Source organism: Zingiber officinale, chromosome 6B (genome assembly GCF_018446385.1).
Source record: "Zingiber officinale cultivar Zhangliang chromosome 6B, Zo_v1.1, whole genome shotgun sequence".
Lineage (NCBI taxonomy): Eukaryota > Viridiplantae > Streptophyta > Magnoliopsida > Zingiberales > Zingiberaceae > Zingiber > Zingiber officinale.
Window position 1 is genome coordinate 50,493,297 of NC_055996.1, and position 72,089 is coordinate 50,565,385.

The 72,089-nt window shown below is 38.6% G+C and overlaps 2 protein-coding genes across 2 annotated transcripts; both read right to left on the minus strand.

Moving 5' to 3' along the window:
* Positions 1-11,834: 11,834 nt before the first annotated feature.
* LOC121992419 lies at positions 11,835-52,604 on the minus strand. Its single transcript, XM_042546773.1, has 9 exons — positions 52,190-52,604; positions 40,338-40,572; positions 40,067-40,236; positions 37,090-37,232; positions 36,796-36,973; positions 36,067-36,634; positions 25,010-25,122; positions 14,702-14,945; positions 11,835-12,520 (listed from the first exon to the last, which is right to left on the minus strand). Exons 1-9 carry the CDS (start codon positions 52,378-52,380, stop codon positions 12,299-12,301), a joined length of 2,064 nt encoding a protein of 687 aa, XP_042402707.1. The 5' UTR covers positions 52,381-52,604; the 3' UTR covers positions 11,835-12,298.
* Positions 52,605-66,454: 13,850 nt separating this feature from the next.
* Positions 66,455-67,261, minus strand: LOC121990964. The gene has a single exon (XM_042545005.1). It carries the CDS (start codon positions 67,259-67,261, stop codon positions 66,455-66,457), a length of 807 nt encoding a protein of 268 aa, XP_042400939.1.
* Positions 67,262-72,089: the final 4,828 nt, after the last annotated feature.

The following is a 72,089-nucleotide window of genomic DNA, read 5'->3' on the forward strand; positions in this document are numbered from 1 at the left end:
CTTATTATATCGGGATTAAGAGTAAGCACATCCATAATAACAGAGGTTCTGTTCTTTTATATAGTCAGTATAAAAAGAAACAACCTCAAATGGTCCTGCTCAATACACACATAGTGTACTAGTGTAATTTTATAGTCAAGATAAACTAGTACCAAATTACACTACAACCATTCCAATGGTTTGTCCCAATCCATCTTGGTTGTGAGCTTCTATTTATAATTTATAAGGAACTGATAACATGATCTTCTGTGTGACACCACATACCATGTTATCTACAATATAAATTAAATGGACAACTACAGTTTACTAAATACAAACATTTGACCAATGTGATTCTCATTTCAAAATAAATGATCATACAAAAAGCTAGGCTTTTAGTATACATCCTAACACAAACCATTGCTCTATGTCTATCATAAGAAAATTTTCCATCCTTGCCTTTCATTAGTCAAATCCTCCCAATCCAAAAGGCGGAGGGACTCGGATGTCATATCTAAATCCATCCCGAAGATCCATTTTGAAGTTGAGCTCCTTCGATGATTAGTCCTTTGACTTGTTGATTTTGAGGGCACAAAATCTCACCTTCTTTTTCCTCTATCTCGTGCTTCTTCCACTGATTAGTTCGATGAAGAGCAATCTCACTTTGATACCACTTGTTAGGATCTATACGAGTTGTAGGGGGTTGAATAGCTTCGATTGGCTCTCATCATTGGCGTCATTTAAATGCACAGTGAAAACCTTGATTCAAACTCAACTATGCATGCACTACACCTTGATTTTACTTAATATTCACCTCTTTGATGTGACTAATCCAAGGGTCCACTCCTTACTCACATCTTCTTCTAAGAACTTTCTCCTTCTCAAAAATCTTCCAGAGGCGGAGAAGCCTCTGACAAGCTTGAGCACAAGATACAACAAGAAAGGAAAAATACATAAGCAAAAGAAAGTAAACAAACTTTACATATGATATATTTGCTTTGGGTGCTTGCTCGTTGCTTTGGTTAGCCTCTTGATGGTTAGAAATGCAATAACACTTCATCTCTAACCCCTCAAGAACTAGCGCCAAGAATCCTGCAAGAAATCCTCTTTATAAGGTTGTTGTTTGGGTTGATTTTTGCCTACCAATCGATTGGTAGACTTCACCAATTGATTGCCATCGAATTCGACCATTTAAACCTATAGACAGCTATTTTTACCTTATCAATTGATTAGTATGACTCACGAATTAATTGGTTACTTCCAATCGATTAGACCAATCGATTTCACAATATTGTGTTCACTACTATAATGTATCAATAAATTGCTCTAATCGATTGAATCAATCCATTAGTGAGTATTAAAATTATATATCTCTGAACGAGCTTCGTTTCAAATAAAAAATTATCTCTTTCTGATATTCGAGTGAAAAGTTATGGCTTTCAGAAGTTTGCTATATTAGAACTTCCTTGTTGCCTAGCATCCTATCAACCTTGACCTGCTGAGACTTCACGTCTCATAGCTAAGTGTCCGATCATCCGTGACCCACTTATACTCTTTACTTGCCAGCCTTCCCATTAGACTTTCGTCACTAAGTGTCTGGTCTTCCTTGACCCACTTGGACTTTCCTCTTGTCAACCTTCCCGTTAGACTTCAGATCACCAAGTTTCTGGTCAACCTTTGACCCACTTGGACTTTCCTCTTGTCAACCTTCCCATTGGATTTCTGATCACTAAGTATTCTGTCCTCCTTGACCCACTTGGACTTTTTTCTTACCAACCTTCCCGTTGGACTTCTGATCACCAAGTGTCCGATCAACCTTTGATCGACTTAGACTTTCCTCTTTTCAACCTTCCCGTTGGACTTTGATCTTGCCAACATTCCCATTGAATTTTCGATCACAAAGTGTTCGGTCAACATTTGACCCACTTAGACTTTTTTCTTATACTAAGTGTCTGGTCCTCCGTGATCCACTTAGACTTATCATCTGTGCCAAGTATCCAGTCCTTCATGACCCACATGGACTTCTCTCTCATATATTGATCAAATATCAAAACTCAAGCTTGAGTCAATTCGAGATTAATCCACCTAGTCAACCTTGACTCGAGGTCGATTACACCAACATATATAAGACTCTATCATAAACTTTTTCTAGGTCAATGAATATCATGTAGATTTTATTTTTATTCTTAATATTTTTTAATTAATTATCTCAGAAGATGTATAGCTTCTATTGTCGACATTACAAGCATAAATCCAAATTGATTTTCAGACACCATAGTCTCATTCCTTAATCTTTTTTTATTATTTTTTTCCATAGTTTCATGATATGTCTATTAGTTTAATACCCCAATAGTTTGTACAATTTTGTACATTTCCTTTGGTCTTATATAAGAAAACTGGAGTACTTACCCTCCATTAGTCAGATATTTTTTTCATTTTCAATATCAAGTTAAATAACCTTGTAAGTTATTCAATACCTTATTTTCCTAGATATTTTCATACATCTATCGAAATATTAACTGGTCTAACTACTTTTCTATTTTGCATCCTATTTAAAGCTTATTCTACTTCTATAATTTGAATTCTACTATAAAAATTTAAATTTTTGTACTCATTTGTGTTCGAATCCCAAGGTTGTTTTGGTGTGATTAACAAGTTAAGTTAGATCCTGTGTTGTTTTAACCTTGTGTCTAAGTGTGCAGGAGCTTAGGAGCATAGGTAGTCGAGCAGAAGACGCAGCTAGCGAGAAGGACGGCACGCAGTGCGTCCGAGGGACGAGGCGCTGCGGAAGAGTACACCGCCGGACGAGAAGGAAGCGTGCGGTGGTTCCGAGAGACGAGAAGCCGGAGCGGAAGACTGCTCGAGGAGCAAGAGACGCAGCTAGCGAGAAGGTCGGCATGGGGTGCGGTCGAGGGAAGAAGACTGCGGATGAGTACGCTGGCGGACGAGAAGGAAGCACGCAGCGATTCCGAGGGACGAGAAGCCGAAGCGGAAGCCTGCTGGAGAAGACCGGAAGTTGGGTTCGGGTGAGCCCTATTCCGGATGGCAGAGATCACCCAAGGGAGCAGAAGACCCGGGCTGGAAAAAGTCAATGAGGTTGACTTTTCCAGCCGAGGAGCCCGAAACAGTCCAGGGCGCCAGGAACCCTTCCGAGCGCCCGGAGTTCTTTTTAACCGGATCGAGTTTTGACTCGATCTGAACGTTGGGGGATAAAGTTTATCCCCCCAGGGTGCCCGGAACCCTCAGGGTACCCCGACCAAGGCTATCAATATAGCCTTGGTCCAGAAGCTTTTTCAAAAACTCAAGAATTGTAATTCCAACGCTTGTGTACTTTAAGTTTAGAGTTGAGCTTCTGTTTCTGTGCTTAAACGCTGTAAGAGGCTTCTCCGCCTGAAGGAAATATTCTAGTGTGCTTCATCTTCTTTGGATTAACAACCTCCCTGGTTGTAACCAAGTAAATCTCTTTTGTCTCTTACTTTTAGTTTATTTGTTTAATTTATTTATGCAAGTGTTCTGTTGAGAGTTCAAGAAGGGTTTGCATTTTATTTTCAGGCTATTCAACCCTCTTTTAGCCGACCCGCAACGGTCCAACAATTTGACCTACTTAAATTACCTAAGTTAAGTTGGTCACATAAGCCTTCATTAAAAAATTAATAAAAATATCTTTTTCGTCGCTCTTTTATTTCTTCATAATTTACTAGTACCTTATAACATTCATCTTTAATATATATTATTTGAATAAAATCTCTTATCTTTCTCTTTCTCACTTTAGATATTCTGTAAATGTCTCTTTTTCCTTCTTTTATATCTAATTTTCAATATAATCATTCAAAATTTTCATTCACTTTTTTCTTAGCCTCTTTCTTGGTTATTATATTTTTTTTTTAAGTTTTACTCGTTCTTACATATATATAATACCTTATAGGTTGTTCATTTTTCCTTCACTTTCTCCTATACTTTTTTATTCCACTACTAAGATTTTTTACTAGGTGGTGCACGTCCCTTTAACTCACCAAGTACACTCTTAGCTATTATTTTTAACTTTGATATCATTTTATCTCATGTTATTCTAGTCATCGTATATTTCTCCTAATACTTATATTTCTATCGTATCCTTAAATATGTTTTACTTCTCATTCTTTAATTTACACCACTTAATTCTAGGAGCGGTGAATATTTTTCTTCTATTGATATTATGTTTAAGGCGTATATCCAATACTACTAACTTATGTTGGATAGTTAAATATTTTTCAGATATGACCTTGTAATCTTTATAAATCTTTCTATTCTTCTTCTTAATAATAAGAAAGTCAATTTATGATTTATTATTCTCAATTTTGAATGTGACAAGCGTTCATCTCTTTTCTTAAAAACATATTGGCTAATATAAGGTCATATGTTATTACAAAATCCAATATAGTTTTCTCTCCATTTTTATTTCAAGCTCATAACCCTCATTCACTCTATCATATGCCTTATTTTTTATTTCTATGTGCTCATTTAGATCTCTTCTTATTAAAATCATTTCATTTGATGAAATATTTTTATAATACCTCATCTAGATTGTCCCAAAACCTAAATTTGGTTTCTTCGCCTAATCTTATTTGAGGTATATATATGCTAATTACATTAATAATTTATTTCACCGATACTATCTTGAGAGTTATAATCTTATCCCCTTTTTAACTACTCCTACAACTTAATCCTTTAACCAACTCTCTACAATAATACTAACTTCATTTCTTTATACTTAAACATTAATTTTCCTATAATATTTATTCTTATCTGGTCCGGCGGTAAGAACAGGGGGCCCCCGTTCTGGGGAGTCAACGCCACGTGGAAGTCAAAAGGCCAAGTGGCCGACCGGATAAGGGTGGCCCGACCGAAAATCCAAGAAAAGGGTGGATCGATAGGTCGGCCGGAGAAGGGTGGACCGACCGTCCAGCCGGTCGACCGGTGTCTGACTGATGACAAAAGGCGCCCCGGCAGGAGTCGGGGTTCCGACGCTCATTGAACAGGATCGCAGGGCCGAGCGGATGTCACGCTCGGCCAAAGACGTAAGGTAGCATACTGCTAACAGTCTCCACAGAACACGTTATCAAGAATCTCCCAAGTAGACCACTATATATGACCGGCAGGACGTAAGGCGAATGCTGGCCGGTCGGACTCCCGGCAGGGAGTAAGGAGAAAAGGACAAGGGACATCTTCTGACAGCGGGCATACTCTATAATTCGGCCATATTCCAAATCTTACGACCAGGGGTTCCGCTGTCCCATCGAAGACGTGCTTGGACTGTAGCAGTATGGGGTCAGGTAAGCTCACTGACAGGCCTTTACTTGGGTATGGGCTGAGGACACGTGTACACCTCGGTATGTGTGCACCCGCTTCTCCACAGCCCTATATAAAGGCTCTCATCCTTCGACGGAGGTACGCGTTCTACAATATTTTGAGTCACTTCTCCACTACTCGCTTACCAGACTTGAGCGTCGGAGGGTCGTCGCCGGGAACCCCTTCCTGGCCCGACTTCTGTGCAGGTTCGCCGGAGGTTCGGAGGTTCGGAGGTTCGTGCGACCAGTCGGAGATCTACGTCATCGACTCGGAGAGCGCCACGTGCCCAGCGTCCGTTGATTCAGCTTTCGGATAGGATCAATTTGGCGTTGTTTGTGGGAACGCTCCTGCATCTGATCGGAAGCAATGGACGAAGCTGGACGACAGCACACAGTGACGCTTTCCACGGAAGAACTCGATGCTCTAATCGAGTCGAGGGCCGCTAAGCTTGTGGAACAAAAACAGAAGGCACCAGCCGAGCGACCTGAGCAGCAAGCAACATCAGCATCTGGTGGCCGAGCGGAAGCACCCCCAGCCACCGTTCCATTCCATCGAGCTCTCTTCCGCACTCCTCCTGAAGCCGCAGCAGCTAATCGCGATAGAGGCTCTTCGTCAGATGAATTACCAATACGGGACAATAGAAAAGGCAAAGCCCCCCGAGCGGACGCCTCGCCCAAGCGGGTCAATCGTCAGTTCTCAGAGGTCATCTTCAAGGACCCTCTGCCAAAGCACTATGTGCCTCCGGCGATCGGTGAATACAATGGAACCACCGACCCGGATGATCATTTGGGTAAGTTCGATAACACGGCTACTCTTCACCAATATACAGATGGAGTGAAGTGTCGGGTTTTTCTTACCACCCTCTCGGGATCGGCTCAACGGTGGTTTCGGAGGTTGCCGGACGGATCCATCACAAGCTTCAAAGACTTCCGTACGACCTTCCTCCACCACTTTGCCAGCAGTCAACGTTATCAGAAGACGAGTGTCAGCTTGTTTGCCATCAAGCAAGAACCAAGAGAGCCGCTCAGAACTTATATCCAGCGGTTCAATCAGGTGCCCATGGACATTCCAACAGCCACCTCGGAGACCATGATGAATGCCTTCACACAAGGCCTCGCGGATGGGGATTTCTTCCGATCACTCATTCGGAAATCGCCCCGGGACTACGACCACATGCTACACCGGGCCAACGAATACATCAACGTGGAGGAAGCCCAAGCGGCCTGGAAAAAAGAAACTCCAACCAAGCGGGCTCCTCCTGCCGAGCGGAAGCCGCACGCTGCTCAGCCACCCAGAGGACCGAAGGTCGAAGCAATCCGCTCCCCCCATGCTAGGTCCCACGTGCAAGAGGTAGCTGCCGCTCGGCCCAAGCCAAAGAAGAAATGGACCCCAATGTTCTGCTCCTTCCACCGGACGGATACGCACAACACAAGGGATTGTCGAAGTCTTCCCTTGGTTGCTCATCCCGTTCCCCGGAGTGGTGGTCGACAATCGCCCATAGCCGATAGGCGACAGAGAACTCATGAAGTCGACCGGACGCAAGCTGACAGGCGAAAACAACAGACTCCTCATCGGCATCGCTCTCCGAGGCGGGAGAATCGCCAAATGTCTAGAGAACAGTCCCAACCGTCCGCGCGGGAGGAAGAAAATAGAAGTAATACTTCCCGAGGCGAGATCAACATTATTGCTGGCGGGCCGACCGGAGGCGACTCTAATCAAGCAAGGAAGGCGAGCGTCCGACAGCTCCAGATCCATGCGGTCGGCTGCAGCCAGGAAAGGGCGAGCGGACCCGAGATAAGCTTCGGGCTCGTCTCTCGATATTTAACGTCGGAGCTCGACGGTCTTCCGCTCGGCGGGTTTATAGACGTCGGCTCGTCTCTCGATATTTAACGTCGGAGCTCGACGGTCTTCCGCTCGGCGGGTTTATGACGCCGGCTCGTCTCTCAATATTTAACGTCGGAGCTCGACGGTCTTCCGCTCGGAGGGTTTATAGACGCCGGCTTATCTCTCGATATTTAACGTCGGAACTCGACGGTCTTCCGCTCGGAGGGTTTATAGACGCCGGCTCGTCTCTCGATATTTAACGTCGGAGCTCGACGGTCTTCTGCTCGGAGGGTTTATAGACGCCGGCTCGTCTCTCGATATTTAATGTCAGAGCTCGACGGTCTTCCGCTCGGAGGGTTTATAGACGTCGGCTCGTCTCTCGATATTTAACGTTGGAGTTCGACGGTCTTCCGCTCGGCGGGTTTATAGACGCCAGCTCGTCTCTCGATATTTAACGTCGGAGCTCGACGGTCTTCCGCTCGGCGGGTTTATAGACGCCGGCTCGTCTCTCGATATTTAACGTCGGAGCTCGACGGTCTTCCACTCGCCGGGTTTATAGACGCCGACTCGTCTCTCAATATTTAACGTCGGAGCTCGACGGTCTTCCGCTCGACGGGTTTATAGACGCCGGCTCATCTCATTCCGAAGGAGTCCGATCGGACGAAATAGCTTCGACCTCTGGAGCTTTTCCGCGAGCACTTGCAGTGGCTCGGGCGGACGGTTGAACAGCAGATGTGGCTGAGCGGACTGGAGTCTCCACTCGGCGCCTTTTCGGATGAGGCTGCTCTTCTTCTGGAGCTGAGCCGTCACCCCGAGCGGAGGGCTCCTGGCTGAGGGTTGCCCCAGCCGCTGGCTCTGGGAGAGAAGCCTGAGCGGCCGACTCCCCAGCATGTGTCCCGCTCTCTTCTTCGTGCGAGACGACCGGCTGGATGCCGAGCGCCTCCATTTCCTTTGTTGTCGCGGCTTCGAGCGCCGCCTCTTTTCTCTTCAAAATGCCGGTCATTACCACTCCATGACGATGTCCGCTGCATAGGAAAGAAGAGAAATCAGTTAGCAATCAAAGTATATGCCCAAGTTAAATTCTTACCGAAGCTGCTCGGAAGGGGAGTCCGCATGGGACTCAGACCGAAGATGTACATCACTCCTTCGTGAAGAAGCTTATTGATGTCGAGTCGTAGACCAGATAGCATATTTGCAGCATGGAGGTAGTCCGGTCGGGTCTTGAATTTCTTCAGCTCAGGAGTGGGGGGTAGGTCGACCTGCCACTTGGTCCAGAAATTGGCCTGCTCGGGCATACGGATATAGAAAAAATACTCCTTCCAATGTTTATTGGAAGAAGGAAGTTTGGTAAAGAAGACTAGGCCGGGCCAAGCCTGGAACATGAAGGTGCCCGGCTCGGACTGCTTGGGGTAATAGAAATAAAAAAAGACGTCCGGTCGGAGGGGGATGTTGTGGATTTTGAACAAAACAACAACCCCGCAGAGAAGGCGAAAAGTGTTGGGTACTAGACTTCCGAGCGGAACACCGAAAAAGTTACAAACATCTATAATAAAAGGATGTACAGGGAAGCGCAGACCAGCGGTAAACTGGTCGCGGAAGACACAGAAGGCTCCGCGCGGCGGCCTGTGTGGTCGAGCGGAGGGACCGGCTAAAAGAAGTTCAAAATCACCAGAGATGTCAAAATTGTCTGTCAGAACATCAAAATCACGCTGGTCGAAGCGGGACTTCATGGTGGTGTACCAGGGGCCGAGGGACTGGTCTTCCGGATGAGAAGAACTAGCCATGATCCAAGTGGGAGAAATCAAAAAGGCAGAAAGGTAGAAGAAAGACGGCAGCAAGCGAAAAGAGGCCCCAAGGATTGAAACAGGGGAAACAAATGCGGAGCAAACACCGGAAACAAGGAAGAAAAGATATAGAACCTTACTGCGAGGAAAAGGATCAAGGAAGAGGCGCCGGAGAGCGTCGGAGAACAGGAATGGAATCGCCGGAGCACCGAAACACCGGGAACGAAGGTAGAAGTCACGAAAGCAAATGAGGGGAATAGGGGAGAACGAAGATTTTATATGGCGGAGGCCGAGCGGCTTCCACCGTTGGATCCAGGTCACGGGAATCAAAGCGCACATCTCGCCGTCCATTTCGAACCGCCTCGATCCCATCAAAGCACCACGCCGCAGCCGTACGATGACGACAGTACGCCACGTGGCATTCAGCCATTCGACGCATTTAATGAGCGCATGCTCAGCCTTAATATCGAAGATTGGCACAGATTACGAGGAGATTCGAGGAAGGTTGCTGTTGACTAACCTTACGACCATCCCTGCGGAAAGCCGAGCAGAGGAGGTGTGCCTGAAGGAGCCGCCCGGCTAGGCTAGCAGTCCAGTCAGTCGGACTAATCGCCTCCTTCGACTAGACTTGAAGGGGAGGCAAGTGATCCGGCGATAAGAACATGGGACCCCCGTTCTGGGGAGTCAACGCCACGTGGAAGTCAAAAGGCCAAGTGGTCGACCGGATAAGGGTGGCCCGACCGAAAGTCCAAGAAAAGGGTGGATCAATAGGACGGCCGGAGAAGGGTGGACCGACCGTCCAGCCGGTCGACCGGTGTCTGACTGATGACAAAAGGCGCCCCGGCAGGAGTCGGGGTTCGACGCTCATTGAACAGGATCGCAGGGCCGAGCGGATGTCACGCTCGGCCAAAGACGTAAGGTAGCATACTGCTAACAGTCTCCACAGAACACGTTATCAAGAATCTCCCAAGTAGACCACTATATATGACCGGCAGGATGTAAGGCGAATGCTGGCCGGTCGGACTCCCGGCAGGGAGTAAGGAGAAAAGGACAAGGGACATCTTCTGACAGCGGGCATACTCTATAATTCGGCTATATTCCAAATCTTACGACCAGGGGTTCCGCTGTCCCATCGAAGACGTGCTTGGACTGTAGCAGTATGGGGTCAAGTAAGCTCACTGACAGGCCTTTACTTGGGTATGGGCTGAGGACACGTGTACACCTCGGTATGTGTGCACCCGCTTCTCCACAGCCCTATATAAAGGCTCTCATCCTTCGACAGAGGTACGCGTTCTACAATATTTTGAGTCACTTCTCCACTACTCGCTTACCTGACTTGAGCGTCGGAGGGTCGTCACCGGGAACCCCTTCCCGGCCCGACTTCTGTGCAGGTTCGCCGGAGGTTCGGAGGTTCGTGCGACCAGTCGGAGATCTACGTCATCGACCCGGAGAGCGTCACGTGCCCAGCGTCCGTTGATTCAGCTTTCGGACAGGATCATTATCCAATGTATAGCGTAAGAATTCTTTCAATTTAATAGTACATCCAAGTTCTCTTGAAGATGTAGCGGTCCTTGCTAATACATTACAATTGGACTCCGCAACAAGAACTCTTGTATTTTTAACACTACACTAGAGTTCTCATGAAGATATAGTGATCCTTATCGAGACACTACAATCAAACCCTATAACGCGTTCCTTCCAAAAAACAACTTAACATTAACATAATAAATTTGATAAATTCATTCATTGAACATTTATCTAAATTCAATGTAGACTGACAATCTAATACAATCTTCACCCTTTTCTTCACCCTTTTCTCATCCAAATTTAGGACCGTCCATGGTGGACCTGCAACGTACTCTATAATCATCCAAATTCATTAAAGAAAGAGACTAAGAAGATTCTTGATGCTTTGAAGGGGAATATTGTCGCATTGTCGTTGGTAGCACAAAAGCACACAACGGTAAGGATGAGCCAATGCCTATTTACCAGGCTTCTGGTACCATTTAAGAATGTTTAAAGATTCTACAAGCGAGAATTTAATCGTTGCTCATTTTACCTAGTTTTGTATATTAATTCTCTCCACTTATTCATTGTTTCTATTTAGTTAACAGTATCCATAACCCATTCCCATTAAATAACACACATTTAACAACATCCATAACTCATTCCCATTAGATAACACACCACCTTGTCAAAAAAATATCAACTGACACATATTTATTATACCAACATATCTCTTTCATTCATATTTCTTTAAACATTAATAATCATATTTATAGATCTCATAGTCATTCAATTATCTTAAAATTATATCATATTAAATAAATATATTTTAAATATATTTTAAAATATTTAAATTATTATTATTATTATTATTATTATTATTATTTTAATAATAATCTTTTTAAAAAATAATTTTACTATTTTAAAAAAATATATTATTAAAATTTTTAATATATTTATCAAATAAAATAGATATTTATTATACTTTTTTAATAAATAAAATTAAAAAAATACATAGGGCGGGCTAGCCCTGGCCCACCCCACGTTATCTTGAAAACATTTAAGACCTGAACGCGTTCAAGAGACAACCTTTCACATTGATTTTAACACCAAGGTGTTATAATATACCATTAATTGTGGCATTATGGTTGCTCTAATAGACTAAATCTTAAATAGTAAGTTATCCTGTTGATGCTCCTTGACTTGTATAAATATGCCACCTTAAACACAGGCCAACGTGATTAATCATTACCCAACATTATATCAAAATATAGCATGTATTAGAACAGACAACCAAACAGTTTTTCAATTCTTTACGGAAGATTTAAGCTTGCATTGTTCAAGGCCAGCTAGCTAAAGAGAAATAAACTGCAGACTTAAACTGCAGAATAAAGCATGAGTTACAACTGGGAGAAAACAATTTCTCAACTCTTCTTTACAGCAGAATTAAGCTTGCATTGTTCAAGGCGATTGAGCTCGCCCAAGAGATAAAAACTTCCGCAAATTGAAAAACAATTCTCTTTCTGCAAGGAGAACAAGGTTCCATGGCAATTGTAGTTCCAGTGCTAGAAGCTATTGTAAAAAAATACAGAATTTTGTCAATATCAACAAAAATCAAACTCTTATGTATGAGAACCTCAAACCTAGAGAAGTATTCAAAGTCCTGTTTTATATGAAGGATATGATAGAACAGTGTTTAATTCATAGAGCATTCTCTACCATCTTCATCATGAAGGATATGATAGAACAAAGAGGAGTTTAATTCAAAGAACATTGTCTACCATCTTCATGGGCCACAGTAGAGACCTAGACAGCTGGATTCTTCACGGGTGATATGCAGATAACGACATTATGCACAATGGTCATGGACAATATGTTCACTTCTTTTTCTTATCATTTCCATCAAGAAGAAAAGGAGCTGCAGGTATGCTGAACCACCATTCTCTAAATCTTCTCATAAATTTCTCAGAGCTCACCCTTCGTGGAGGAGAATTCCGAGTAAATATTTCCAGGAATGCCATTATGAGTAAAAACTTAATAGGCAAAAAAGCTACTGCAAATGCCAGTAAAACCAGAACCAATATAGCTCTATCTGTTGCCTGCCCAGAAGAATCAAACAAGAAAACAGACACCAATTTAGTAATTAAAGTGCATGCACAAATAGAGGGAAATGACTACAAGATCAGTGAAAAAACTCCTAAAGGTAAGCAGATTGACAGTCAAGGGAGATTCACTTGCAGAATTTATATATATGTACATGATTACACTATTCACGTTTTATACAGTTCATCCACCAGGCACTACAATAATAACTGCTCTTTCGTGTTTATTTTTGTAATAATTCCTAAATCATGTTAAATTATTTTGATAACATTATGCCTTATAATGCAATCCATATCTTTCACCTTTTCCTGTAGGCAGGGATTAAAGAATCAAAAACTACTAAACCAAAAATAATCTTTCAAATTCCCAAGTACCAATCATTTACAAAAACATGAAGAATATGAAGCAAGAAACAATTTACACAGTTATTCCTACTTAAGTTACTTGATTAACCTTCCAAAGAAAATTTAATTGCTTAGTCCCACTTAAGATACTTGATTAAACTTCCAATTTGCTTGGGATTCATTAATGATACATTTTTGACCTTATGCAACAATGATTAAAACACGATTAACTTCGCTTTTTTACAATGGTGCACAGTGCATCCAGCCTCTTCTTAGGGTTGGAAAGGTTTGAATCCATGGACTACTGACATGGATGTACATACTAATTTTAAAGTTCCCTATCTTATTGAATAGTTATGAATAGTCACCCTGATGCGTTTTGTACTGTGTCGAGAGAAAAATTAGAATTTCCTCCTCAAGGAACCCTAGGTAGCTCCTTCGTTTACATAAATATTACAATAAACCTCTTACCTATTCTATATTTGCATAGAAATCCATATTGCTTCCTTCAAATTGATTCAAATATAAAAAACAATTTGTTGCAAATATATTCAACTAATACAACCTATGATACTCATTTGGAGGAGAAACTAGAGAAGTGCGCAGAATGAGAATGACAAAAAAATTCTTAGAGTGATCTAAAGCCTATGGAATAACACGTGGTGAGAAGAGAGAATATATCCGTCTTGAAATGTCCATGTAATGACATGCAAAGAGAAGTACAAATTTATCTTAACACTAAAAGAGAGATGAGGTCCACAGAATGACACATGCAGAGAAGTAGGGCACATTGGCTTAAGATCTGCGAATGACACAGAAAGAAGGCAAGGCAGCTTGACATGCACGTAATGATACACACGTAGGGGCTCAGCCATTAATAATAACGTGTTGAATGAACTCACACGGGGATTGCTGAGAGATGATGGTAATGCACATGCAAAATGAACTTGCACGGAAAGAGGGAAACTCATCCGTGTATTAATACACGTGCAAAGATCATAAATCCAGATCAACCACCTCACATGCACTCAGTTGACCCTATTTTATGCTATGTGAAGATGCATTTAGAGAGCTGCAGACGCATGTGGAGGCGGATGAATGGATGTGCATGGGTGGCTGGGGCAGGGGAGGCATCATGGACCATGAAGATCCAAATGCTCCTTTAGTTACTGATTTAAAGAGAGGACTAGAAACGGTGATCCAATGCACAGGCGGAGGGGCACAAGGCATTTCGAAAATCTGACAAAAAAAATTGGCGCATTGGAGCATACATGGGCGTGTGAGGCTTGAGTTGCATGAAGCATATGTTGGACAAATACACGTGGGTGGAGAAGAAGCACATACAAGGGGGGAGGTGGACCAATATAAAGATGCATGCACAATCATGCACAAGCAAAGGTCAAGCAATGCATGAAGGCAAAGAGAAACTGACACAGACATGGGTGGATGGTCATGCACAAGTGAAGGATAAGTGGGTTGGAGTGTACTAGTGGAGGTCAAGTGGTGCTAGAAGGTGTCACAATATGAAGGAGCACATAGGCAGGGGGGTCATAAGTGGCATTGGACGTGGACAACACAAAGAAGATTGTGGAGAGCAAAGGGAGGAAGCTCAGATACCATGTTGAGGGAAAATTTAGAACTTCCACTTCAAGGAAGCCTAGGTAGCCCCCTCTACCTTTATATAGATATTATTGATCAATAGGAGTATTACAATAATAGATATTACACAGTTGCATAATCCTCCATAGCATAATAATTTGTTGATGACAGCATCCAAGTGTGTTGAATATGAAAACAAATAACAAATGTAACTAAGGTGTGAAAAATCAAAACCTGGGAAGGAACAGCCAGTAGCAGTGCTCGTAATTTCAAAAGAATAATATTTCCATCCTGGACCAGCTCTTCAAGTTGAGAGATGGCATTCTGAACTGCCAATATCTGTTCCATTGTGGTCATTGAAGGTGGAACCTTAACCTTGAGCTGATCAATTGGCTTTCCTTGATTACTTATTCGAGTAAGCAGCATGAAGATGGCAAGAAATAAAAGTAACATAACAACAGCATATCCAAGCCATTCCCTGCAATCAAACAGTCAACTTTGTAGCAATAACTCTTGTTAGCTTCTTAATCTAATTGCAATGTAGCTTCAACTTTGTAATATTTCAAAAAAGCTTTTGGCCTAGAAACATTGAGTAGAAGAAAAACCAAATGTATGAAGAGACTTGCGACACTTAAATAAGTTAGAGTTGTAAGTAATTATGTGAAATAGATCTATTAATATTCTCATTGCTTTTGTACATCACAATAGCATACTGTGAGAACAAGATTTCATAAGATCAAAGCATCAAAGGTCCTTTCAAAATGGAAACAGTACAATAATTGACAGAAACCATGTTCTACGTTTCAACTCTTTCTCAAAAAAAAAAAGTAAAGCAAGAGTTTCAAACCAGTCAAAGTGTGTCTATCCTAAGAAATCAATAAATATAGCAACTTGCATTCCTGTAAACCTTGCTTCTTTCTAACACTAACTTAAGAACCAAGAAACAAACACAAGCCGTACAGATCTGCTTGGTTCAAGAATGTGCATATGGATAGGGATTTAGTCTCTAATGACATCACAATTAAACAAATCCTGGCTTAAGGAATCTGACCTGAGGTGCTTGCTTTTTAATATTACCTGTATCTTCTTTTTCCTTAACATGTTACCCTTCTACGTGTGGGTTACAGGTGTTGTCATCGACTCTTTACATTCTACTTACGATATTTAGCCATATTCTAATGACAGCGACCACTCCATTTTTCATAAAATAGATGATTGCTCAAAAGAGAGAATTGGTTATGCTAGAGAATGTTTTGAGGCAAGTGCAGAGAAAACTATGCCTGAACAACCTTGTAACTCACTAAATTATAATCTTGATATCACTGTCAAATTATAACTGGAAATTCAGTAAAAATAGTGGTTGCAATTTTTTGGCAGATTCGCACAAATTGCAACTTTCTCAACATTCAATGGTGCCAAAATAGACTGTAATGCCAATAGCTCAGAGAAACTTCTAACCTAGCAATGAGAGTGATTATGTATTTATATTACTACCTATCTTCCATAATAATATGAGTTGTCTTGAAGAATTTCAAAAGTTCATTATGTGGTTCAAAGTGATATTTTAAGGACAATGGAGGACGTTGATTTGAATCCTGTCCTTGAAGATGTTGGTCCTCAGATGTTAAGATCACTTCTGCTGCTAGGTCTGTGGAAAATAATGGAAATTTCAACTTATTGTGTGAAGTCAAGATTGAAACTGCAGTGGACATGAATGAAGAGTCCAATCAATTTGAATTTGATGATGGTAATTCTATCACTAGAGAGGATGATCCTACTATAACTTCACTCTTCCATTAGAGTGAGGAGGTGGTGAAAAAGAACGGATAATAGGAGGAATATGAAAGATGAAGAGGGACAGGAAGTGGGAAACCACCTGATCAAGGCAAGAATTTAATAGATGTTGCGTCCAAAGGATGTCCACATATCTCCACAATGGCATGATATTGTCCACTTTAGGCCTAGGCCCTCATGGCTTTGCTCTTGGGCTCTACCCAAAAGGTCTCATGCCAATGGAGATATCATGCATCCTTTTAACCCCATGATCTTTACCAAATCTTTCCAATGTGGGACTTTGATTGAAACCCAACAATCCTCACCTCAAACGAAGGACCACAATTACTCTCATAGTCCGGGCCTCCCCGCGAGCATCCGGTCATCCTGACCTCCTCTGGGCCTCCCCGCAAGCATCCGCGCCCGGTCACCTTGACCTACTTCGGGCCTACCTGCGAGCATCCGGCCACCCTAACCTACTCGCCTCACCGTAAGTATCCGGTCACCCTGACCTGCTCCAGGCCCCCCCCCCCCCGCAAGTACTTGGTCATCCTGACCTGCTTCGGGCCTCCCCGTGAGCATCCGGTCACCCTGACCTACTTGCCCCCTACAAGTATTCGTTCACCTTGACCTGCTCCAGGCCTCCCCGCCAGCATCCGCGCTCAGTCACCTTTACCTACTCCGGGCCTACCTGCGAGCATCCGGCCACCCTAACCTACTCGCCTCACCGCAAGTACCCGTTCACCCTGACCTGCTCCAGGCCCCCCCCCCCCGGCAAGTACTCGGCCATCCTGACCTGCTTCGGGCCTCCCCATGAGCATCCGATCATCCTGACCTACTTACCCCCTGCAAGTATTCGGTCACATTGACCTGCTCCGGGCCTCCCCGCCAGCATCCGCGCTCGGTCACCTTGACCTACTCTGGGCCTACCTACGAGCATCCGGCCACCCTGACCTACTCGCCTCACCGCAAGTACCCGGTCACCCTGACCTGCTCCAGGCCTCCCCGCGAGTATCCGATCACCCTGACCTGCTTCGGGCCTCCCTGCGAGCATCTGGTCACCCTGACCTACTTGCTTCCGCACAAGTATCCGATCACCCTGACCTGCTCCAGGCCTCCCACGAACATCCGGTCATCCTGACCTACTCCGGGCCCACCCTCAACTCAACGACCCCACATGGTATTTGGTTCGTACCATGGCTCTGATACCATTTGTTGTGTCCGAAGGATGCCCACCTATCTCCACAATGGCATGATATTGTCCACTTTGGGCCTAGGCCCTCATGACTTTGCTCTTGGGCTCTACCCAAAAGGTCTCATGCCAACGGAGATATCATGCATCCTTTTAACCCCATGATCTTTATCAAATCTTTCCAATGTGGGACTTTGATTGAAACCCAACAATAGAAGATACAAGAAGCAAGAGATATTTTGTCATTGCATATTGGCAAAAGTGAATATATTATGGCTATTGCAACAACAAAATATCATAGAGGTTTATTTGCAAGCTGATTCTTATACTGCATGTTACTTAGTAGATTATGACGATTTCTTGGAAGAGTAAAGGAACTGCTAGCACAGACTTATAACTATGAACTTGCAGCAGCAAGTTAGTGTTCTGGTGACATTTTCATCCATGGTGATTTTAAAAGGGAAACAAAATGAAATGAGCCCCTTATTTTCGTTATTGTCAAAAGAGTGATCCATTTTTAAAAAAATAATACTAAAAGAGCACCCCATTGTATTTTTCATCCCAAAAATGTCATGTTCCAGCGTTGTAGCAGTTTTGCCCAAAACTACTATACATAGAGCAAAATTGCCCAACTTGGTCCAAATTACTACATAAGAAATATTGTTCAGAATATCCTTATACAATTTAGTCAAAATTACTTGAACTTGGTCAAGATCTTCTATACTGTCGTCACAGTTTTTAAACTTGCTACACAAAGTACTATAACATGTAGTAGTTTTGGTCAAAATTGATACAAAGTGCAGTAGTTTTGGCCAAAGCTACTACAAAATATAGCATTTTTTATCTAAGCTGCCACAAATAATTTTGGTCAAATTGTTCCACGTTTAATTTTGGCCAAAGTTGCTACACATTATAGCAATTTTGACAAAACTACTACAATAATGTGCTAGAACAGCACTTTTGGTGAAAAATAGGAAGAGTGCCCCTTTTATATATATATATTTTTTCCTTCAAAATGGAGTGCTCCTTTTGATGAAAATAAAAATAAGGGATGTCTTTTTGATTTTGCACAATAAAAATAAATAGAAAATGAGCAAGGCTGTATTTCTCTATTTTCCATTTGCAAAAACCTTTGAAGTCTAGGTCTTGAATGGGTATATAGATGGAAATATAACATGCACATACCAAAGTATATAGCAAATGAATAATTCTACAAGCATATTAAATGATGGAATATTCATTTTGTTGCTTGAATACCTTTCTTAAAAACGGTATAATTTTCTTCACTTTTCTTCATCCTTGCTTTTTCCAATTAAAATGGATTGTATAATGTGTTAGGCAAAGGTGTTCTATGCCTAATAGATTTACATGAATAAGCTCGGTGATTGGTGATTCATTATGTCAATATCTTATCAAGATATACCGTGTCAAAAGATATTATTTAGGGATGAAATAGGCTTTGAGCTAGGCTCACATTTTAAGTATCTCTAAGTCACGATGCCTGTGAGAGGAAATGTTGAAGAAAGAATGGTCCATGCCCATTAGTCCCACAAAGAAAAGTACAATGGTCCATTCTATGTACTAAAAAGATGTCTCACTCTTCAAAGATGGGCATGATGGAATCAGTGTTTTCAATAGTGACGAATAGTGCACTACAATCAACGATTGTCTCGAATAACCCACGTTATTCAGGACAATAGTGTCGATAGCGCACATAGCGTGTGCTATCATGACCTAGCAGCCCATAGCGGGCGCTATAGTTGATTATGTTGGATCAGATGAGTGCGATAAAGGGGGGGTGAATATCGCGCTTTTAAAACTTTTTTTTTACTTTAAAAACAAAGTCGTGCAACGGAAAAGTAGAGAACAGATTCGGTTACTTGGTTCGGAGCCTAGGTCAACTCCTACTCCAAGACCCGCGATCCTTGACCGCACCGATGGGCAATCCACTAAGTCTCTTCTTTCTGAAAACCTCGGAAAGAAGCAGTGCGTACAAAAGATGAGTAAGATAGTAACAGCCTTCTATCTTACTTGAGTTAATTACAATGCAAGCTTATAATAAAAATATACCGACAATTTGATTTAGGATGCAGCTTGGTCGGCACTTCCGGATGGAGTAGCTTGCAAGTTGTAGAGCAGTAGCACGATCAGCAGAAGCTTCCACAGAGATGAATTTCAAACCAAAACAGTGTTACTCAACCCTGGACCTCGAGCTCTCTCTTATAAGAACCGTCGACGTTCAGTTGACCGATCCCTGGGTTCGGTCGACCGAACCCGCTCCCTTCCTTCTGTGTTGGGATTCGCTGAGATTTGATCTTCGAGCATTAACTGATCTTTAATGGTTCGGTCGACCGATAACCTTGTTCGGTCGACCGAATGGTGAACTTCCCTTCTCGCCGAGATTCACACTTAATGCTCCATTAATGCTTTTACTGTTCGGTCGACCGAACCTCATTTTCGATCGACCGATCATGCTGTGATACCATGTTTGTGAGCCTGATCTGTTTTGCCAAATTTGCCTGTTCGGTCGACTGAACCTTTGTTCGATCGACTGATAAAATGCCTTTTTCGATCGACTGAACCTCCTGTTCAGTCGACCTAACCCTTGGTCAAATGAAGGTTTTTGAGTGTTGGTCGCGTGGCCACTGACAGAGCCTGATTCTGAGTTCTGAGTCAAAAGTTATGACCATTTAAAGTTCAAGGGGTCATATGATTCTGCAACACAAAGTTAGTTCGATATAATAATAATATTCCTGCAAAATAAAGTTAGCACAGTTATAATACATGAGTAGAAAAATGCATGAGTATAATAGTTAAGACTGTCTTGATCTTAACTTGGAAACCTTCCCAGTTTCTTCAGTTGGATCAGCGACCTTAAGTTGTTCCCTTCAGGAACCCGACCTCACTGTCGCTCCTCTAGTTATTTACCTCAACCTACTTGTCAAACGTTGGGTCCTCCAAACCTGTTTAGACTTTACTGTCTGGTCGTGACTAGGGCTTTCTCGATTGAGTAAATAGCCTGCACATTTAGACAAATCATCAGATCATAACAAGACTTAATTTGAACCTTTGACAACATCAAAACTCAGGTTTGATTTTGGTGCATTTTGCACCAATAGATTACAAAATAATTAGGGTAGAGGCGAGGAGGCAGAGGCGAACAGAATCGTGACCTTCGAAAAGGTAGGGCAAAGGCGACAAGCAATCGGCTAGCGGCGACCGGCAACAAGGGACGACCTTCCTTTTCGGTTTTCTTCGTTTGGTGTTTCTTTTTCGTTTTTCATTTCTTGAAGGAGAAAAAGCAATCGCGATTTCCAGTAGCTAAAGCCAGGCATCTGGATCGATCACTGCAAATAGAAAGGATCGGATCGATCAATCCAGATGCCCTAGATTGATTCCGAATTTTTTTCTGATTTTTTTCTAATTAATTAATTATTTATTCTGATTTTTTTCTTTTGTTTTTCTAGGATTTTAATTATATATTTGGAATTTGCAATGTCTACGAATTTGTCAAAAAAAAAAGATAAAAAAGATATTGATTGGAAGTATTGTTATCAAACGGAGGGGGAAAAATCTATTCGGTGCAAATTTTGTCATCATATATCGAATGGAGGGATTACTTGCTTAAAGGAACATTTAGCTCAAACTCATGAAGAGGTTGCACCTTGTGTTAGTGTTCCGAATGATATTAAGCAAGAAATTAGAGAATCATTTGACGAAATTAGAACATCTAAAAGCAAACAAACTGAATTGTTACGAGAGATTGGTGAGGCTCCCAAGTATGAGTACGCAATCATCAAAAGTTGGAAGTGTAAGTGGAAATTCAATTGGATGTTCTGGTAGTGGTGAATCAAAAAGTAAAGGTACTCTTCATAGGTTTGTTCGTTCGAAACCTAGACAAACAATCCTAAATTCGGCATACAAAAAAGATTTGCTTGTTGATGTGAAGCATAGAGTTAGTCATTTTATTTAATCTGTCGCACTTCCGTTTAATGTTGTGAATGATCCTTATTGGTTGCCTATGGTTGAGGGTATTGCGGAATATGGAAGAGGGTTCAAGCCTCCTTCAATGCATGAGTTAAGAACTTGGATACTTAAGGCTAAGGTTGATGGCATCAACCTAATATATGAGGAGCATAAAAAGGCATGGAAAAAATATAGATGCACTATGTCTGATGGTTGGACGGAAGGAAAGAATAGAAGTTTGATCAATTTTTTGGTGAATAATCACGCCAACACTTTCTTTTTGAAATTTATTGATGCATTAGCTTCTATTAAAAATGGGGAATTGATCTTTAAATATCTTGATGATGTTGTTGATGAGGTGGGAGAGAAAAATGTGATTCAAATTGTCAAGGAGAATGCTTCAAATTGCATTAAGGCGGGAAAAAAAATTATAGAGACTAGACATGGAATTTGGTGGACACCTTGTGCAGCGCATTGCACTGATCTAATGTTGGAGGATATTGTAAAGTTGAAGATTTTTTTTTGACAGTTGAGCATGCTAAGATGGTTGTGAAGTTCCTTTATGATCATGGGACTATACTTTCTTTGATGAGAAAGTACACAAATGATAAAGAAATTCTCTGTTCTACTGTTACTCGCTTTGCTACTTCATTTCTCACTCTTCAAAGTATGTATAAGGTTAAAAGACCACTTGAACAAATGCTTGCTTCGAAGATTGGGTTAGTTCACTACTATCTCAAACAACACAAGGGAAGATCGTAAAGAGAATTGTTGTTAATGATCCCTTTTAGCCACATGTTGCATTTTGTGTTAAGAGTGTTGTTCCTCTTGTAAGTGTGTTAAGGAAAGTTGATTCGAAGGAGAGATCAGCCATGGGATATATTTATGAACTTATGGATAAGGCAAAAGAGACAATAAAATTAAATTGTGGGGGAGTTGACAGAAAATACAAACTCATTTGGAAAAAAAAATGATTCACGATGGACTCCACAACTTCATCCTCTATGCGCGGTCAGGTACTATTTGAACCCGCAATTGCATTATGAAGAAAGATTTTCTAATTGTGATGAAGTTAGAGATGGATTGTATGCTCGTCTAAAAGCGGACATCCAATTGGACTCGTATAACAAACCTAAAGGAGAATTGCAAAACGAGCAAGAATGTTACGGGTAAAATTTACTTATTGTAACCGTTTAAAATTATACTAGCATTCTTATTTTAAAATTATATATACATTCTTGTAATTTTTTTTATGTTTTAGCCTCGTGGTAGGAACATTTTGGAAGACATCCGAGCTTACTACGTTTGCAATTCGAGTGCTTGGTCTCACTTGTAGTGCTTCGGGATGTGAAAGAAATTGGAGCACTTTTGAATCGGTGAATATTCTAAATTTCTAACTCTACTTGAATTTTAATTGTTTTATAATTTTCATATCATTGTTTAATTTTTTTATATATGTTTTCTTCTTTTAATATTAGATTCATACAAAAAAGAGAAATAGGCTTGAACATGCGAAGTTGAATGCGTTAGTATTTGTGAAATATAACTTCAAGCTTAGAGAGAGAAGCATTAGAACGAGAGACAAGATTGATCCCATCGTAGTTGATGAAATTGATTCGGATGATGAATGGATAACTGAAAAAGAAGGTCCCGTCCTCCCTGTAACTACTAAATGGCTTGAAGATGATGAATTATTTGAAAGTGATACTATTGTGAGTGTATCGTCGGCTCTCTTTGAAAGTCTTTTCGACTCAAATAAGCAAGTCGAAGATGTTGAGGATATAGTTGAAGTTCCTCCTACAAATTAAAAAAAAAAGAGTTGTTGAAAATTCAAGTAAGCATATGCAAATTATTTACTTATATCTACTTCACCTATAATTAATTCTTAAATGTCGTATCTCTTATATAATAGGTGGAAGCAAAAACAAAAAAACAAGGTTGAGTCTTGTTAATGTGGAAGATAATCATCTTGATGCTGAAAATTATGATGGAATAATTCCAACAACTTTTGATAGTGGAAATTTTCTAACCATAGATACTATTGATGATGATAGTGATACAGACTTGGATGATACTGATTATTTGTAGGTTACGTTGTTTTAATTATAAGACTTTTTCAATTGTTGTTCTTGGATATTTTGACATATAATGAATTATTATGATTAATTTTAGGTTATGTTATTTTTATTTTACTTATATAAGTATATTTTATTTTTTAAAATTTAAAAATTGACGTGCACGAAAAGCTTGCACAATGCACTTCGCTATTTACGCTACGCGATGACAAGACAAAAACGCTATGAACCAACGCTATGCGATTTAAAACACTAGTTGGGATAGAATGGACTCTAGTCTGATTCATAATAGCGGAATTTTTTGAATCCTAATCACAAATTACTCTTATGTAGTTACTTGAAATTACATCAATACATGAATTTTTAACATGCTGAAATAAATTAATATTCCATAAATTCTAAACCCGCAGGTAAATTGTACAATAAGAGCATTGTAGATATTCAACAAAAATTATTTAGTAACTTAGCTTGATTAATTTTTTACCCATGTCATAAGTGTAGTCCTTTTATCATTTTTGTGCTCCCTTGACAAATATTTCTCATAGTTTCACTAATTTTTTTTTATGATAGCCTTTTCTCATTAAGGCAGAGGAAGATGAAATAACAAAATGGATCCCCACAATGAGGATACCAATTACAATGGAAAAGAAATATGGGAGTCAAAATATTTGTTTTAATTGGATAATTTCATGCATATGAAGATAATTTGCTGACACTTTTCTGAATGAAAAGAATTAAGGGGGCGTTTGGTTAAATGATGGGAATGACTATGGGTATGGGTTTGATAGTAGGGTGGAATGGGAATAGGAATGGAAATGAAACCCATCAAGTTATATGGGTTTGGTTGATTCCCATAAATCTAGTAATCATTCCCAAAATGTCATTCCCAAACCCACAATCCAAACACTATCTTTTACTATCATTCCATTCCCTCATTTCCAAACCCATCAACCAAACACCCCCTAAATTTCTCAATGTTCATCCATTGAATAAATAATAGCCCGAGTTTTCTCATGTGGAATAAATTTAGCTGACAGAATGGAATATTCATCACTAAGCTAAAAGAACGCTATCCTGCCAAGAAGAGTATGCTGCATACTATGACAACAAAAGGCCGTGAGTCTGAGTATTTAGTCTGCTACATGATTTCTGTCCTGCCATTAAACTCTATGTCAAGCTATATTGTTAGCTGCAGATAATAATGATCCATATCTAGCGTTATGAGCTCTCAGTCCTAAATATTTATTCACATATAAATCCCATAAAGTGAGAATCTTCATGGAATATAATTTTTAGAAAGTTCATATTATGTCCCTCAAAAGAATAGTTATTCCTAATTCCATATTATCAAACGTAAGCAGGAAACAACCATTGGTCCTTCGTGAAGCATATTTTTGCAGAAATATGAGATCTATATGTATAAAATGCCACTAAAATATATTGATGGTAACAAGCTGATCATAACAAAAATTAAATTCAGATTGGAGTAAACTATCTAACATCTTTCAGTAACAAGTAAAATTACTAAAACAACACCTGAAAATGATGAAACAAGATAAAGAACAGAAAACTATGGACTTGATAGGTTCATCCCACGAAGCCATAGAAATAAGGAAATCTCCCAGTTGGAGCATAGGTCGAAGGAGCTTCTGCAAAATTAAAGAAATCAAATAAGGAAGAAATTAGCAGTGACCGCTCCTTCAATGATGCATAAAAAAACTCCTTATGAAATGCATGTTATGGACCGAGCCCATACAACAAAAGAGAATTTGGAGCCCATCAAATATAAGAGATACACGCACGGCAGATTTAGAAAGGATGGTGCAAATCAAGAGAAGCAGATTTAGAAAAGATGGTGCAAATCAAGAAAATTGATTTAGCTATAATTATTTATAGTAATTGATTTTATTTGAGTCACGTATCTTTTATTTTAAGTAGAATTGAGTCTAGTATCTTTTTATTTTTAGTAAGAATAAAACATTTCTTATTCAGGGGTTGTCTTATTCCTTCATTGAGAAAGAACGTCCTAGTTGTATTTAAATGGTTGAAATAATGCAAGAAAAATTATCATTGAGTCTTACAAAAGAAAGAAATTAAATCCATAGATTGAGAGGTTCTTTAATTTCCTCGAGCCTCAAATCCCTCCTACCACCATAGGTCGTCAAGGTCGTAAAACCAATAAGACGAAGGTTGATCCTGCCGACCAATCGGTAAACCGTCCCATTACGCGATCCATAGCCAAGGGTCTCAACAAATTGGTATCAAAGTCCGTCGTAATGGGTGGCTCACAAGCACTTCAACAACGTTTTGATGTGTTTCTCAAAATCTACCAGGAGGATAAAACTTCCAATGAAAAACGGCAACAGCTCATCCATGCTCAACTAGAGGAATTGTCGAAAAGCTTTTCTAATCTACACTCGCACAACAACCATCAAGGTGAAGAAAGCAACAATCATGCCGATCCACAAATGCACCGCTCGAAAAGGTATCATGGCCATGAGGAGGGATCCTCATATATACCACGATATTCGAAACTGGATTTCCCACGTTATGATGGTGAGTCTGATCCTTTGGGATGGCTCAATCGATGCGACCATTTTTTTCTCCATCAACGCACTTTGGAGGAAGAAAAGGTGGGCCTAGCCTCGTTCCATCTTGAGGGAGATGGTCAACTATGGTTCATCAAACTCGAACGTGATCGACCTCATATTCAATGGGAGGAAGTCAAATATCAGTGTAATTTGAGGTTTGGGCCACCTATTCGCTACAACAAATTGGGCGAGCTTGCAAAACTTCAACAATCAGGATCCGTGGAAGAGTACCAGCGAAAGTTCGAAAAATTGGCGGCACGAGTGAGTTCCTTAACCTCAGAACAAGAAGTGCAAATATTCATTAGTGGCCTCCAAGATCATATTGTTGTGGAAGTCGATTTTCACCACCCAGAAGATCTCACTTCGGCTATGAGTTTTGCTCGTCTTTATGAATGCTGCTCCAAACGATCTGAATCAACGGTCACACCACGGCGCACCCCTGTCCTACCACCGAAGCAACCATTTATCAAACGATTAAATCGAACGGAAATGGAAGAACGGCGTGTCAAGGGCCTTTGTTTTAATTGCGACGAACTTTACATTCCCGGTCACCGTTGCAAACGTCTTTTTGGGCTTGAGGGATTAGAAGATTATGATGAACAAAACCACGTCGAGGATGTTGAAATTTCCCTCAATGCGATCACGGGCACCCATGCTCCTCAAACCATGCGGATTCAAGGACGAATTAACGACACCCCCTTGCTAGTCCTCATCAATTCGGGAAGTACTCATTGCTTTTTAAATTCAGCACTTACATCAATCTTGGGCTTCTGTTGATAAAAGTCTAGCGCTCTGGGTGGCAGTAGCTAATGGGCGACGACTACAATGCCTTGGGGTCTGCCGCAATGTATTAATCCATTTGGGTGATCACAAATTTAATGTAGAATTCTTCATTCTACCATTGGGGGACATTGGAGCAGTGTTGGGAGTCAACTGGCTTCGCACCCTTTGTCCCATCCTTTGGGATTTCTCCCAGATGTGCATGAGCTTTCAACATACCAGCAACACCATTTATTTACAAGGATCGAGTGTTACTCTAACAGTACAAGTGGTCTCTCTCACAACAACTACCCTTCCAAAAGTTCATGAAAAACAACTACGACATATTTTGGAAAAGTATGCTGCAATTTTGGAGAAACCCAACGGCCTTCCACCTTTTTATAAGTGCTACCACAAAATTTTACTTAAACAAGGTACCAACCGTATCATGGTGCGTCCTTATAGATACCCCCATGCTCAAAAAGATGAAATCGAGCATCAATGTAATGACATGATTGCCAAGGGCCTGATTAGACAAAGTACATCTCCTTTCTCTTCGCCAGTTTTACTGGTAAAAAAAGTAGATGACACATGGCGTTTTTGTGTGGATTATAGGGCTCTCAATGAAAAGACAATTAAAGATAAATTTCCTATCCCTGTGATCGATGAATTGTTTGATGAATTACATGGATCCTTTTATTTTACTAAGTTGGATCTCAGATCCGAATATCACCATATCCGAATAGAACCGGACAGCATTTTCATGACGGCTTTTCGCACTCACCATGGTCATTTTGAGTTCGTAGTAATGCCATTCGGACTCACCAACGCCCCCTCAACTTTTCAAGCTCTTATGAATAATATCTTTGGCCATTTTCTAAGAAAATTTGTACTAACTTTCTTTGATGATATACTGGTTTACAGTGCTTCTTGGGAGGAACATCTCCACCATTTGCAGCTCGTTTTTGGGATATTACAGCAGCAACACCTCTTCCTAAAAAATTCTAAGTGTTTATTTGCTCGGACGGAAATTGCCTATCTTGGTCACATCATTTCTCGTTCAGGGGTGGCCGTCGATAATGGCAAAATTGAAGCAGTTCTCCATTGACCACAACCCACTATTCTTCGTGCCCTTTGTGGTTTTCTGGGGCTCACGGGGTACTATTGTAAATTTGTCCAAGGATATGGAGTGTTGTCGTCCCCTCTAACTAGCCTCTTGCGAAGGAACTCTTTTGAATGGAATGAGGCGACGGAATTGGCATTCCAAAATCTAAAGATCGCCCTTATTTCCACACCGGTACTTGCCTTGCCCGATTTCTCAAAGCCATTTGTGGTGAATTGTGATGCTTCAAATATGGGGATTAGTGCAATTCTGCAACAAGAAGGACGCCTCATTACTTTTTTTAGCCGTCCCTTGGCCCAATGACACAAGAAGCTCCCTGCTTATGAGAAAGAACTCATCGGATTGGCCAAAGCTATACGTCATTGGCATGCTTATCTTTGGGGACACAAGTTTCTGGTTCGAACGGACCATTACAGTCTAAAATTTTATTGGAACAACGGATTACCAACTCGCCTCAACAACACTAGATTAGTAAGCTGCTGCGTTTTGATTTTCTCATCGAATATCGAGCAGGCCGAAACAATGTGGCAGCAGATGCACTTTCACGTTGTGACAACAATAATGGACAGTTGACCGCTATCTCCATGCCTAAATTAAATTTAACAGAGGACATCCAATCTGAATATTCTACTTCCCCGGAAATTCAGCACCTTATTCAGGTGTCACAGCAAGGCGAAGGTCGCATAGAGTACAAGGAAGGACTTTTATTCTTCAAAGGCAGAATCTATCTCCTTGCTACATCTCCTCTCACTTCTAAAATAATAACCATGATACATAATGAGTTTCACAAAGGATATCAAGACATTATATCAAATTACACGAGATTTCTATTGGCCCGGGATGAAACAGCAGGTTCACATATTTGTGCGTGAATGTCCAATTTGCGAACACAATAAAGTGGAGCATTTGAAGCTCGCGGGATTACTACAACCCTTGCCCGTTCCTCACCAAGTGTGGTCGGACATTTCCATGGATTTTATTGACGGGTTGCCTCTATCTCAGGATAAAACTGTATTGTTTGTTGTTGTGGATCACTTCTCTAAGTATGCCCATTTCATACCTTTATCACACCCATACACAGTTGTGAAGGTGGCTCGAGTTTTCTTTGATAACATTTTTAAGCTTCACGGTCTTCCAGAAACCATCGTCAGCGATCGTGATGCAACCTTCACTAGTTCTTTCTGGAAGGAGCTATTTCGCCTTAGTGGGACGCAACTTTGTTTCTCGTCCACTTACCATTCCCAATCAGATGGCCAGACCGAAGCCGTGAACAGGGTTATTGAGATGCATTTGCATTGCTTTATGGGAGAATTTCCAAAGAAATGGGTATATTGGATCTCTTAGGGAGAATTTTGTTACAATACCGGTTATCACACGTCCCTCAAGGCCACCCCTTTCGAGGTCGTGTATGGGCGATCGCCTCCACGCCTATTATCATATTTGGCTGGTACTTCTCATATTGAATCAGTAGATCAAGAGCTACAAACTCGGGAACAACTTTTGAAGAATCTACGAGGAAACCTTCTTGCTGCCCAAAATCGCATGAAACTTCAATATGATTCATCCCATCGGGAGGTACGGTTTGAGATAGGAGATAGGTGTTGTTAAAGCTTCAGCCTTATCGTCAAGTAAGTTTAGCGTCCAAGAAGCATTCAAAACCAAGGTTTAAAATTTCGACCCGTGCCGAGGTTTCGGTCTCAGACCGGAACAATATGGTTTCAGTATCGTATCGTGCTGTGCCAATACAGTTTCGGTATTTTTTATTTATCTATAGTAATTATAAGATAAATATGTTTATTGTGTATATAAAAATAAGTTGTATATTGATTTATTATAAGTTCTCAATTATTGAATAATTTAATATTGTTAGAAAAAATAATTAAAAATAATTTTATTTAAATAGAATTGATATATTAATAATTCAAATTAAAATGGAAGTATCTATAATAATAATAATATAAATTAATAAAAGATATTACTTTATATTAATAATAACTATATAAATTAACTATTTATTCATTTAATTAATTATTAATTAAATAATATATATTTTAAATAGTAAAAAATATCAAGTAAAAAAATTTTAAAAAAATTAAAAAATATCAGAATATAAATATAATTTATTAGAATTTTTTTAAAAAATTTAGAATTTTTTTAAAAATTTAAATGGAATTTAAAATAATAAAAAATATATTAGAATATAAATAAGAATTATTATATATTTTTTAAAATTTTTAAATGAAATTTAAAATATTATTTTTTCAGAATATTAATTAATAAAATTTATTTAATTTATTTTAATTTAAAATATATATTTTATTAGGATAATTTAATTAAGGTTTATAAAAGCCTATTCGAAATATCGCACATCCTGTACATATCCTCCTTGGGAATTCTTTAAATTAATTAAATAAAATAAATAATTATTAAAAAAAAAAAACTCGGGCAGTACGCGAGATCGTGACGCGATCATCGCGGGCGATCCCGCGAGGGCCGTCCGGCGACCCTGTCGGACGCTTCCGGCGCCGCAAAAGCCATCGCACACGACACCTTCGGCGCTGCAGAAGGCATCGCGCACGACGCCTTCAGTGTCGAAGGCGTCGCGGGACGCCGCCGAAGGCGTCCTGCGTCTCCTCCGGCGCCGCCGAGACGGGGACGCCTCCCGTGCCGGTTTCGACCACCCGGCGGAACGATAAAAACCGTCCGTGTCGGGCGGCACGAAACGGCATTTCAAACCTTGTTCAAAACTATCTCCTCACTTTTATGGGCCTTTTAAAATCATTAACCGTGTGGATCATGTCGCTTACAAACTCCAATTGCCAGACCACGCCAAACTCCACCCAGTTTTTCATGTGTCCTCTTTAAAGAAATATCATAGCAACATCTCTAGCGTCCCCACTCTTCCCCTCATACATCAGGAAGATTACATTCCTTCTCCTCTAGCAGTTCTCGACTATCGCTCACATCGTGGGCGCTCCCAAATTATGGTTCATTGGGAGGGCTTATCCCCTGCCGAGGCTTTATGAGAAGATGCAGTGGCTATCATGGAACGTTACCCATCATTCGTGTTTGCAGACAAACCCGTTTCTAAGGGAGGGAGTAATGTTATGGACCGAGCCCATACAACAAAAGAGAATCTGGAGCCCATCAAATATAAGAGATACACGCACGGCAGATTTAGAAAGGATGGTGCAAATCAAGAGAAGCAGATTTAGAAAGGATGGTGCAAATCAAGAAAATTGATTCAGCTATAATTATTTATAGTAATTGATTTTATTTGAGTCAAGTATCTTTAATTTTAAGTAGAATTGAGTCTAGTATCTTTTTATTTTTAGTAAGAATAAAACATTTCTTATTCAGGGGTTGTCTTGTTCCTTCGTTGAGAAGGAACGTCCTAGTTATATTTAAATGGTTGAAATCATGCAAGAAAAACTATCATTGAGTTTTACAAAAGAAAGAAATTAAATCCATAGATCGAGAGGTTCTCTAATTCCCTCAAGCCTCAAATCCCTCCTACCACCATAGGTCATCAAGGTCGTAAAACCAAGAAGACGAAGGTTGATCCTACCGACTAGCCGATAAACCATCCCATTACGCGATCCATAGCCAAGGGTCTCAACAATGCACCATCTAATTTGTAAATACAGAGTCTTCACTTCATGTTAAGCCTCTAGTAGAGGCCAGCAATAGTATATGTTTTTCCAAAATGGTTGGATTATCTAATATTATAACGGCACCACCCTTAAGTTTCTAGTTTCTAATTTGTGGCATCATGTTGCTTAGATTTTTCAGTTGTTTACATGAATTAGATTTGACAGGCATTATGACGACATTTTCAACAAATTTGGGAATCCTTAGGAATAAAGTTGAGTAGCAAGGAATGTGGAAATCAATCTTACTAAAAGATTTTCTAATACAAACACCCAAATTCAATAAACCTTGGTGGCTTCTGGACATTTGGGAATGAACATGATATACAGATAAATAATTTGTTTTGAATAAAAGAACCAACATGAAACTGGAAGAACAAGGCAATAACATCTAGTTTAAGAATATCCCAGGAGGCTTGTAAAAATTTGATGTTCAATCTTTCTAGGAACCTAATAGCATAGTGAATTTCCTCGTCAGAGAAAGAAACATAAAGAACAGAAAAATCAGTAATCACACCATCTAATGTCCCAGCCAACCAAGGTAGTAGTGCCCTGTGGAGTAGCCATTGAGTGAAGGCCTAGATAATGTCTTCCTGTTTGGTAACAGGAGCTGTTCACTGATAACTGGTTAAGGAAATAGGTTAAATTTTCACCTTCTAGCGTTGCCCATTACCTTTTGTCCTTTGACTCTAATGAACCACTTTATTATGTGAAATGTGGTTGAATTTACCCTTCAAAGGCTTGCACTCTATTAAATCCGTAATTGAGATAAGAGTTGCAGTTTCATTGTTTAATTTTATGTGATACACTTATTGAAGGTGACTCTGTTGCTAAATTATGCCTTTAGATGTGATTTCAACCATCCCTTTAGATGCTTACATTGTCTCAATTTAAATACCCAGTTTGAAGTAAAACCTGACAGTGACAGGCAGATACCAATTTCCCAAAATTTCATCAACAAAACCTTCTTAAATCATCACTTTATTTTAAATTTTAAAGAACAATGTGGTGCAAAAGGACTACTCTCATTAGCTTGTAAAACTAGCAGATTGTCGCCTTATAGAAGTGCTAGTCTAGTAGTCCAAATTTGGAAAGGCTGTGACAAATTTAGGATTAGGATAGAAGCCTTCCAATTTAACCAATAATGAAGAAAATTGTCCATTTAACCATGTATAAGTTCTTCCAGACAATGGAAGTTCATTTAAATTAATAGGAGCATTGCAAGTAGAAATAGCAAACAGCTCTAGTAAAACCTAAGTTCAAAATCTCAAGTCGTGCCGAAATTTCAATTTTTGATTAAAATGATATTATTTCAGTATTGTACCGATTTTTTTATATATGGTGTCTGTGACAAATTGGAGTTGGAAGGAGAAAGGAGATGAAGAAGAAAAAAATAAAATAAGTTTAACTATATATTTAAATTCAGACGGTGTTCCACTTGCAATAACATAGTTTTGGCATTATCTTATATGGACACAAGCTAAAAATAACAACATTACTCAATTTATCTTATTTTCTGTTGTAGCATACCGGGGATATCAAGTATTGGCTTGACAGAATCATCAAATACTAGCGAGTTCAGTAATTTGTTACAATAACCCATTTGGACCATGCCACCCAGCATGGTACAAGATTTCAAATCATGAGTAATACTAATAAAGGTGTCTCTTGCTTGATATAGTGTGGCATTGGATCACCCTTAGCCACCAGAAGTTGATCCAGGATAAAGTGGATCAATGTCAACTCTGTGAAGTCTTCATAACAAGCATTTGAGGGTGGACAGGACCAGATATAGTAGGGAACCTATAATAAGACCACCAAAAAACCCAATTTACTGAATTAAACTAAGCTGGTTATATTGTGTGCATGTGCAAGACCAGATATAGTAGGGAACCTATAATAAGACCACCAAAAAACCCATTTGTTTCACGAGAATTCACTAACATTCCTATCATTTTAAAAGATCATTACCAAATACCTCAAAATAAATTATCTAAATTTCCTTGCTAGGATAAAAGCATTTCCCTCTTGAACGGCTCAGCCATAGAGAAGATTATGCTCTTAGACCTATCTAAGGCTACAGATATTTCCATAGAAAATGCAAAAAAGAATTTCAATGGATCTAGGAAGACGGAAGATCATACAAGTTAAACTAATTTCCAAGCCCATGCAACATCCCCTAACAACCAGAGAGTACAACAGCAACCAAGCCTTATCCCACTAGGTAGGGTCGGCTCCCTAACAACCAGTGTGCATCATGGAATTTAGAAGGAAACCAGCTAGCTTAGCAAGTTGACAAAACTAGGTAGGGTCGGCTCCCTAACAACCAGTGTGCATCATGGAATTTAGAAGGAAACCAGCTAGCTTAGCAAGTTGACAAAACTCTTCATTTGAAGCATGTGAGCCATGGAGCCAATAGATCAGCTGCACAGAAGTTTCTAGCAACACAGTTATTATTCAAAACTGCAAAGAATTAAATGTCAACGAGCAGTAAGAGGCAATAACCATTCTTGAGGACATTGACAGGTGCAACTATAATGATCTTGTTGTAAGTAGAAAGCTTGGAAGGATAATCTCATCCAGAAGCTGACCATCATCAATGAAAATTCCATCAAAAGTCTAGCATGAGTGTGACAGAGAGGGACTGGCCAAGGTCATCGCCATAATAGATGGAGAGTGTTGAATAGGTGTCAACTTCAAATTAGCAAAAAAGAACAATATCAAAAGAATGTGTCACATTTTTGCAGGAAGTCTTGATCGACAAAGATGTTCTACAAGCTTGGTTCTGGCAGATATGCTTGATTCAAAAGCGAAGACTGAAAATGGTGTGGGTCTAACCGGACTCGAAAATGGGTGGTTCTCCAATGGTTTGTGGCACCATTGGAGAAAGGCTGTTGTAAAATCTCTACCTATATTTTTTGAATGTTAGCATTTAACAAGCCATTGTTGTTGAAGGGGATGATTAATCATGGAGGAAGAATACAATGCGAAGAGAAGACAGAAAGCATGATGCAGAGGAAGAGGGGGAACTAGAAGGAGAAAAGAGAGAGAGGAGAAGCTGAAATCATGTATTTACTTGGCTAGAGTTGAGGATAGGGTCCACATGAGGTTGTCGTCCATCCTGGGCTTCAGGAGGGATCTATACCATTTAGATATCTTGGGGTTCCCCTTGTAGCTGAGTGGCTTTGAATTTCGGACTATAGCCCTCTCCTTGACTCCTTGGTCCGGCGTGTTAACACTCTATCTTATGCAGGCAAGGCACAGCTTATTTCCTCAGTGCTTCAAGGGATGGAATGTTTTTGGGTCTGTCTTACCAGTGCCTATGTGGTCATAGACTGTATCTATAGCATTTGTAGATCTTTCATGTGGATATCTAAGCATCCTTCGGTATCTTGGGCTGATATGTGTAAACCGAAGGAGGAAGGAGGCTTGGGATTCCGAGAGTTAAAAGGTTGGAACTTAACTCTGCTAACTTAAGTACTTTGGCGGATTGAGATGAAAGCAAACACTCTTTGGATCAAATGGGTCCACCACAGGCATCTGAGGCGTGCAAATGCGTGGTCCTTGGAAGTATCCCCTTCAAATTCACCTTTGATTAAGAGGTTACCGTTAATATTAACGGGACCGAATTCTTTTAGATGCGTACTTGGCGTCTGATGCTAGACAGACTGGCAGAATGGTTCGCACAGGACGATGGAGTGGCACGGGAATATTATTTCTTTAGCCATCATAGTCCTAAGAAGGTATGGGCTCAACGGTGTGGAAAACTTACTTGAAGCCTAGTCATGTTGCCACTTGTTGGATGCTTGCCTTGGGGCGTCTTTGCAGTAAAGACAGGTAGGAGTACTCGGAGGATAAGCAATGTGCATTTTGTCGACAGGTTGGAGACATAGGAGCATCTGTTTTTTGGGTACCCTCCTATTGCTGAGTTATGGAAGAGTGTTTGGGATATGCTACCACAGGAATAGGGTATTAATGAATGCTCGTTACTTGGCGTTGTCTTCGTTAATACACTATGTATGGAGAGCTAGAAAAAAATGTATCTTTGAGAGTGAACAATTAAGTGTTGAGAGGATATTCAGGAGTGTGTGTACAGGTCTTTAGGGGTGCACTTTGATCTGATATTGTGTCAGTCATAAGTAGCCACTATAGACCATTTTCTGTACTCTTGAACTATGATATGAAATGTTTTCTTATCAAAAAAATACTAGGAACCTCCCTGAAAAGTAAATGCTAACTCTAAGAGAGAATCCACCCTAATACCAAGTTGAGGGATACAATCTGATAACATGGAAGACCCATATATAGTATATATTATAATACCTAATAACCAAATGGCAAAACTATTATCCACATATAGAAACTATTAATTATAATACAAATCAAACAGACTAAAGTACAAGGTATAAAAGAGTACTCTAAAAGTGGTTGACACTATTGAGTTGTAACAGCAAAGAAAAAATACAGTACCTTCATCACTGCAAAATTTGTATCAAGACCATCAACTTTGACTCCGTCTATTGTAGCCTGTGCTTTCTCTAACTGTTTATAGTTAATTCTAGCTTCATTTACTGCCCTTTCTAAGGAAGTCAGTTCCCCGACAACTATTTCACCAACAAGAAGCTTGTCTTCAGTTGAAACTTGTGACACAAGCCCTAGATTTGACAAAATTCCCAAAGTAGAAATAGAGTACATTCCACTTCTTGAAGTGGATTGATTAGTTCGATCCAACCTCCTAGAGGCTATTACATTAGCTAGTGTTTCCAATATGTTGTCGCCTCCAGGAAGCTGATTGCAGAAATTGAACATCAGAAGTGTCTCATATTTGATAGCTGCTGACAGAAGTAAATCTCGAATGGCTTGTATACGTAGAATACCAAGAACAGATTTTGAAAGAGTTTCTTCTTTCTCAACACCTTCTATTTCATGTTTCTGAATGAATCGATGGGCATAAAGAACTTCTCGCATAATAGCTAGCCAATAATCACGACGCGAATGACCTGTAAGCTCAGGAAACTCCATGATCATTGGTTCTGATCTAAAAGGAAGATAGAAAATTATATTACTAACTGAATATTTACTGCTATGGGTTGTTCTCTAATAATTAATTAAGATTACCCAAATCAATTAGGAAAAAAAAAATCAAAAACATTGACATTCAAAGAGAGTTTTATATTACAACTTAATGTAGAGACTCACAAAGATATTGACTTGTACATAACAGCCTTATCAAAAAGGCGGGAACCCCATGGCCCAGTCAACTCAGGCTTGATACTTTGCTTTAGATCATCTGCAAGTTCATATACCTTTGGTTTATCAAAGGTTACAACTCGCAGTGCTTCAAAATAGAGAGCATGGTCCGTCAGTGTCAATCTCCCTGCAATAAACAGAGCTTGAAATCATAAGAGGTGCTTAAAATAAGTTGTCCTCAACATCATAGATCATCTATATACTCTCATTAACTAAAACAAAGTGGGTCGTCAGAAGATGTACCAGGCCATGTAGAAGTTCCTATGTGTTCAAGCACTGGTTGGGTGGTCAATGTTCCGTCCACCTCAAGGATCCTTTCTTCTCTATGGAGGCGAAGACCCGAAAGAAGCAATGATTCGGTCTGAGTTTTCATCTTCTTTATTGCCCTGTAGAAGGAAAAAGGGAAAAATTATACATTCTATTTCCACTTTACAGTGCAATCCGCAAGAAGTAATCTTAAATTATGAGAAATGGCCATATGACATGTATACCATTTCCTACTTTCAACCAGACATCAAGGAATCGGCATCCAGTTCAATTGTTTTTAGTGGATGGAATAATAACTCTTTTACAGCTGACAAAATTGTAAGATTTGGCAATCCAGATCAAGGAATGAAATGTCGTTCCGTGCCGCCCGGCACGGAAGGTTTTTAGCGTTCCGTCAAGCGGCCGAAACCGGCACAAGAGGTGTCCACGTCTCAGCAGCACCGGAGGAGTCGTCGGATGCATCCGGCGATGCCTGAGGAGACGTGGGATGCCTTCGAGACGACTCCGTCGGAAGCATGCCGCAACTCCTTCTACAGCACTGAAGACGTCGCCGAAAGCATCCATGGACCCTACCGACGCCGCCGAACGCGTCCAGCAACCCTTCCGCGCACACCCCCCGAGCGACCGATTGCGGACGATCGCGGACGCCTAATAATTAATTATTTTATTTAATTAATTTAAATAATTTTAAGGATGTGTGATATTTTGAATAAACTTTTATAAACTCTAATTAAATTATCCTAATAAAATATATAAAAAATAAATTTAATAAATTTTATTAATTAATATTCTGAAATTTTTTTTAATATTTTAAATTTCATTTAAAAATAAAAAAATATAATAATTCTTATTTATATTCTAATATATTTTTTTTATTATTTTAAATTTCATTTTAGATTTCAAAAAAAATCTTTAAAAATTCTAAAAAATTCTAATAAATTATATTTATATTCTGATATTTTTTTATTATTTTATATTTTTTGACTTGATATTTTTTTACTATTTAAAATATATATTGTTTAATTAATAATTAATTAAATGAATAAATAGTTAATTTATATAATTATTATTATATATAAAGTAATATCTTGTATTAATTTATAGACTTATTATTATAGATAGATCCATTTTAATTCGACTTATTGATATATCAATTTTATTTAAATAAAATTATTTTTAATTATTTTTCTAATAATATTAAATTGTTTAATAATTGAGAACTTATACAAAATCAATATACAACTTATATTTATATACACCATAAACATATTTATTTTATAATTATTATATATAAATAAAAAAATACTGAAACTATATCAACATAGCACAATACGATACCGAAACTGTATCGTTCCGGTATGAAACTGAAACCTCGGCACGGGTCGAAATTTTAACCTTGATCCAGATTGCTACCACTTCTAACACAAACTATTCATAAGAAAACAGATATAGTGACAACAAACAATTCAACTACCTTGGGTCATTCAAAAGTAATATTAGGAACAGCATGCACTTTACACAATGATGATTTATGAAATTAAGAATACATGCCAAAGGAAAGTTATGATAAAAGTGTGCCATGTCAGCAATTTAGAATCTTGTGTTGCCACACCCATCCATGTGCACGCTGAGACACAAAAACTGTCAGCATAGTGGCACCAGGTCTCAAATGGCATATCACATCACCAGCAACAATGCAAAAGTGATCTCCATACGAAGCATGGAGGAAAGTATGAAAAGGCATTTGTGGTGGCTAGGAAAGGTGGTTAAACAATTTTCCAGCTGAACCCAAGTTTGAGTTGGCAGCAGTAGTAGGTACTATCCCTCCACTTCTTTTGCCTCTTCCTTTTTTCCTTCTTCCTATTCTCAAACTTCCTCTCCTGTTTTTGCCTCTTCGTCCTCTCCCCTTCTTCCTCTTCCTCCCATTTCATCACCACACCACCTTAACATGGTTTTCCAATACTAAACTACTTCAATCAGGAACCAAAATAGCCACAAAAGTGGTATTTTACACCTTGATGCATCTCAACTACAATTTTTGATGCAAGAGTTATTTATAGAAGAATTAGAAGAAAAGAATCAAAGGATAAAAGATGATTAATTGTTTTGATAATAAGTTTGGATAATTGATAAAAGAGGCAGTATTTTATTGCCAGATTCGCTTATCTGTGTCCTTAGTGTATGGGTCATTTGTATCCTACTGTTGAGGTTTCTTTCATCATTTTTTTTTTGTCCCGGGTCTACGGTGCAAGGGAAGGGCGCCAAGTTATCAACTAGGCACTCATGGTTCGATCTATAGCTACAGCACATTTGCAAGGATTTTTCCTCCAAATGGAGCACGTTATTATGGGATCCTGGGCTTCTGGGCCGCCACCACGAGTGCTTCCCAATTTACCCTAGCCAGTAGGAAACTTCCATAGGGTGGGACTGGGTTGATCACCTCAGATTCGGTGTTACCTAATTCATCATTTCATCATCTTTTGTTATCCTATACAATTCACATATTGAACTGAAGAGTAAGCAAACTAAATTTACTTATAAGATGTGCAGATGCAGAAGGCATTCATGTCTCTAAGTGATTCATGGACATAAACACTTCTAAATGTATTTTGAGTGGAGGTGTGGTGCCATCCTTACGTATAACTCTTCCAAACAGAGGCACAAGATGTCTTTTGTAATAATTGCATATTGCAAATGGAGGGAAGAATAGAGTTGACCTAAGGTTATATAATTCATAGCTATTAACAAACATAGTCTGATAAGTAACTGCACAAGTAACAACCATTCATTAAGCAACAAAAAATCGTGAGTCCCAATTATTTAGGCTCGGAGGTAACCGCCATTCAGTAACTAGCAGGATATTTCTAATTTAGACTACAACCAAATGCCAACCCAAAAATCATCAACAATACACAAACATTAAACCAGATTCCTTTCTTTTACGCAGAGGTACCTGTCTAATGCACCTAGGTATTTCTCATAGACTGCAAAAGTAAGTCGACCTCCAGTTGAAGTAGTGAGCACTTCAAAAAGATTGAAACAGGTAATTACATCTGCAATAGTGGGAATGGCAGGTGCTATTCTAGAAAAGGCCTCCACGCCTGCAGTTCTCTCTTTATCCACCTGCAGTAAAGCTAAGATCAGTGAACTCAAAACGAATAGGGAAACTCTTGACCAAAGTCATTGAGAACACCACCATGAAAAAGATGAATGTCAATCTTTACCTTGAGTGTAGGCTGACTTTCTGCTGCAGGTGCCTCCCAGGCTAACATCATATCAAATGTCAACCGTCGAAAGGTCTTGTCTGATAGATGGCCAGAAACTTGAGTAGAGAGAGCAAGGGTTCTAAAACAACAGTATTCCAAGAAGTTCCTTGCATAATTTGAAGAACTCTTTTTAGTATCTGAAGCAACTGAATTAAAATTGCTTTGGAGCTCATCCATAGTAACGTTGAGAATTCTGCAACAAATAAAAGCCAAAAGATACATCATTAATGCTGAAAGTAAACAGGTAAAGCATCCGTATGCCTTATTTTCTATATACCCAGATATCAAAAGGTGATAAGGGATTATTTTGAATTGCATGACATTAATGACATGAAACCAAAGTATTCAATATATTATTTGTAGAGAAAAACCAAGCCAGCAACTGCAAACTAGAACATCTGATTCTAATGGAAAGGTTGAGTTTGGAGATCAATGCTCAGGCTCAGACATTGAGTTGAATGAATTACATACAAGATAAGCATTTTTTATTTTATATGACATCTAACCCTCAGAGACACAAGATTTCACCACTAGGATGTTTGGTAAGACCTAATTTGATATTGGACAAAAGATGATCAAAGACACTTTAGGCTTGGACCCGAGCACCTCTGAAAGAGCTATTTCTCCAGTAGGATGCTATGACCCAACCATGCATTGTAGACAGAGAGGTTATACGCCAAGTCACATCAACAGTTGATACTTTTTGAGCATTTAGCAACATCAAACATTAAAAAATATACAACGACACCCTTGCATGCATTAAATATTGGAGAATAACTAATCCTAAAATAGCAGGCCAAGTAAGATTACACCCCTGCTAATAGGCACCAGACTGATATTCGTGTCCATTTCCTAGTTTCTACAAGCTAATACAAGTGTGTCTGAGATGCCAATGCCCCTATGCAACATAGTTTCCATGGATGCTAAGACAACCAACCACCTAATAGGCGTTCGGGGGCTGGAGCGGGAGCGGGAGCGGGAGCGGGTGTGGCACCCTCCTTCTTTCGGGCAACTTGAGCTTCTTCAATATTGATGAATTCAGTTGTCCGTTCAATCAGCAGGTCAAAGTTGATTGGAGATTTTCTAACCAAATATCTAAAAAAATCATTATCATTAAGTCCTGAGAAAAGAAACTTACTAAAATTTTCATAGTAGCCGTAGTAACATCAATAGTCACCTGATTGAACCTCTTGATGTAGGCTCGAATGATCTCCTTGGGCCCTGTTTAAGTGAGAAGAGGCTTCAAAAGGTTTTGTGATATCACCGATTGCTGGAGAAATACCTTGCGGAAGTGGTGGAGAAATACCTTACGGAAGTCCTTTAAGCGACGAATAAAGTCATTTGGCAACCGTTTGAACCATCGTTGGGCTACTCCGCCAAATATGGTGAGGAATATCGGGCATTTTACACCGTCCGTAAATTACTGAAGAAGGGCGGCGTACTCAAATTTAAGGAGATGATCCTTCGAGTTAGTTGTTCCCGAATATTCTCCTATGTTCAAGTTCTAATAACGTTTGGGTAATGGATCATCCAACACCCTTTGAGAGAACGGAGTAGCAATTCGCTCAGGGGAGCTAGCTACAGCTTTTCCTTTGCACCTGTCCCGCACAGGTACCTCTCCAGTAGACTCCTGGGTATTATTCCTTGGCCCAATTGTTCTAATGGCGTACGAAAAAGTGCTCGGGGACGTCGGATTGGTGAGAGAAGGGCAGGAAGCAAGCGAGCAAGGTCCTCCTCCTGAACCTCTCTCTCCCTTTGATGAGCAGTTATTGATGCTTCTGGATTTGGTGGTGGTAGCATACCACCAGTGTTGGCTTATTGTTGTTGAAGTAATTTCTGCGCTCTGGTATTGATGAGCAACTCCAAATCTTCCTGCATTAAGATGACGGTATTGAGTTTTCCAGCCTCCTCCATCGCAAAACTTCAGATTCAGGCGAAGATTCCCATAAACGATGCCAAACTTGATCCTGCACACAATCAGACGAGCCAACAAAACGTTAGTGACTTAAGACCGGAGTGGGAATCCTTAGCTAGGCCCTCCAACGCTCAAGTAGTCTCCTCTCTTGAAAGTGGAAGAACAGTAAAGAAAATGCAAGAAAGTAGGACTTCAGATGCAAATGTTGGCATACCTTGTTAGTATTAGCCCTAGTACCAATTATGAGATGATTGTAAAGGGTTCATTTTGTATCATATATCATTATTAATAAAATGTAAAGTTGGTTATTATATTTATTTCAGTTCAGTGTCGATTGAATAAGTATAATAATGTCCTTGGATAGTAGGTTCTTATCGACAACATATCAATTGGTTGAATTGATAGTGAGATATTGTAGATATACATAAAACACTGCTCTTAACTATTCCTAGTTAAGTATTAATATACAAGGACAATATTAATGCATTAAAACTAGTATGTAGGTCAACGGATAACTTAATCTCACAAGTCATGGATATGAGATATAAGGTTGACACATGGGTATATATTAGAGAATATATATGAATAGTCCTTAGACTTGAAGTCACTACGATTCCCTACATAAGGAATTGTGTACTTTGGTATCGGCAAACGTCACCTGTAACAAGGTGGACAATAAAGTCGATCATTGGGTATGCAATGAATTATGCGGAGAGATATGAGTGATATAAATGGATCTATCCCTTCCATATGACGGAAGCGATATCTGTGAGCTCCTTGATTAGTAGGACACAAGAATGCATGATCATGCTCAAATGAGTCAATATGAGATATTGAGCTTATTTGATTGAGTGTCTACTTAGAGATCAAGAAACACAAAGATTGATAAGAGGATGACACATTCTATGCCTCATTGATCAATCTAGATATCGAGGATACAAGGATTGAGTCATACAAGATAATAGACATGGAAAGATTAGGTCGGATCTCGACATTCTTGTCACTTGGGTAGCAATGATACATTGCTAGATGTCACTCATTGCTTATGTTTCTAAAATGGTTTTAGATATATTGTCAACGTTACGAGAGTCTATTGGGTCACACACAAAGAACACGTTGATTTGGAGATGGATTATGGGGTTAAGTTTAATCCGAATTATACACATTGAGTTAGACTCGAATAAATTCGGATTAGACATTGAGTAATGGGTTAGACTCATTGGTTTATTGGGTTAATGGCTTATTGGTTAATGGTTAATCCAATATTCTAAATCTAACCCATTAAGATTAATGAATATTAATAGAGATTAATATATCATTAATCAAAAGGAAGATCAAGAGACAAAAATATTTTCTATTTATTGGATGAATACAAAAGTCATTTGCAAAAGTAACCTTTAGGTGAAGTAACCTTTTTGATAAAGTAACCTTTTTGGTGAAGTAATCTATTTGGTAAAGTAACCCTTTTGTGAAGTCACCTTATATAGATGAAGTGACCTTTTGGGTGATAGGGCTCTTCTTCCTTCTTCCACTCTTAGCCAAAACTTTCACGAGAGGTTGCTAGCACAACCTTTGGTTGTTTTTTTCTCCATTTCGTGAATTCGTGAGATGGACGGAGAACGTGTTCGTGTGGATACCATAGAGGCGTGGACGTGTTGATCGCGTTGAGATCTACATCCTAAAGAAACGTTGCTGTCGGGATTGCGAAGGGCACACAGCAAAAGTATATATCTTTTAACAAAACTTAGTATATGGTTTCCTTTGCATGGATCTTCTGGATAGGAACTTATTTTTCCGTTGCGCTTTTCGGCGTGTTTAGCGCTATAGTTCCTTCCAGTGGTATCAGAGCCATTTGTAAAGGCATATACTAAGTTGTAGTAGATTTTGATATGCGATATAGAAATGCATGAGATTTTACTATGATTTACGTGATTATGAGTAAGATTTAGGCCAACGGTCTTGGCTAAACTTTTGTGGGTAGCGGGATCTCAGGCATGGCAGCAACTCATACAATGACTATGCAACTTTGGGGGCGTTGCCCCCTCACCCCGCAAGGGGCGCTGCCTCCTTGACCCCGCCCGCTAACTGGCTAGCGGGACCGTCGTGGCGTTGCGACTCATAAGTCTTTATTTAAATCATAGTAGATTTTATGTCATAAAATATTATGAATGTTATGTAACATAGTGCATGATTATGGCCCTTTACCCCGATGTGATTGGATGTGTGTTGTAATTCATAATACGGCTTACGTGTCGTGCCTCTCCCTTTTCTTTCTTGTTGTAAATTTAGACTACCCTCAAATGTAACTCGAGGTTTCTTTAGGTTTTGTAATTACAAATTAGAGAAGAACAAGTCTACTGGACGACGGTGAAAAGAGAGGAGGACAACAACACATGACGATCGAGGAAGCACTTGGAGAAGATGCTTTGACCTAGGTTGACCTTACGATCTTCTCATTGGCTTGAGAGGATCATAGAAAATAGGGTCATAATCATGTCACGTTTATTTTATGCATATATGTGATGTATGTCATGATATGCTAATTTTGTATGCGATGCATGTGTAGTTTAATCATGATTAGGTCTTTTTAAATATACCTACCAAAGTTCGATACTCACTACTACCTTGATCATTTGTAGTCAGGTTTGCCAAAGCAAAGTGACTTGTTTTATCTTGGTAGAGTGCGAAAAGACAATAATGATATCCAACTATTGAACTTTGGGTGTGATTTAACTAAGTTGAGAACTTAGAGACATATCCCATACGATGTAATTCAATTATACTAGTCTTAGGTGATTAGCCAAAGCTAACTCAAGATGTGTTATAATGTGGATTTCATAAGATGGGCAAATAAACAAATAGTCTTGTTCACCTAATGATACAAGAGTTACATAGGATGTAATTGGTAAACGTTGTCTATCTAAGTTATACAAATTTTGGGCGATTAGCCAAAACTAACTCAAGAAAAAATATAATATGGATTTTGTCCAATTGGTACACGTTGTCTACCTAAGTTATACAAAGTCTTGGGCGATTAGCCAAAGCTAACTCAAGATGAGGTATAATATGGATTTTGTCCCACATGAATGTTATCGCAATTGGATTTGAAGCTAGTAGTGTGGGTAAAACCACATCCATGACTTGCTCCTACCAAAGCTTTACAATTTAGTGGGAGAATCATTTAATTAAAGGCCTAATTAAATGATCAAAATATGATACTTATTTCTGTATTTTATTGCTATAGATCACCATGTCGTCAAATACTCTCTCTCTCTCCTATCTGTCCTTGATAAGGGCAAGCTCAATGGAGCTAACTTCCTGGACTAGTATAGAAACCTTAGTTCTCAAACAAGAAAGGAAACTGTACGTCCTAGAGTAGCTCATTCCTGAAGCCCCCCCCCCCCCCCCCCACGACTGCTACTAGAGCTGATAAGGATGTTTATAAGAAGCATCATGATAATGCATTAGATGTATCATGCCTTATGCTCGCCACCATGAACTCTGAGCTTCAGAAGCAACATGAGAACATGGATGCTTATGATATGGTTGAACATCTTAGACAACTATATCAAGGACAAGCAAGGCATGAGAGATTTGAGATCTCTAAAGCACTGTTTCAATGCAGAATGCAAGAAGGAAGTCCCGTAGGGCCATATGTACTCAAAATGATTGGGTATGTTGAAAACCTACAGCGATTGAGATTTCCATTAGGCCAAGAATTGGTCATGGATCTTATCTTGCAGTCATTGCCCGATAGCTATAGTCAATTCGTCATGAACTACAATATGAATGAAATTAACAAACCGCTGCCTAAGATGTTAAGCATGTTGAGAACTGCTAAACTCAACCTTAAGAAGGCAAAGCCTAGTACCATGTTAATGGTGCCAAAGGGCAAAGGCAAAACTCATGCACTGAAACCTAAAGGCGGGGTAGCTAAGGAAGGAACCTGCTTCCACTGTGGTGAAAAAGGACACTGGAAGCGGAACTGCAAGTTGTACCTAGAGGAAGTAAAATGGAAAGGAAGTGAGACTTCTGCCTCAAGTATAAATGTTATAGAAGTCAATCTATCTATTTCTTCTTCATGGGTATTAGATACCGGGTGGCATCTCACATTTGTACTAATGTGTAGGAGCTGAGAAATAGTAGATCTTTGACAAAGGGCGAAGTGGACCTACGAGTAGGTAATGGTGCAAGAGTTGCTGCTATAGCTGTAGGAACATATTCCTTATCTTTGTCCACTAGACTTGTTTTAGAACTTGAAGAGTGTTGTTATATGTCTGCCTTAACTAAGAACATCATCTCTGTTTCTTGTTTGGACAAGAAAGGATTCTCATTTATAAGAAAGGACAAATGTTGTTCCGTTTATTTCAATGAAATGTTCTATTGTAGTGCACATCTCGTGAATGGACTCTATGTTCTAGACTTTGACAACTCAATCTATAATATAAATACCAAACGGTTCCAGTCTAATGATTTGAACCAAATATATCTCTGGCATTGTCGCTTAGGTCACATAAATGAGAGTCACATATCCCAACTCTATAAGGATGGACTTTTGGACTCATTTGATTTTGAATCATATGAAGTATGTGAATCTTGTCTTCAAAGCAAGATGACAAAAACTCCATTTAGTGGACATAGCGAAAGAGTTAATGACTTGTTAGGACTCATACATACTGATGTATGCGGCCCTTTCAGAATAACAGCTAGAGGAGACTATCATTACTTCATTACTTTCACTGATGATATTAGTAGATATGGCTACGTGTATCTGATGAGACACAAGTCAGAATCCTTTAAAAAGTTCAAAGAATTCAAGAATGAAATACAAAACCAACTTGGTAAGCGTATTAAGATGCTTCGATCCGATCAAGGTGGGGAATACCGTAGCCAAGAATTTCATGACCATCTCGTTGAGTGTGGAACCATATCTCAACTTACTCCACCTGGCACACCACAATGGAATGGTGTATCAAAAAGGAGAAATCGTACTTTATTAGATATGGTACAATCGATGATGAGTCAAACAGAACTTCCTACTTCCTTCTGGGGATATGCTCTAGAGACAGCCGCTTTCACACTTAACCGCGTTCCATCTAAGGTTGTCATAAAGACACCATATACAATATGGACTAGGAAGAGTCCCAAGATGTCTTTCATGAAGATTTGGGAATGTGACGCTTACGTTCGACAACAAGTCTCAGATAAACTAGGACCCAAATTAGACAAGTGCTACTTTGTAGGATATTCCAAGAAAACAAATGGATATTACTTCTATAATCCCACATAAGGCAAAGTGTTTATTGCCAGAACTAGTGTTTTTCTAGAAAAGGAATTCAATTTTAGAAAAACTAGTGGGAGTCAAGTCAATCTTGAAGAAATTCAAGATACACAAACTAGCACCGAAGCCTTAATGGAAACTGAACAGGTACCACAAGATATTGTGGATCATGATTTTGTTACACCATAAGAAATTGTGGAGCAACAACTTGTTCAAGTAGCACAAGCTCTACGCAGATCTGATAGGGCTCGTCGTCAAACTGAGAGATATTCTTTTCTCTTGTCTGACAACGGTGATGTAATGCTAGTTGGTCTCAACGAACCTATGTCTTATCAGGAAGCTGTACAGGGTCCAGATTCTGAAAAGTGGCTAGAGGCCATGAGATCTGAAATGGAATTCATGCACACTAACTAAGTATGGACTTTGGTTGATCCACCTGAAGGGATCAAACCCATTGGGTGTAAGTGGGTCTTCAAAGTGAAGACTGACAAGGATGGGCATATGCATACCTATAAAGGTAGATTGGTAGCTAAAGGTTTCAAGCAAATTCATGATATAAACTATGATGAAACTTTTTCACCAGTTGCGATGCTCAAGTCTATTCGGATTTTACTTACTATTGCAGCTTACTATGATTATGAGATCTGGCAGATGGATGTCAAAACCGCATTTCTTAACGAAAATCTGTTCAAGGATGTGTACATGGCACAACCTGAAGGTTTTGTAGATCCAAAGAATGCTACAAAGGTTTGTAAGCTGGAAAGATCTATTTATGGATTAAAGCAAGCTTCTAGAAGCTGAAATCTTCGATTTGATGATGCGATCAAAACGTTTGGTTTCATTAAGAATGAAGATGAACCTTGTGTCTACAAGAAGGTTAGTGGGAGCACAGTCATCTTTCTCATATTGTATGTAGATGGCATACTTCTCATTGGAAATGATATTCCTACTCTTCAGTCAGTGAAGACTTGGCTTGGGAATTGTTTTTCAATGAAAGACTTAAGTGAAACAGTCTATATTTTAGGCATCAAGATCTATAGAGATAGATCTAAAAGATTGTTTGACCTAAGTCAGAGTACATACATTGATAAGGTGCTTAAATGTTTTGCCATGGAGAATTCCAAAAAGGGATTCTTGCCGATGTCACATGGTGTGAGTCTTTCGAAGACTCAATGTCCCTCTTCTAAGGAAGAAAGGGATCACGTGGATCATATTCCTTATGCATCTGTTATAGGGTCTATCATGTGTGTCATACTTTGTACTCGCCCAGATGTCTCGTATGCTTTAAGCATGACGAGCAAATACCAGTTAGATCCCAGTGAAGGTCACTGGACAGCAATCAAAAATATTCTTAAGTACTTGAGAAGGAATCACGATTATTTCTTGATCTTTGGAGGCGATGAAGAGCTTGTTGTAAAGGGTTACACCGATGCTAGCTTCCAAACTGACAAGGATGATTACAGATCGCAGTCAGGGTATGTGTTTTGCTTAAATGGTGGTGCTGTGAGCTGGAAGAATTCAAAGCAAGACACAGTAGCTGATTCTACAACAGAGGCCGAGTACATTGCTCCTTCAGCTGCAGCAAAGGAGGCTGTTTGGATCAGGAAGTCCATCACAAAGCTTGGTATTGTTCCTAATATAGCGAACTCAATAGACCTTTATTGTGATAATAATGGGGTTATTGCACAGGCTAAGGAATCTCACTCTCATCAGAGATCCAAATACATACTACGACGATTCCATCTCATTCGAGAGATTGTCGATAGAGGAGATGTAAGGATATGCAGAGTCCCGACCGATGCTAACATTGCAGATCTTTTAACTAAGGCTTTGACATAGAGGAAGCATGATGGTCACACTAGGTCCATAGGTATTCGATATCTTAGTGATTGGTACTAGTGCTAGTGGGAGATTGTTAGTATTAGTCCTAGTACCAATTATGAGATGATTGTAAAGGGATCGTTTTGTATCATATATCATTATTAATAAAAGGCAAAGTTAGTTACTATATTTATTTCAATTTAGTGCCGATTGAATAAGTATAATAATGTCATTGGGTAGTAGGTTCTTATCTACAACATATTAATTGGTTGAATTGATAGTAAGATATTGTAGATATACATGGAACACTACTCTTAACTATTGCTAATCAAGCATTAATATACAAGGACAATATTAATGCATTAAGACTAGCATGTAGGTCAACGGATAACTTAATCTCATAAGTCATGGATATGAGATATCAGGTTGACATATGGATATATATTAGAGAATATATACTGAATGACCCGCCATGAAAATGTTTCATGGATCGTTATATGAGTGTCATAAACATTCTCATGTGACTATTATGAATAGTCCTTAGACTTGAAGTCACTACGGTTCCCTATATAAGGAGTTGTGTACTTTAGTATCGACAAATGTCACTTGTAACAAGGTGGACAATAAAGTCGATCATTGGGTATACAATGAATTATGTGGAGAGATATGAGTGATGTAAATGGGATATATCCCTTCCATATGACGGAAGCGATATCTGTGGGTCCCTTGATTAGTAGGACACAAGAATGCATGGTCATGCTTAAATGAGTCAATATGAGATATTGAGCTTATTTGATTGAGTGTCTACTTATAGATCAAGAAACACAAAGATTGATAAGAGGATGACACATTCTATGCCTCATTGATCAATCTAGATATCAAGGATAGAAGGATTGAGTTATACAAGATAATAGACATGGAAAGATTAGGTCGGATCTCGACATTCTTGTCACTTGGATAGCAATAATACATTGCTAGATGTCACTCATTGCTTATGTTTCTAAAATAGTTTTAGATACATTGTCAACGTTACGAGAGTCTATTGGGTCACACACAAAGAACATGTTGATTTGGAGATGAATTATAGAGTTAAATTTAATCCGAATTATACACATTGAGTTAGACTCGAATGAATTCGGATTAGACTTATTGAGTAATGGGTCTAGACTCATTGGTTTATTGGGTTAATGGCTTATTGGGTTAATGGTTAATCTAATATTCTAAATCTAACCCATTAAGATTAATGAATATTAATAAAGATTAACATATCATTAATCAAATGGAAGATCAAGAGACAAAAATATTTTGTATTCATTGGATGAATACAAAAGTCATTTGAAAAAGTATCCTTTAGGTGAAGTAACCTTTTTGATAAAGTTACATTTTTGGTGAAGTAATCTATTTGGTAAAGTAACCCTTTTGTGAAGTCACCTTGTATAGATGGAGTGACCTTTTGGGTGATGGGGCTCTTCTTGGTTTTTGCTCTTCTTCCTTCTTCCACTCTTAGCCAAAACTTCCACGAGAGGTTGCTAGCACAACCTTTGATTGTTTTTTTCTCCATTTCGTGAGTTCGTGAGATGGACGGAGAACGTGTTCGTGTAGATACCATAGAGGTGCGGACTTGTTGATCGCGCTGAGATCTACATCCTAAAGAAACGTTGTTATCGGGATTGCGAAGGGCACGCAGCAAAGGTATATATCTTTTAACAAAACTTAGTATATGGTTTCCTTTGCATGATCTTCTAGATAGGAACTTATTTTTCCGCTGCGCTTTTCGACGTGTTTAGCGCTATAGTTCCTTACATACCTTGAGAGGATTCCCCTTTTTATACCCCTCACATAACCTTCGCGATTGTGAGGTGGTGCCCGGTTTGTTAGAATTTTTAAGGTGATGCAAGAAAGTATAACCTGGATGTTTCATGATAGTTTTGAGGAATCTTTTTTCTACCTCCTTTGTCGTTTATGCTCCACATCATTACTGAAGTTATTGACGGAGAACACTGTTATAACTGACTCATTAATGGAAAACCAATTAGTTTTCAAAGAAGATTTCAAAGGAATATTCCCCAACAATTACGATAGGCTGTCAAAATGTTGTCTGTTGTTTCCCTACTGAATGCATCTCAGCCGCTCCACCGGAAACAAGTAGACCCTCACCTGAGTAGGTACAAAACCAAGCTGCATCTCAAGCTTAGACAAAAATACAATATATAGAAGAAACAGATTTTAGGGATTAAAACCAAATCCAAATTTCCCAATCTGGCATTGCTATGAGATAGTGGCAAATCTTGAGTTAGATCCCAGCGCAAAAGTCTTGAATTTAACCTAGACAAGTGGCTGCTTCATATGGAATCTAGCCAACAAGCAAGTAGGATCTAATTATGGTGGTTTGGCTAAATGAATATACATGTTAGCAAAAGGACAGTAGTCGTCGTCATTGTGTAAGCTCGAGCTTACGAACAGTATCACATTCAAGTAAGCCGAAACATGGAACAATGGTGGTCGACCATGTCTAATCATTACTCGATGAAAACCCTTTAAATAGGCAGCTAACCAACTTCTCGAGCAGGCTCAATGAGGCGCCCACAAAGCCCTCTAACTCTCACCTCGTCGCGCGGTTACATTCCCTAACTTAGGCTTTGTCGCAATAAAGCCAATTCTAAAGTGAGGACAAACTCGAACCCTAGATCGCAGTCTTTTATCTCAAGTTACATTAGTAGTTACCGGTAGTGTAATCAACTTCGAATCAGGAATATCAATATGAATAGCAAGTGATGAAGACGGCCAACGTACTGGGAGCAACGGCCGACGATGACGTTGGCCACAGGAGAAAGGTCAGATATCCACTTCCTCCGGCCGGATGGCGAGTGGCGCATCTCCTCGTACTCATCCTCGAAGGAAGTTCGGCGGCTGAGCACCCACTTGAGCGACTTCTCCCGCACGATCCCTTGGATCAAATCGCGCGTCTTGTTCATCATCGCCATCTCCTCTCTCCCCAGAAACAATCGAGGTCCTTCCTCTTTCTCGAATCCAACCAGGTCCGTCCTAGGGCAGTGAACTCTTCGTCATGTCCCCGTTTCCCGGTACCATTCTTGATGCGCAAGGTCGCAATTACTGCGCCTCCAAGGCAACGGATCATCTGCGCCGATACAACTGACAAGGGTCAAAAGGGGGAGAAGCTACGGGATACAATAGGCTCGATGCGGTGCCGACTGCGATCCCCACCTACCCGCTTCAGCCACTAGCTACAAGATCACGCGGTGGCGGGGCCTGGTCTCAGTCTCGCCAATCGTCGCCCTCCGAACCGTGAGCCCGTTTCGGTTAAGTAAAAGGGTGGATTTGGAGTGAAGTTTTTTGGTGCTAGTTTTAGTTTGGTAATTTGGCTCGTTTGTTTAGTTAGTGTGTAATACGATTCTTAGTGGAGATGTTAGTTTTAGTTTAATACTTTGGGCCGTTCCTTATTTATTCAGCAGGCGCACCTAGAATTTAGAAACATTTTAATTTTCTAATAGATTTATCAATTGAGAGGTATTTTGTGTCATCCCTTTTCTTTTGGGATACCCTTTGTTTTTTATTGGATAATGAAAAATATGATGATGGTCCACAAGTCTAGTATCTTGTAATTATATGTCTGATTTAAAAAAAATCCTATAAATATATTATAGTTGGAAATCAAGCCACGAATGTTTAAATGATAATTTAAAGTCATTCCACTATACCATAGCATCGAGAGCTATTGACGATGCTTTCAAGATTGCTAAAAAGATTTTTTAGATGTGGTTAACTCTGCAAGAAATAACATGTATCGAAGGGCTTGTTGGGAGTTATTTGGCGAGGCAAATTGGCGTAGAATTACATTTTCATCATACCTCTGTGATGATGATATCATTATCGTATATAGGCGGAGAAGAGCGATGAAAAATTATGTCACCTCTTTCCAAAAGCGTGCCTCTTTCATCTCCACCAACGAGTGCAATCCTTTACGACAAACACGTGAAAAGAGACTCTCATGTGTTCGGGCTTGGGAGCACAATCCATTTGGACTTAGAGGACTTGACCACTCGACACTCAAGGTGCTCGGGGGGCGACGATCAACGCTTTGGTGATTGGGGTGCTCGATCGTGCTCAAATGATCAACATTTGGGTGCTCGACCAAACAACATTTGAGATGCTCGAGCGATTGGCGCTCGAGTGCTTGAGTCATTGAGTGATCAGCTAGCACTTGAGTGCTTAAACGATCAACTCTTGGGTGATCAGGATGCTCGAGTGATCAGTACTCGAGTGCTCAAACGATCAGCGCTCGGGTGATCAGGGTGCTCAATCGCATTCGAGTGCTCAAGAATTTGGCACTTGACACTCAAGGTACTCAGACGATCAAGGCTCGAGTGCTCGGGTGATCAACGTTTGGGTGATTGGGGTGCTCGAGAATTTGGCACTTAGGTGCTTGGGCACTTAAGGTGCTCGACTGCTCGAGTATTCAGTGTTCCGCAATTCACTAGGCTTGAGCAATGTTTGACACTTGGGCAATCAAACGTTTGACGATCGAGCGCTCAGCCACTCGCCCACTCAAGGTGCTCGGGTGATCAACACTCAGGTGCTCAGGTTGCTCGACCATGCTCAGGAGCTTAAGTGCTTAGGTGCTCAGGTGATCAACACTTGGGTGATTATCATCACTCGGGTGCTCGGGAGTTTAGCACTCGACCACTCGAACACTCAGGGTGCTTAGTCACTCGAACGTTTAGCAATTAACTGTGGCTCCCTGTTTTAGATGACTCAATATGATGACTGTGTCACGTAGTATCTTAATCTAGATATCAATGTTGTCATGCATCTTTACAATTTGTAGTTCTTTATAGAATCCAAAAGAAGATTTTGCTCATTAACCTCGTGTTAATCTATATTAAAGACTCCGCCTTATGATTTGCAAATATAAATTGATTAAAGACCTATTGTGACAGAATGCTTCGACCTTTTCTACTATAATGTTGGAGGTAGGGTTGTAAATGAATCAAGCGTTCGTGAATAAACTTGGTGTTCGGCTTGGTAAGAGCTTGTTTATGTTCGTTCGATATACATAAGATTAATTAAACAAACAAGTTTGAATAGCTCGTTAAGCTAAACAAACAAGGTTGAACACATATGTGTTCAGCTCGTTAACGTTCGTGAACAATGTTAACGAACCATATTTATTAATAAAACTCTTTTCAATATGCTAAATAAATAATAAAATAAAATTAAAAAATTTAAATTATCAAACTCAATAACCAATCAAATAACTAAAAGTTTCGAACAATCAAACAAACTTAAATTGAGAGTTTGATAAAATCTAAACGGACCAAACTCAAGCCAAGCTCAAACCAAGGTTGAATTGAGAGCTTGATAACATCTAAATGAACCAAGTTCAAGTCAAGCTTCAAACAAGCTCAAGCTCATAAAAAATAAACCAAGTCAAGCTTGAACACTCATTTCATGTAACACCCGTAAATTTCCTCTATTTTAAAAGGGCAAAAAGAAATAAAAGAAGAGAAAAGAAATAAAAATATATTCATAAATGGCCCGGGCAAAGATTTTAACCCGAGACCTCTTAGTTGAGATTAGTTTAAGTTACCATTAGGGTGGTGGTAAAGCATCACATTAGCAATAGGAAACAATTCCTTATAAGCAGATTTTGTGCGAGGAGATGTTTCAACTTCCACTTAGTATAAAAAGGAAATGAAGAGACTAAAAACCTAACTCTTGATTCCCTTTCTTCCTCCCTAGCTGAATTCCCTCTCCCCTCTTGTACTTTTTCGGCCAAGAACCCTAGGATTCCAAATTTCCAAAGCTTTTCAAGAAAAGAACCTAAGAGGAGGCTTCTCCATGAGGATTAGTACGTAGGGGAGGAGAAATCCGGAGACCAAGGCATATAAGGGAGGCTTATTCTCCCAAAACCCTAGTGGTATAATCGTAAGGAATAGCGAAAGGATGTAAGTATCTTTCACATGCAGTATAAGTTGCTTTAAAGATGTGTTTTGTAATGTCTTTTATGCATGATTTAGAAGATGCATGTTGAAATATGATTTAGACGTGTTAAGGAAGAAGCATGCCATATTATGTATGATGCCCTCTAAATTTTTGGGATTAAGAGCATGTTTAGATCATCTCGATTTGCTTCTCATTAAGTTTTGGGACTAAGAAGTATAATCAAGTGCCTAAAGTACTTCCCTATAAGTACGGGGGAATTAAACGCACATAAGGTGTTTGGTTAAATACCAAGCAAGTGCAAGTACAAGAAATTAATAGTTAAAAGAAAGTATTTTAATTTAAAAAGACATGTACCGGACACAAGGTCCATGGGTGGGCTCCTAAATCACCCCTAGACCCCTAGATCGCCTAGTAGTACCTTGATAGGTTCGGGATTAACTACCTCGGATCTTATTAAAGATGCGCATAAAGTGGTACAATGTCAGGCCCAAAGTAAAATAATTATTATTTTCACTAATTATGTACTAAAATGTTTTCAAACTTCATGGCTTGTTTTAGTGTAAGCTTCCCAAGTTGAGAATTTGAGTCATATTGTGTAGCCTTGATGAACTCTATAATATGCCAAGAATCCTATATTCCTTATATTCCTAGAATGGTTATTAAGTTGATGGTTCGCATGATAAACTGGTTTTAAAAATGCATGTCATGTATATATTTCCGAAGTATGGTTTTAGTGTGAGTTACTGTCAAGTGCATGCTTGCGTTTTCCTCCAGCAGTTTTAAAAAGCATGTCTTCTTTTAATGTATCGTTTTGTGAGTAGATAGTACTTACTAAGCATCCACTTATAGATTTGCATTTCCTTGTACTGTAGATAAAGGTAAAGGAAAGCTCGAGTAAGAGGGGGCATCAGGAACAGTGCTCGGTGGGTGTATGTGTCGGAACCGTAGAAGAAGATCCTGGAACTTGCTAGTGCAAGGAACATGTTAAACCTTGGTGTAGTGTATTTTCCTATCTTTTGGCTATGCATGAAACAAACACCGTTAAGAGTTGCTTATGATGATTTACAGTTTGGTAGTAATTAGTGTGTCACAGACTCTTCCTCAAGAAAAGGGATAGAATGATAGTCCAAGGAGGAGAACAAAGGGGAGAACAACCTCATTTGTAGGGCTGAGCGTGACCCCTACACGACCCGTAACACGACCGTGTGGAGTCACACGGGCCTGGTCCTCTCCCTTTCAGCCAAAGTGACACGACCGTGTGAATTCACACGGTCGTACACCTCCTGCTCTCGGCCAAGGTGACACGGTCGTGTGGTTTCACACGGTCGTGCCAAAGTGGGGTGTGTGATCCCCACACGGCCGTGACACGACCGTGTGGAGTCACACGACCCGACCTTTCTTCTCTTGGCCAAGTTGACACCGCCGTGTAAATTTACACAGTCGTGCCATGTTTCCTCTCTGGAGGACTTACACGGTCGTGCCCAACCTAATCTCTGGAAGGGGTTACACGGTCATGTGCTACATACGGCCATGCAAGGCTTAGCCTCTGGAAATGTCACACGGTCGTGTGACACACATGGTCAGGTGATGGGTCTTGCTTCAAAGGTGACACGACCGTGTGTCCTTTACATGGTCGTGCCCTACACTAGCAGGGAAGGCCTTACACGGCCGTGTGGCACACACGGTCGTTTCTAGACTCGGGCCCGGTAAGGTCACACGGCCGGTTATCACCACACGGCCACGACTAGCTCCTTCTCGGGTGAGGCTACACAGTCGATCAGGGTCATACGACCCAGACCCTCTAGCAGCTCTAGACTTCATCTCAGCTCTGCATCGCTCCAAACCACGACTCAACAGTCGAAACAAGTTCAGAGTAGATCTTTGAACCGAACAGTGTGCATATAACGAAATCTTTAGAAGGTATGAAAAATATAACGTCCGTGACTTAGGTTTTAGGGTAATAAGTAGGACGGACGTTACATTTCAAAAGCTTGGTTCATTTTAAGCTCGGCTCGGCTCGGCTCGACTTGGTTACCTTATCAAACAAGCTTGAACACCTCAAAGCTCGACTTGTTTACAATCCTAGTTGGAGGTCGTGAAAATGGTTGCATGACAACCTTTTCCATTATCATAATACTTAGTAATAATGTCATTAAAAACAAATATTGGAAATCATAAGATAAATTTTTTAAATATTTTTATATATTATTTTCCATTATAACAATAGTTTCAAATATTTTAAAATAATTTTTAAAAATTTTACATACCATACTGATTTTTTTAAAACAAAAGAAAAAGTAAATGTGAGGTTAATGTGTAGATAACTAAAAATCGATTGGAAGCAAACTAAAGATTTCAATAAGTTGCCTGCCTTTTGAAGATACTAGCCAAGTCTCATCTTGGTGGTTGACTAGACATTTATTAATTGATTAAAAGGGTTGGAGGTCAAACATTCTGACATTGGTTTTAACGCGATGAAGGTAATTGAAGGGGAAAAAAATTAAAATTATCACTTAGTTTCTTTCTGAAAAGAGATAAATTAAAAAAGATATTTATCTTAACATAATAATTTTTTATATGGAAGAGGATATATATCTAATGACATGTTTTATATTCCTTAAAAAATAATCTCATGATCTATTAAAATAATTTTTCATATAGATACCAAACGCCGACAACGCGATGTACCTAATGTTGCATGTAAACGTAGCATTAATTTCTCTACTATAAGTAAATCAAATCTGGACATTTTTTTAAAGATATGACACGATTTTTTAAAAATGTTCTCCAGTAATGTGGAATTAATGTTTTTTTTAAATTATTTTTTCTTTTGAAAACTAGATAAGTATTTAGGAATTATTATTAAAAATATCTTTAAATACTTAAATTATTAATTTTTTAATAAAAAATTAATTTAAATAACTTAAGAAATATCGACAAATTTAATGTATAATATGTATACTTTAAACGAAAGAATAATTAAAAGAATAAAATACATTATAGTAATAAAATATAATTATTTATCATTAATTATTTTTATGAATTATCTTTCGTAGTCAATTTTATAGAATCTTTTTTTCATCTCCCATATTCTCGAGTCAATTAAACAATAGCAGCGCAATTACATAATTTTTGAAGTAATTAATATACATAGTCAAATTAATTAAGTAATAAGAATATATCAAAAATAAAAAAATATACATGACATATTATTAGGGGATAACACCTTTGAACCTCTAACAAGAAAGAAAAGGAAAAGAAAAAGAGATCGCGCTGAGCAACGAGATAAAGACGCACAAGAAAGAGCAAAATATGAGGAAGAAGTAGAGGGAGAAGAGTTATCGTGATTCGTCGGTATGCTTACTCCACAAAAAAAGTTGAAGCTTTATTAGAATTTTCTTTGCACAAAAAAATCCACATCATTATTATCATAGGTTTATAATAATTCCTATAAATAGTACTCAAACCCCAACATGTCAAACTAGATTTGAAAAACTATAACAGAATTATATAATGATTTTTCATTATATAATTCTGTTACGAAAAATCGTAATAAAATTCTATTAAAAAAATCATAACATACTTTTCTTCCATAACATCCCTCGCATTGGCCTTCACTCAGATATGACCTACTCGTCAACAATCTCCACGTTGACGAATATTCACCCTTTCGAAGAATACTAGTATTTAAGTAAAACTCCATTTGGATCTTTGAGTCTGGGCTTCCTTCCTCTAGCATCTAGAGATATGGATCAAGTTCAAACAATACTTGAACTTCTCTGGGTCACTGATTTTGTAAACATGTCTGTAGCATTTCCTAGAATGTGAACATTCTCAATTTGAATTTCTTTAGAAGTAATCAACTCTATTTTATGAAACCTCACATTAATGTGCTTAGTTCTCACATGATACACTTGATTCTTCACCAAATAGATAACATTTTGATTATCTCATAACAACTTGACTCCACCTTACTAGACACATAGTTCTCTGACTAATCTTGTAAACCATAAAGCTTCATTCGTAGCTTCAGCTGCTGCCGCCATGTACTTTAACTTCGTAGTTGATAATACAACAATAGATTGTATCATAGACTTCCAACAGATAGGTCCCCCCACCACAGTGAACATGTATCCTGTAGTAGACCTCCTGCCATTTAAATCTCCTACATAGTATGTATCCATGTACTCATCAACTAAATGATCTTTCAGTTGTCTACTGAACATGATGTCATAATTAGTTATATTTCTCAAGTATCTGAAAATCTAATTCACTGCATCTCAATGCGGTCGACTTGGATTTGGGAGAAACTTGTTCACCATACTAACTACTAATGCTAAACTATTCTCGTACAAATCATGTCATACATCAGACAACCAACTACATTGGCATAAGGAACCTTTGATATCTCTTGAAACTCCTCTTCCATTTTTGGGCACTGTATACTGATAACTTGAAGTGATGTGCTAAAAGTGTGCTCACCGACTTTGCATTCTTCATGTTAAACCTATCCAACACCTTCTTTACATAGCTATGTTGAGATAACCATAATCTCCCTACAGCTTTATCCCTGTGAATCTCCATCCGAAGAATCTTCTTGGCCTCGTCTAAATCTTTCATGTCAAATTCCTTGCTTAGTAGCCCATTTAATTTATCGACTCTTTCTTCTTCTTGAACAATTACTTACATCCTATAGATTGTTTTCCCACAGGAAACCTGACTAAATCCTATGTTTTATTCTTATGCAGTGATTCTATCTCCTCTGTTATAACACCCATTTACTTATCCTTCTCAAAAATATATACCACCACCTGAAAAGATGCAAGATCTCCACTACTGGTGATGAATGTTAGATCTTGTAAAACCTAAGCCGCATGAATTCTAGACAACCAAAATAAAAATTCGAATAGGAAAAACAAGAACAAGAAGATCTAGTTTCAATGTAAAACATGGCATAATAAAGTAATACAAAAGATCTTCAGGAGGAGGAAGAAGAAGCGGAAGCAAACGAGCAGGATCTTCCAAGGGGCTTAGGGGGTGACGACGTCAAAAAGCTCTAAGTCAATGGGAAACTAAAAGTTTTGTCAAGATTATCCTATGGGGGCATTCCTTTTATATAGGAATCCAATCCGTTATCAACCCATAGATAATAACAGATTGAGCTAAAGGGTTATATACATTGAACCCACATCTAATAACCCGAAACCCAATAACTTTAAGTTAGATCACTTAATGGGTTTCAGTATCGTAAGTCTCTTAAATCACATGTGAGCCTACCTTAAGGGATATTAAATCCAACAATCTCCTACTTGGGATATATTTGATTATAGATAATACACGAATGTAACTTTAGTTAATATCATACTTTATGGGTATAAGATACCTCTGTAAATAATTTGGCACATTAACTTCATTGGTATAGGACTAAAGAGGTCATAGCTACTGTATATGATCGTAACAAGCTACAACAATAATCACAACACTAATGTCATTAATGACATAGATCAAGATGTGGATATATAGAATGAAAATTATATAAAATATGATCAATACATGTTAATTTTCAACTGGTACTAAGTAACCCAAAAGGTCTGATCATATTTGTAAATACCAAATGCTAAACTACAATAGCAAATAATGATCTAAACCTTATAATTTCTAAATAGAATGTATATCATATTTACAAACACCAAATGCTAAACAATAGTAGTAAATCATGATATCGTATTTCAGAGTGCCCAACAAATAAATAAAATCCCATGAATATTTTGAATTTTAAGTATGTACAATAATCAAAATAAAATATTTATCTTTATTACTTCATTGTAATAAAATAAATACAAACTCGTACTAGATGAGTTATTCTTCCATAAGAAAGACTCTCATATGCACAACATGTGCATGAAATACCTTAGGTACCAAGTCTTTGGTGAGTGGATCAGCCAATATGGAATCTATGCTGATGTGCTCTATCATGGTCTGACAATTCTGAACTCTTTCTTTAATCGCTAGAAACTGGATGTCGTTGTGTTTGAACTTCGACGAACTGTGGTTGTTCTTGGCATAAAGTTTTACGGCTTTATTATCATAGTAGATCCTTAGTAGCCTGTTATTGTCATTAATGATCTGTAATGCTGTGATGAAGTTCTATAGCCAAATCACATGATTGGATGCTTCATATCATGCTATCAACTCTGCCTGCATAGTAGAAGTAGCTATTAGCATTTGCTTGACGCTCTTCCAAGATATAACTTCTCTAGCCAGCATGAAAATATAGCCTAAACTAGATCTCCTACTATCTAAGCATTCAGCAAAATCAGAGTTTGAATATTCAATCACCTTCAAATGATCTTATCTTCGATATGTGAGCATGTGTCTTTTAGTTCTTTGTAAATCTCACATCACTCTCTTTACCACTTTTTAGTGTGATGGTCCTGGTTTATTAATATATTTGTCTAGCATCCCCACTATAAATGTTATATCTAATCGAGTACAAAGTTGTGCATACATGGGACTTCCCACTGCTGATGCATATGAGAATTGTTCCATTTTCTTTATTTCAAGTTCAAGCCGTGAACATTATTGTATGTTGAACTTGTTACCTCTTAACATAAGTATGCCACTAGGTGTATAGTTCTATATATCATACCTTATAAGTACCTTTTCAATATAGGTCTATTATAAAAGTCTAAGAATACCTCTTAAGCAATCATGATAGATCTGCATGCCTAAAATAAAGGATGCTTCACCAAGATCTTTCATTTCAAAATTACTAGATAGAAATGGTTTGGTTTCATGCAGGAGACTCTTATTATTGCTCGCAAGCAATATATTGTCCATGTACAAAATAAGTATAACAAACTTGCTTCTATTGAACTTAACATATATGCACTAATCTGTAGAGATCTTATGCGAAAAATAATATAATGCAATGGAAAAAGGCTCCCTCCAAAGATCTATGCGAATACGGTATACTCGTTCTTGCTACTCTATCATATAGAATAGTTAACTTTGTTGCGTGAATGATACTCTTAATAGCAACTTTAATTCTTCGGTAAATCTCAGCGTGATTAGAACGCCCATGCCTCCACGGTATCCATATGAACACGTTCCACATTTGTCGCACAGACTTAGATTTAGAGAAGAACCACCTTCTTTGTGGTAGCAAGTTTGGGTGGGTCAGCCAAGAGAAGAGATGGAAGAAGATAAACAAAAACTCTTACACGAAAATGCAATGCAAAAGGCCTTTTGTACTCATCCAATGAATGTAAAAGGTTTTTGCACTTTGGTCTTCCTTTCTTTAATGCTCCATTAAGCTGTTTAAAGGACATTAATCCTCCATCCATTAATCTCTTTAATGGACATTAATTCTTAGTGGATGAGTCTAATCTATTAAATTTAATTTGGATTAGACTCAATCCAATGATCCAATGGTTGAATTTACTTGAGTCTAACTCAACTCAATCCAACAATCCAATGGTTGAATTCACTTGATTCTAATTCAGATTAGACTTAACCTTATATTTTTAGGGTCAATCATGTTTAAGTCAAACTAAAATAACCCATCTCCAAATCAATATATTTTTTGTGTGTGACCTAATAGGTTCTTGTAACATTGGAAATGTATCTAAAACAACACTTTAAATACATAAGCAATGAGTGACATCTAGCAATGCATCATTACTACCCAAGTAGCAAGAATATTAAGATCCGACCTAACTTTTCTGTGTCTATTATAATGTATGACTTGATCATTCTATCTTCAATATCTAGATTGATCAATGAAGAATAGATTATGACATTCTCTTATCAATCTTTATATTTCTTGATCTCCAAGTAGACTCACTTAATCAAATGAGTTCAATATCTTATATTGACTTAGTTGGACATGCCCATGCATTTTACTACTCCTACTTAATCAAGGGGCTTATAGATATTACTTTTGTCATATGGAAGAGATAGATCTCATCTACATCACTCACATCCCTCCGCATAACTTATTGTATACTCAATAATCGACTTTATAGTCCACCTTCTTACAGGTGATGTTTGTTGATACTAAAATACACAACTCCTTATATAAGGAATTGTAGTAACTTCAGGTCTAAGGACTATTTATGCCAATAGTCATTATGAGAATATTTATGACACTCATATAACGATCCATGAAATATTCTCATGGTAGGTCAATTTAGTACATATTCTCTAATATATACCCATATGCCAACTTTATATCTTATATCCATGACTTGTGAGATTAAGTTATCAATTGACTTACATGCTAGTCTCAATGCACTAATATTGCCCTTATATATTAGTACTTGACTAGGAATAGTTTAGAGTATTATTCTATATATATCTACAGTCTCCTACTATCAATTCAACCAATTGATATGCTATAAACTAGAACCTATTATAGTAGGACATTATTATACTTATTCATCTAACATAGATCTGAAGCAAATATAATAACCATAACCTTTGTCTTTTATTAATAAAATATGATATAATATATCCTAAGTCAATTAACTCTTGATTAGCTCTTAGGGCTTACACTAACATAATCATCAGGGTTCTCTTTAAAACCAAATAAGATAACTACTTGATCAAATTTTTCAATACCATTGACAGGATGCTGTTTTAAATCATAAATGGGCTTCTTTAATCTACATACTAGGTGCTTTCAGTCCTTAGACTCAAAGTTCTCTAGTTGCACCATATATATAGACTTCTCTATATCTTCATTAAGGAATGCAATCTTTACGTCCATTTGATATAGTTTCAAATTATAATGAGTTATAAGTGCCATGATTATCCTATGGGAGTCTTTTGTCGATATAGGTGAGAAAGTCTCCTTATAATCAATATTTTCTTTCTGAGTGAATCACTTAGCAACAAGACGAGCCTTATACTTTTCGATATTGGCCCTTAAATCCTATTTGGTTTTAAATATCTATTTACAACCAACGGTCTTCTTACCTTTAGGTAATTCGATAAGTTCCTAAATGTCATTGTTTGCCATAGGCTTCAACTATTCTTACATGGTGTTAATCCACCTTTCAAGGTTAGAGCATTATTTGATTTCTTAGAAAGATGTAAGATCACTTTCCAACCCTATGTCAAAATCATGCTCTTGGAGATAAACATAATCATAAGAATTCGTGGTTCTCTATTCCCTTGTGGATTGTCTTAAATATACTTATGTTTGAGGTGGTTGTGGTACTTGCACATAAATATGAGGCAGTACTTCAATTTCAGCGGTAGACTCCTCCAATTACATTGGAGATATCATGAGAATATCTTAGTTTACTACGCTTATTGGATGTGTGATAGCCATAATGTGCATGCGTTATGGTAACCACACCGCTACTGATTACACTAGTAGTGACCATAGGAGGTTAGCGCCAACGCATTCCTCAAAAGATACTTCCCTAACCTTATCACTCTCACTATCCTCAATGAACTTGATATTTCTTTTTTCAAAAGGATCTATTAGAGAGATCATAAAATTTATACCCTCTTGACTTCTCAGAGTAATCTACAAAATTACATCTAACTATTCTTCAATACAGTTTCTTTTCATTAGGCCTGTAAGGCCTAGCTTTAGTTGGACAACCCTAGATGTATAAATGTCTAATGCTAGGTTTTCTATCTGTCCACACCTCGAATGAGGTTTTAGTTACTGCCTTACTATGTACTCTATTGAGTAGGTAAACTATAGTCTTGAGTGCTTCACTTCACAAAAACTCTGGTAGAGAAGTGAAAGTCATCATACTTTTTACCATGTCTTTTAGGGTATAATTGCGATGTTCAGCTATACCATTTTGTCTAGGAGTACCAATCATGGTATACTTGTTAGAGTATATACTAAAAGTCTAGCTTTTTGTATAAATATTTATTTTTAAATAAGAATCACATTGGTCAAATGTCTACATTTATGCTAAGTGTAGTTGTCCATTTAATTTATATTGTAGATAACATGGTGTGAGGAGACACATATAACTGACCTAACCCCATAGAAAATTTTCACCGATCATCTAGGTAAATTAAGAAAATACGCATGAAGACCCTCCTGGCGGTCAACATTCTCAGGAGGCAGATCTCCTAGTTCATAAAAAAGTGGATCAGGGGATGAACCACTTGTAATTGTGGTAGGATCGTGGCCGCGATTCAACCGTAATTAGTTGCGATCCCTCCCTGGGTTCATTGTCCCCTCAGGTTATAGTTTAAGTTGGGACGGGTACCTAGAGGCCACCGACCACTAGCCGTGGGCAAGTGGCCAAGCGCTAAGCGGGGAACGACCTCTCGGCAACTTCCGGCCACCCGTCCCGACTCAAACTAATACCTAGGGATAATAAACTTAAAGAGGGATCACAACTAATTATGATATGATCACGATTACGATCTGATTACGATCTGATCATAATTACAAATAGTCTATCCGTGATTTTTTTTTTTTTTGTGTCAGGATCTGGTCTCACATTCTCAAACTCACTAGAGATTTTTTTTAATAATATACCATAAATGAATCTCAAATTTTAGATTTTTGATCAGACAAAACTATGACACTCTACCAGACTAAAAAGAAAAAAATAATAATATATACACATTGCAAAAGCATCTGATTAATAAAATTATTTATTTATTTATTTATTTTTGTGTGTGTTCCTGCTTGCACGTTGCAGAATACTGAGCCAAAACATATACCAGAAGACATCATGATTGAAGGATCTAGCAAATAAATTCATGTCTATGACCAATCCGCCATGCTTTACAGTTACTGTTGGATCTCATTGTTTATCTTTCTCAGCAGAAGGTGGCGTATAGCAATCGACGATCGATCGAGGAGAAGTAAATTGAAGGATCCAGCACAAATTGTTCATCGAAATGCAAAACAATCCAGCACGAAACCAGAGGAGATCTATAATCGACAGAGAAGAGAAGAGAAATGGAAACAAGATCGGACCCAGCTCTTGACGCACCCATCCCTTCACCTCAGCACACAAAAAGATGGAAGAGGAAAAGGGGGGAGAAAAGTAGCTTTCTATCATTGCAAACAAACAACGCCGGCCACAATCATTTCAGTTCGAGAAATCACACACCGCGCTTGTAGGGAAAGCAAAAGTTGAAGATGCCCATAAACCTCGGCATCGGCACGTTCAGGATCGGGCTGATCCTGACCGCTTTGTTATTGCCATGAGACGATCGCCGGGAGCTCGGATTTCCCGAGTAGTAGTACACTCTGCTTTTGGTGTTGTCGCCGGAAGGGGAGTTGCAGGGTTTGAAGCTTCGCATGTCTCTCGGACTGTCGGACTTGCTCCTGCATAGCAATGGGATGGGGCAATTGCGGCTGAACCTTCGCTGGTTCCCGACGCTGCTGAAATTCAGACTGCTGCTTCTTTGGGACGACCACTGCTTGATGTTTTGTAACTCCGGCGATGCGCCGGAGGACTTGCTCCGCAGCAAACGACTGCCGCTGCTCCAGACCAGGGCCTTGCGCAGGGAGAAAGACCTCCCGCCGGCGAGGTTCTCGTGGGAGTTCGCCGTGACATCCTGAGGGCTGTCGCCGTTCCGGTCGGACGATGTCGTTGCGGGCAGCTGCTTAGGGGGAGGATTTGCAGGAGAGGGAGCCGGCGGGGGAGACGAGGAGAAGGTGGTGGTGGGAGGGCGCTTGATGGGGAGTGGCAGGAGCTTACCTTCGGAGAAGAGGTCGTCCGCGAGGGTGGGGACATCGGGGCAGAGGGTGAAGTCGAAGTCGAAGTCGAAATCAAAGTCGACAGTGGCATCATGGTCGCCGCCGGCAGAGGTGAGTTCGTCAGAGATAGCAAAGTCGTTGGAGAATGAAATCCTTGGGCTAACGCCCGCCGCGTCGTGGTCTCCATCTCCCCAGTCGCTTCTCATAAACGATGACCACGACGAAGACAACGATAGAAGAGAAGGAAATGGCACGAAAGCCAGTTGACGGCAGTTATTTATATAATAATTAATCCAAAGCCAAAAAGAGATTAACAATTATAAATAAATCATCAATAAAAAAATAAAATAAATAAATAAAAAAGCCCAGCTCTCTACAGCTTGTTTGCTTGAGCTTCAATGCTGCGTACGCTGCACTGATCCAAGCAATTACTTCTGGAGCAGAAGAGGAATCGACAATGTCTGTGAGCCAACAGAATCTCTGCAATGCCTGCAGTCACATCATCAAATGGATCTTCACCAGATATAACGTGTATACGATGAAACGCAGAGAGGGGATCGGCAAAATACATACAAAAAGGGAGACTCACTGGAGAAGTTGGTCAAGAGACGACGACTTGTCAGGACGATGCAGCAGAGCAGTGACAGGGAGGATGTGTGACAAGGTCCGCTGCTTGAGGTAAAGCTGTCAGCGATCAGCAATGGCCGAGTTGATCCTCTGATTTGACTGTAAAATCGTTAGCTTGTTGATATCGCGCAATCATCCAACGTACGATCCATTAATGGTGTGAGTTCGCGAACAATTTGTAGAGAAATTAAAGGAGCAGAGGCCTGAGCCAAGACATCTTAAACTAGAATTTTATTGATAGATTTCGTAATTAATTACCTAGATGATTATTAATTATAAAATAATATATATCTAGTAATCAATTTCGGTTAAACATTTTCTCTTCACTATTTAATAGTTGTTCACTCAGTAAAAATTGTAGATCCTCATTTTGCTAAAATCTTAGACTACAGGTTGTTCACCGTGTCAATGCCTTTATTCGAAAGCCGGAGCTTGAAGCCTTCTATTTTGATATCAATTTAGTGTTTAAACTCAATTTTATCATCTCCTTCGTGTATCCTTGTTAACAGAAATATTCATTCTGAGTTGTTTGTAGTTTGATCGGGCCTTAGGACATGATTTTTAAGTTCATTTTAGAAGGTGAGTGGAAGTCGATCGAGTTTAATCTTTGATTTTAGTCCCATTTTTTGGCATTCATTTTGAGTATATGGAATATTGAGTGATGTGGTATTCTTGTGTAGAGGTGCAAGGAATTTTTCGAATTTTCACAGCATAGCGAGGGTTGTAAATGTAAGAGGAAATTTTGAGTTGTTTAAATCCTTGTTTCAACAGTTAGTTTCGAATTTTAATAGTGATGACTTGAAAATTTCTTTGATTTTAATATCGTTATTGCTTTCAGATAATCAGATATTAAATATTTGAGCGAGCCAGAGTTATTTCATGAAAAACAAAGGTTATCTAGTTTTTGTGGGCATTAGAAATTCTTGCAACTTATAATTTAGTATTCTAATAGCGGGTTCAAATGGAATCTCACCAACTTCTCGATGGATCTATCTATTATCCTTCCAAACCAAGATATTACCTCTAAAAGTCATTTTAGCTAGGTTAAACGGTATAAATCCTATTGTGTTAGAATTATTTAAGGATTGAATGTTTCCTCTATTAACATTGATATCGAAGGATTTGAAAATGAGAGTCAAAATATGAAAGTAGGGCATAAAGATTTGATGATTAACAACGATGGTTACATGATTGATGTTGGAGTTAAGATGCGCAAACTTAAGTTAATATCCAATTTATGTCGAAGTGCATATAAAAGAAATGAATGAAAGGGTCATATTAGAGCGAGCGTAAATTGGTAAAACACATGGGATGGGACGAGGACTTTATACGAAGTTTACTAGATCGAAAAATAATGAGAGTCGGATGTTGATTACCACCAAAGGACTATGTGTAAATAAGACTTAATTAATATGAGAGAGTACTAGAAAAAGGTAATTTCATATTTGGAAAATAATCGATTGGTGAGGAAAAAGGATTAAGCTCAAGTTGGTCCATGAGGTTGAAAATGTAATGTTAATACCCCCAACTTGCAGTGTGTATGAAAGATCATCGATTTTAGTTAACTTGTAGAATTTAGAGCACAAATCGAGATTGATTGTCTGGTTGCAATAGATGACTTAAGACAAACTAAAGTGGACTATGATTTCGAGAATGTTTGAACAATAATCTGAAAAGAATTGTCGGTTCAAAAATTTAGGAGACATTAGAATAGCTGGTTTGTTAATACCTACGCCTAAGGCCCTACGACGGAAACCTAGAATCAGAATGTGTTGAAGTGTTAGCTTGAGTACATTGACGTTTAGTTTTAGGCATGGTGATTCAAAGAAAGAAGAGCTTGTGCTTGGAGTCGAACTTCATAAATTAAGAAATGGCCTTGAAACCAAACTTTTTTAGGAAAAAAGGATTTGATGGGAACTTAGTGGCTGCTCGAGGTTGGTTATATAAAGTGTATACGGGTGATCGGACTGGTATACTGTTGACGGTATCTTAATTTTCTCAGAGTTGGTTAAATCTGTTAGAGTTTTCTTCAATTAAAAAAAATTTATTAGCAATCATATGTTACCTTTCCGGGCGGCCGGGTAGTCAATGATGTTGACTTTTTAAATTTTGCCTTTCTAGCTAAGTTTTTTAATCCTACATTAGGTTCATAGGTCAAATTTCTGAAAACAAGTTTAATAAACAATTCAAAAGAGGTAAAACATAAAGAAGTGACATTTTATGAAAAATATCTAAGTTTTTACCAAAATAAAATTTTAAAATCTTTTTTGAAATATCCAACTTGATTTTGAACTTTACTATCTATAAGATAGGAACTTTCAATCGATTGGTCAAATTAAATAAGATTCTCTAGCTTAATCTTATGAAAACTAAGCTGTTAAAATGTGAAAAAATTTTAACTTGATCAATTTAAAAGTTTTTAGCGGGGGTGCATTAAAACTAGATTTTTAATGACTCTTCTAAAATTTAAAAGTCTAGAGGTATTGAAATTAGATTTTTATAAACTCTTTACAAATTTAGTGGTATTCAAAATGGATTTTCAAAGAGTTATAAAAAATCATTTGGTATTCAAACTTGACTTTTAAAGACTCCATAAAAGTTTAAAGGTATCCAAAATTGTAATAGATTTCCAAGAATTCTTAGAAAATTCTTTGTATAAATTTCAATGTCTTAGGTATTACCATAAACAAGTAAAAAATTGTCTTCTATTTTACCTAGAGATTTTGATAGATTTTAATCGCACTAAACTCTCTCAAAATGTCTCTAGGGTTGTCTCCTCTCACGATAAAAAAAACCTCCTCTTACGACCAAAAAATTCTCCTTCAAAGGTATGATTGTTACTGTTTCGATTGTTCATCTATAATTTTTCCCTTATTTCATAACGATTGGTACTGTTTCAATTGTTCGTCTATATATCTATAATTTGTCCCATCCTGATTAGTACCATAAATATATCTATCTACAGCCTCTAACACCATCTCTAACGCTTAGTATATACTTTTTTTTAACTCTATGGGTCAACGTAAGTAGATATTGAATTATTATATGAATAGTGGAGAAAAATTTTTTGTTTGATTTTATTTTTTAGTGGGTGTTCGATTTCATTTTTTATTTTACGGAGCACAATTTGTATATGGAAAATTAATCATAGAATTTATTATACCTCTAACTATTACTATTATATGAATAGTGAAGCAGAATTTTTTATTTTTTATTTTATGGAGCACAATTTGTGTATGGAAAATTAATCGTAGAAACTTCGTGTAAAATATTTTTCTTTAGTGGTTCATAGGTGGTTCTTTTTGCATCATTCTAACTCAAAATCGACTTTGAAATGTTGCTGGTTTTGGATTTATATAATTTGGGAAAAATGGAGCAACTGCTCTATGTTATGCAATTTCCAATATTCATTTTAGCAAAGAACAAAGGATCAAAGAAGATATCAATTATTTGTTAATTTTTAATTATACTACGAAGGTAGAAGTCAACACATGATCATGCATTTTTATACATGATGGCTTGCTTTCATAAACATGTGCAAATATGTAATCGAGAATGTATGAACTTTGAGGCATTAGGAAGAACATATAAATAACATAGTATTTTATTTTCATTGAAGGAGTTAATGAAAACCTCATATAATTTAATAGTAAAATTAATAAATTAAGAAGCATTTGATTGTTGAAGTTTTCTTTTTCAGTTTAATTGGTTGCATAAGGCAAACTTTTATTATAAAACAGCAAAGAATATTATTATATATGTGCTCATCCACCATTTTTATATCTTATGCATGCTAAAGAAGTACTATCAATGGGAGATTCACAAGCAAAATATAATATATGGACTATGGAGGAGAGCAATGTATTATTAAGACTTATGGTTGATGCTGCAATGCGAGGATGGCGTGATAGGAATGACGTGTTGAACAAAAGAACAGTGGAAATAAAAATACTTCCCACTCTTAATGCAAAACTTGGGTGTGAAAAGATTTTTGCACAATATCAAAGCCATTTGAAGTGGTTCAAACAACGATATAACAACTACCGTAAGTTTATACGTCATAGTTCTGGGTTTGGATGGGATTCTATGACAAAGAAATTAATAGCTAGTGATGAAATATGGGAGGATTATTTTTAGGTTAGAATAATAAATTGTATATTTACAATTAGAATTTGAATTGCACTTATGATTTTTTTTCTTTGGCAGTCTCACCCTAAGCATGAACATTATGGGACTGATACTTTTGAGGATTATGAAGACTTAAGACTTGTAGTTGGGAATGGAACTGCTACAGGAAAATACACAATTGGACTTGGAGATGACACTGATGCGAGAACCTTTGAGACAGAAGAAAATGGGGGTGCTAACTTATTAGATGATTACGTGTTTGATCACAACAGTGGTGAA

Bases quoted from the DNA above. Each gene is read 5' to 3' on its own strand.
- LOC121992419 (XM_042546773.1), bottom strand. From the start codon at position 52,380: ATGGCGATGATGAACAAGACGCGCGATTTGATCCAAGGGATCGTGCGG. The intron at 40,237-40,337 runs GTAAAGATTGAC...GCTTTACTGCAG, and splicing joins AAAGTCAGCCTACACTCAAG to GTGGATAAAGAGAGAACTGC. The intron at 12,521-14,701 runs GTTTTGATTTTT...TCTTCTGGGCAG, and splicing joins TACTGGCTGTTCCTTCCCAG to GCAACAGATAGAGCTATATT.
- LOC121990964 (XM_042545005.1), bottom strand. From the start codon at position 67,261: ATGAGAAGCGACTGGGGAGATGGAGACCACGACGCGGCGGGCGTTAGC.